The sequence below is a fragment of the Desmodus rotundus genome, chromosome 12, assembly GCF_022682495.2.
Source record: "Desmodus rotundus isolate HL8 chromosome 12, HLdesRot8A.1, whole genome shotgun sequence".
NCBI lineage: Eukaryota > Metazoa > Chordata > Mammalia > Chiroptera > Phyllostomidae > Desmodus > Desmodus rotundus.
Genome location: NC_071398.1, coordinates 36482305 through 36554393, shown reverse-complemented (window position 1 = coordinate 36554393; position 72089 = coordinate 36482305). Strand labels below are relative to the sequence as shown.

General features: G+C 37.2%; 1 protein-coding gene across 4 annotated transcripts; it reads right to left on the bottom strand.

Annotated features, from left to right (window-relative positions):
* Positions 1–28419: 28419 nt before the first annotated feature.
* On the bottom strand, positions 28420–64817 carry ZNF570 (zinc finger protein 570). Of its 4 annotated transcripts, none has more exons than XM_071220115.1 (5): positions 64782–64817; positions 63781–63855; positions 60912–61038; positions 60501–60596; positions 28420–32584 (listed from the first exon to the last, which is right to left on the bottom strand). In XM_071220115.1, the coding sequence occupies exons 2-5, from the start codon at positions 63811–63813 to the stop codon at positions 31227–31229; spliced, it is 1614 nt and encodes a 537-aa protein (XP_071076216.1). In that variant the 5' UTR covers positions 63814–63855; positions 64782–64817; the 3' UTR covers positions 28420–31226. The 4 variants fall into 4 exon arrangements, with proteins under 4 accessions (XP_071076216.1, XP_071076215.1, XP_024433505.1 ...); XM_071220114.1 differs by lacking the exon at positions 64782–64817 and adding an exon at positions 64623–64721; XM_024577737.4 differs by lacking the exon at positions 64782–64817 and adding an exon at positions 64623–64718 and having other exon boundaries at positions 63781–63969.
* Positions 64818–72089: the final 7272 nt, after the last annotated feature.

Genomic DNA, 72089 nt, shown 5'->3' with positions numbered 1-72089 from the left:
CACATATGAATGGTAACTGATAGAGCAAGCAGTATTTGTGTAGGGGGTAGATGTCAGGTGTGAGAGAAAAATGTCCAGAGTGAATTTGACCCAGAAGTTTAGGTATCTAGTAACTGGAAAGATGTTCTCATCAGTTGAGATGGGGAAAGCTGCAGTTCCATCAGGTTTGTAGGGAAGATTGGAAGTTCAATTCTGAACATACTGGGTTTGACGTGTCTTTTAGACACACAATCACAATATTAAGTAAGCACTTGGATGATCTAGCTTGGACAGTCAAACCTTGGTTCTTGAATGTCTCCCATCTTGAACAGTTTGGTTCTCAGCCAAGTTGTTTGTGGAAAAAAATATGTCAGCTGTTGAACACAGCTTTGGTTCTTGACCCCACAACCTCTTTATGCTGCTATGTGTGGAAAAATGATTGTTTTTAAAAAAATTGCTTCTCAAACTGCATTCTGAAACAAATTAAATTTGAGAACCAATGTTCCACTGTACTGTTTATTATAGAGATTATATTAATTTGGTAGTTATTACCTATACTTATTTAAAATCATGGGGCAGAATATGATCATTAAGGACCTGAATGTAGAGAGAGAAAGGACTGACCCCGCCCCTCTTAAGAGTTCAAGGATGATATCCAGCAAAGGAGAATTAGTGAAATGGAAAGAAACCCAACAGTGTAGTATCACAGAAGCCAAATGAAAGTGAGTCAAAGGAAGGATGATCGATGGCATCAGATACCATTTGCAGATTACCTAATAGGAGGCTTTTGAAATGGCTATTGGACTCAGCAATATGGATGCTATTGTTGACCTTGAAAAAGCAAGGAGATTTGTCTTTGTTTTGGAGTAAAAGCCAGGTAAGAGAATGAAAACTAGTAACTGTGAGTGTAGAGACAACTTCTTAGAGGTATTTTGCTGCTAAAGGGACAGATGTTAATAGGAGCAATAGGAATAGGAGTTTGGTGTAAGGATTGGAGAATAGCAATTCTGTATGCTGATGGGAAAAATCCAGTAGACGGGGGAAATTATTCCAGACAAAGAAGAAAGAATCACTAGAGCAATGACTTCACACAGGTAAGATTTAACAGATGAAGTATTAGCTTTAGATAATATGGAAAGTTAATTTCTGATAATAGGGTAACATGTGGTGCAGATGCTGAGAAATGGGTACATGAGGTAGAAGAAATCTTGGGAAGTGGTCTTTTGATCCCATCAGTGCTTTCATGAAGTATTGAGCAAAGATATTCATGAAGGTGGATTTTAAAAATATACTTTATTGATTATGCTATTAACATTTGTCCCATTTTCCCCCTTCACTCCATCCTGAACACCCCCTCCCTCCCACATTCCCCCCTATAGTTCATGTCCATGGGTCATACATATAAATTCTTTGGCTTCTACATTTCCTATACTATTCTTACCCTCCCCCTGTCGATTTTCTACCTACCATTTATGCTACTTATTCTCTGTACCTCTTCCCCCCTCTCTCCCCCTCCCACTCCCCTGTTGATAACCCTCCATGTGATCTCCATTTCTGTGGTTCTGTTCCTGTTCTAGTTTGCTTAGTTTGCTTTTGTTTTTGTTTTAGGTGTGGCTGTTAATAACTGTGAGTTTGCTGTCATTTTTACTGTTCATATTTTTTATCTTTTTCTTAGATAAATCCCTTTAACATTTCATATAATAAGGGCTTGGTGATGATGAACTCCTTTAACTTGACCTTATCTGGGAAGCACTTTATCTGCCCTTCCATTCTAAATGAAAGCTTTTCTGGATAGAGCAATCTTGGATGTAGGTCCTTGCCTTTCATGACTTGGAGTACTTCTTTCCAGCCCCTTCATCCCTGTAAGGTCCTTTGAGAAATCAGCTGACAGTCTTATGGGAACTCCTTTGTAGGTAACTGTGTCCTTTTCTCTTGCTGCTTCTAAGATTCCCTCCTGATCTTTAATCTTGGGTAATATAATTATGATGTGCTTTGGTGTGTTCCTCCTTGGGTCCAGCTTCTTTGGGACTCTGAGCTTCCTGGACTTCCTGGAAGTCTATCTCCTTTGCCAAGTTAGGGAAGTTCTTCATTATTTGTTCAAATAAGTTTTCAATTTTTTGTTCTTCCTCTTCTCCTTCTGGTACTCCTACAATTTGGATGTTGGAACGTTTCAAGATGTCCTGGAGGTTCCTAAGCCTCTCCTCATTTTTCCGAATTCTTGTTTCTTCATTCTTTTCTGGTTGGATGTTTCTTCCTTCTGGTCCACACCGTTGATTTGAGTCCCAGTTTCCTTCGCATCACTATTGCTTCCCTGTACATTTTCCTTTGTTTCTCTTAGCACAGCCATCATTTTTTCATCTAACTTGTGACCAAATTCAGCCAATTCTGTGAGCATCCTCATTACCAGTGTTTTGAACTGTGCATCTGATAGGTTGGCTATCTCTTTGTTGCATAGTTGTATTTTTTGTGGAGCTTTCATCTGTTCTTTCATTTGGGCCTTTTTTTTTTTTTTTTTTTTGGTCTTGGCGTGCCTGTTATGTAAAGAGGCGGAGCCTTAGGTGTTCACCAGGGCGGGACAACTCACAAAGCTGCACTGTGACACTGTACGTCGGGAGGGGTCCGAGAGGGAGCAATGGCGCTTGTTCCGCTCTCTGCTGGTTTTCAGTCACTCCCTCTGCTACCCACATTCAAATTCGGCCCTTCTGGTGCTGCTTCCCGAGTGGGTGGGTATGTATACATTCTAGGCCCCTGTGGGTCTCTCCAACGAATTCTGTGAGGCTGGGAGCTTCTCCCGCTGCTGCCTCAACCCCCACAGGTGTTTTCAATCAGTGGTTTGAGGCTTCATTTCCCCACGCTGGAACTCTGTGTTGGGCAGTCTGTCATCCAGTCCACCAGCTGCTGCCTCACCAGCCAGCTGCAGCTTTGCCCATCCCGCTCCATAATCCACCACCTCGCTGGGTCCACCAGCTGCCGCCTTGCCATGAGTCCTCTCTGCCTGGCTGCCTGTCTACACCCCTCCTAACAGTCTGGATGAATGTTTCTTCTTTATCTCCTTGGTTGTTGGACTTCCATACAATTCAATTTTCTGTCAGTTCTGGTGTTATTTGTTTTTAAATTGTTGTCCTTCTTCTGGTTGTGGGAGGAGGCACAGTGTGTCTACCTTTGCCTCCATCTTGGCCAGAAGCCTAATCTTTGGCAATTTAATTATGAGGTGTTTTGGTGTGTTCCTCTTTGGGTCTAACTTGTTTGGGACTCTCTGACTAGTATGTCTATTTCCTGTAACACATTGGGGAAGTTTTCTTTTATTATTTTTTTCAAATAAGTTTTCACCTTCTTCCTCTTTCCCTTCTCCTTCTGGTACCTCTAAGATTTGGGTGTTGGAACATTTAAAGTCATCCCAGAGGTTCCTAAGCCTCTCCTCAGTTTTATGAAACCTTGTTTCTTCATTCTGTTCTAGTTGAATATTTACTTCTTCCTTTTGCTCCTAAACATTGATGTTAGTACTGGTCTCTTTCCCTTCACTGTTGATTTTTATATTTTTCTTTATTTCTATTTGTATAGCCTTTACATCTTTTGTTTTATGTCTGTACTCAATCATTTCTGTGAGCATTGATTACCAGTGTTTCATTTTTTTTAAGGAAAACATTACCCATTTACTTGGAAATTTGAGAAATCTGGTGAACATGGTAAACTAAGCATTTTACTGAAAAAATTCCCACTTTCACTGCAACCAATAAAATAGCTACAAATTCAACAAATGTGACAATTTTCTTTCCAAGAAATATAGAGAAAAGCAGTCTTGGAGATATTAAAAATAAGTGTGCTTAAAGTTTTCAAATATATAAATTAAATAATAGAAATCATCTAATAACAGGATGACATACAAAAATAGGTGGACTTATTTTTTATTGTTCAGTTACATTTTTCCTGATTGCTCACCCCATCATGTTGCCCCCCACAGTCAATCCACCCATTTACTGTGCCCACGAGTCCTGTATTTGTGTTATTTTACTTGTCCCTTCCCCTTCTTTCCTCTGTTACCCCCCTCTACTCACCCTCTGGGCACTGTTGGTTTGTTCTTTATTACTAAGTCTCTGATTCTATTTTGTTCATTTGTTTGTTTGTTGATTAGGTTCGACTTACAGGTGAGATCATATGGTATTTGTCTTTCACCACCTGGTTTATTTCCCTTAGCATAATGCTCTCCAGTTCCATCCATGCTGTTGCAAAAAAAGTAAGAACTCCTTTGTTTCTGCTGTGCACTATTCTATTGTATAAATGTACCACAGGTTTTTGATCCACTCATTTACTGATGGGCACTTAGGCTGTTTCCAGCTCTTGGCTATTGTAAATTGTGATGCTATGAACATTGGAGTGCATAGGTTCTTTTGAATTGGTGTTTCAGGATTCTTAAAGTATCAACCCAGCAGTGGAATAGCCAGGTCAAAAGGCAGTTCCATTTTTAGTTTTTTGAGGAAATTCCATATTGTTTTCCACAGTGGCTGCACCAGTCTGCGTTCCCACCAACAGTACACCAGAGTTCCCTCCTCTCCACATGCTTGCCAGCACTTGTTATTTGTTTATGATAGCCATTCTGAATATTGGGAAGTGGTATCTCATTGTGGTTTTAATTTGAATCTCTCTGATGGCTACTGATGCTAAGCATCCTTTCATATGTCTCTGGGCCCTCTGTATGTTGTCCATGGAGAAGTTTCTGTTCAGATCCTTTGCATATTTTTACATTGGATTGTTTGTCTTCCTGGTGTTCAGTTGGATGAGTTCTTTATATTTTGGAGCTCAAACCTTTGTCCAAGTTATCATTGGCAAATATATTTTCCCATATGGTTGGTTCCCTTTTAATTTTGCTGATGTTTTCTTTTGCCATGAAAGAGTTTTTTATTTTGATGAGATCCCATTTGTTTATTGTTTCCTTTATGCCCCTTGTTCTACCAGACATATCTGTGAAAATATTGCTGTGTGGAATATCTGAGATTTTCCTGACTATGTTCTCCTGGAATTTTATGGTGCTGAGACTTATTTTTAACTCTTTTATCTATCTTCAGTTTATTTTTGTGTATGGTGTAAGTTGGTGGTCGAGTTTCATTTTTTTGCATGTACTTGTCTGGATCTTCCAACACCATTGATTGAAGAGACTATTTTACTCTATTTTATGTTCCTACTCCCTTTGTGAAATGTTAATTTGACCATAGAGACTTGGGTTTATTTCTGGGCTGTCTATTCTGTTTCATCAATCTATGTGTCTTTTCTTATGCCAGTAGCAGACTGTTCTGATTACAGTGGACTTGTAATTTAGTTTGATATCCGGTATTGATTCCTCCTACTTTGTTCTTCATTCTCAAAATTGCTGCAGCTATTCTGGTTCATTTATGGTCTGATATAAATTTTTGAAATATTTGTTATAGATATGTGAAATATGTCATTGGTATTTTAATAGGGATTGTGTTGAATCAATAGATTGCTTTGGGTAGTATGGACATTTTAATAATGTTGATCTTCATTCCATTAAGATGGTATATGCTTCCAATTATTTGTGTCTTCTTTAATTTCTTTCTTCAGTGGTATGTAGTTTTCTGAGTACAGGTTGTTTACCTCCTTGGTCAAGTTTATTCCTAAGTACTTCATTTTTCTTGTTGCTATACTAAATGGATTTTTTCTGTAAATTCTGTTTCTGTTATTTCATTGTTGGTGTACAAAAATGCCATTGATTTCTGAATGTTGGCTTCATATCCTGCTGTTCTGCCAAATTCATGTATTAGGTTGAGTAGTTATATAGGGTCTTCTATACACACTAACATGCCGCCTGCAAACAGTGACAGCTTTACTTTCTCCTTTCCAATTTGCAGGCCTTTTATTTCTTTTTCTTATCTGATCACTGTGGCTAGAACTCCCAATACTATGTTGAATAGAAGTGGTGAGAATGGACACCATCGTCTTCTGCCTGATTTTTAGGGGGAAAGTTTTTAGTTGTTGCCCCTTGAGTATGATGTTGGCTGTAAGTTTCTGATATATGGACTTTATTATGTTGAGGAATGCTCCTTCTATTCTCACTTTGCTGAGTGTTTTTATCATAAGTGGGTGCTGCACCTTATCAAATGCTTTTTCAGCATCTATTGCTATGGTCATGTGGTTTTTGTGTTTTCTATTGTTTATGTGGTGTATTAATTTATTGTTTTGCCTATATTATACCATCCTTGCATCCCTGGGATGAATCCCACTTAATCATAGTGTATGATCTTTTTAATGTAGTGCTGGATGTGATTTACCAACATTTTTTCAAGGATTTTAGCATCTATGGCCTGTAGGCGATATTGCCCTGTAGTCTTCTTTCTCTGTTTTGTCTTATTCTCCTTTTGGAATTAGGGTAGTAGTGGCCTCAAAAAACATTTTTTTGGAGTCTTCCTTTTTCTTGGATTTTTTGGAATGGTTTGAGAATAATCAGGGATATCTGTTTTCTAAATGTTTGTTAAGATTCTCCTGTGAATCCAACCTGTCCAAGGCTTTTGTGTGCCGGGAGATTTTTTGGTTACTGCTTCAATACTACTAGCTGATATCAATCTATTAAGGCTTTCTGCTTCTTCTTGATTCAGTTTTGCAGGATTATATGTTTCTAGAAATTTTTCCATTTCTCCCAGGTTTTCTAATTTATAACATACAATTTTTCATAGTAATTTCTTTTGATCCTTTGTATTTCTGTGGTATCAGTTGTAATTTCACCTCTTTTGTTTCTGATTTTATTTATTTGGGTCTTCTCTTTTTTTTCCTTTTGAGTCTGGATAAAAGTTTGTTGATTTTGTTTATCTTTTCAAAGAAGCAGCTTCTGGATTAGTTGATCCTTTGGATTGTTCTTTTAGTTTCTATGTCATTTAATTCTGCTCTGATCTTGATTATTTCCTTCCTTCTACTTGCTCTGGGCTTTGTTTGTTGTTGTTCCTCAGTTTTTTTGTAGATGTAGGGTTAGGCTGTTTATTTGAAATGTTTCTATTTCTTTAGGTAGGCCTGTATTGCTATGAATTTTTTTCTCAGGACTTCCTTTACTGTGTCCCATAAGTTTTGGATTACTGTTAGTTCATTTTCATTTGTTTCCAGAAACTTTTTGATTTCCTCCTTCATCTCATTCTTGACCCATTCATTGTTTAATAGCATGCTATTCAATCTCCATGAGTTCGTTTTTGAGTTTTTCCTTGAGGTTGGTTTCTAGTTTCAGTCCCTTGTAGTCAGAGAAAAGGCTTGATATGATTTCAGTTTTCTTGGATTTCTCGAGGCTTGTTTTGTGACCTATCGTGGTCTATCTTTGAAAATTTTCCATGTGCATTTGAAGAGAATGCGTATTTTGCTTCTTTGGGATGAAAGGTTCTATATATGTCAGTTAAGTTCATTTGATCTAGGACATTGTTCAATGCTGCAATATCTTTGTTGATATTTTGTTTAGAAGATCTAACCATTTTTGACAGTGAAGTGTTAAAATCCACTAGTATAGTATGTTGCTGTCTATATCTTTCTTGAAGTCCTCCAAGATTTTTTTTTATATATTTGGGTACTCCTACATTGGGTGCATATATATTTACAATGTTTGTGTCTTCTTGATAGATTCTTCCCTAGAGTATTATGAAGTGACCTTCTTGGTCTCTTTTTATGGCCCTTGATTTGAAGTCTATTTTGTCTGATATGAGTACTGTTACCCTGGATTTTTTTCCTTCCCATTTGCTTGGAATATTTGTTTCTAGCCCTCCACTTTCAGTCTGTGTAGGTCTTTTGTTCTGAGGTGGGTCTCTTGTAGGCAGCATTATGTGCAGGTCATGTTTTCTTATCCATCAGCTACCCTATGTCTTTTGATTGGAGCATTTAATCCATTTACATTTAAGTATATTATTGATAGGTAGTTATTCGTTGCTATTTTCTTCCCCTTGTACCTTTGTTCATTTTTCTCTCAGTTTTTCTTCCTCTTCTTAAAGCAGTCGCTTTAGCATATCTTGCAATGCTGATTTGGTGGAATTGTATATTTTAGCCTTCTTTTGTCTGGGAAGCTCCTTATTTTGCCTTCCATTTTAACTGAGGGCCTACTGGATAGTGTAGTCTCAGTTGGAGGCCATTGCTTTTCATTACCTGGAATATTTCTTGCCATTTCCTTCAGGCTAGTAATGTTTCTGTTGAGAAGTCTGTTGCTAGTCATTTTGGGGCTCCCTTGTATGTTACTTCCTATTTTTCCCTATTGCCTTTAAGATTCTTTGTCTTTAAATTTGCCATTATAATTTTGATGTGTCTTGTAGTGGGTTTCTTTGGGTTCTTCTTGATTGAGACCTTCTGTGCTTCCTGGACTGGTGTGGCTTATTCTCTCATCAAATTAGGGAAGTTTTCCATCATTACTTTTTCAAAGAGGTTTTCTATTCCTTGCTCTTCTTCTTCTCCTTCTAACACCCCTATTATACAGACATTATTATGTTTCATGTTGTCCTGCAGTTCCCTTAACCCCTCTTCATTCTTTCTCAATCTTTTTTCCTTTTCTTGCTCTTTCTGGGTGTTTTTTTCTACCTTGTCCTCCAGCTCGCTGATTTGGTCCTTTCTTTCATCGCTCCTGCTTTTGAATCTTTGTACTGTGTTCTTTACTTCAGAAATTGTATTCTTCATTTCCTTTTGGCCCTTGTTGATTGGTTCCATGTCCTTTTTATGCTGATATAGTTTGTGGTAAGTTCATCATAGTTTCCCTGTAGTGTTTGGTATTTTGCACTGAGCTCATCGAGCTTCCTCATAACCATTGTATTGAACTCAGTATCTGATAGTTGCCTTGCCTCTATTTCATTTAGCATTCTTTCTGAGGCGTCCTCCTTTCCTTTCATTTGGGGATTGTTTCTTTGTCTTCCCATTATTTGTGGGATTCTTCTTGTTTACCTCTGCTTCTTAAATTGATCTGTTCTGACTCCCTGAGTTTGTGGTGTGAACTTCTAAGATAGGAGGACTGTGAAATTCACTGGTGCGGTCTCCTTGATCACCTGAACTTGATGTGATGCTATTTATGCCTTTTATGCTGGTTCTCTGGATATAATTGGGTTTTGATTATTGTTGGGTCTTTCTTTGGTGGGTTCTTACCTCCAGCTTTTTGACTGAGGGTCACTCCGCCCACCACGTCTTATGTGCTGTTGTGCAGGTGCTGCCAGAATAAAACCACAAAGCTCAGGAAACATCCCCCCCCCAAATATAACTCCGCCCAACAATCCTACTATCAGTAGGAAATGAACCAGTATTAATAAAGGTATAATGAGATTAAGACTATCACAATAAAGGAGAAGGGATATGAGATGACCTACTGAAAGAAAAATGATTTTGAGAGGGTAGTGAGAAGAGCACTAATCAAGGTCGGAAGTTGGATCAATGGAAAGAGAGAAGGGAAAATTTACCTCATGATTAAAAAAGGGAATGAACAATGTGGAATGGAATGTGAGAAGGGAAGCATATACTATTAGGTTTAAACAGAAATTAAAATAATGTAAAATAAAATAAAGTGAGAGAGAGGAAGAAAAAGGAAAAATAGTAAATAATTAATAAAAAATATAGGAGCCAAATTGGAGAGAAAGATCCACCACAGTACTGTCAACAACAAATGAGCTAAATATAGGTTGTATGGGAATAAGTGGGAAATAAAAAGCAAAGAAAAGTCTAAGAGATGTTTAGAGGAATGTGAAGTGATTTTGAAATGATAGAGGGAAAAGGAGTACTAAGAGTGAGAAACAAAAACGAGGCTAAGAGAGGGAAAAATTAAAATTTGGGATGTAAGGAAAAAAAGGAGAATAAAGAAAAATAAAAGGACAGGATGAAAGAGAAATAGAAGAAAGACCAAAAAGAAAAAAAAAAAACTGGCTAAGACAGTAAAATTATATTTGAGACAAAAAAAGGAGAGGGGACCAGTAAAATTTGATATTTGAAATATAGAATTAATGAAGCTATAGAGATAAAAGTGAAAAAACAGTGCAACAACTACCCTTCCCACAACCAACTAGCAAAGACTGTTAAAGGTGAAGAGGGAACACGGGTTTTTAAGAGCAGGGGGAAAGGATGTGAGATGACCCTTGACAAGAAAATTGGTTTTGTGTTTCTGGATGGGAAAGAAATAGTAAGAGTGTGGAATGGAAACAAGTTGTAGCAAGAGAGAAAACAAAACTTGAAATGAAAATAATGGGAGGAAAGAGGAAGGTAAAATGGGCTAAGAGGAGGGAGGGGCAACATAACTGAATTAAAATACTCTATAGTACAAAATCTAGTGATGACTTAATATGTACAACCTTGCTGGACAAAAATGAATGTTAAAAAGCTATGTAGAAAAGAAAATATCACAAATCATGAAGACCACAGTGGCTTTTGTCTTAGTAGCCTCTTGTATTTACCAGGTTTTTTTTCTTTCTGGATCTGCCTCTGATGTTGTCAGATGTTGATCCTATCTGACCTTAGGCAGCCTATTCGATACTTCCAGGGATCTGCTCACCCTGGCTGTCTCCTTCAATTGTTAATATAGTCACTCTGCACTCAGAAGTCAGGTTTAAGCACCATAGGGCAGGGCCGAATCTCTCCTGGGGTGGGGGCTATTGTTTTCACTCAGGCTTCTGCTGCTTAGAGGGGAGTGGTCTCCCTGAGCAGGAAGATTGCTTCCTAAGGGGGTTGCTTCAGCACTGGGTTCCTAGTGGCTGCCTCTCAGTTGTCTCCCCAAGGCCTCAGTCCCCAGTCTCTCCTCAAGTCTCTCTAGTCCAATTCCCCCCACCCCCTTTACCTAGGGATCTGCTGTCCCTGTTTCTCTCCTTCGGTTGTTAATTTGGTCACTCTGCACTCAGCAGTCAGACTTAAGCAACACAGAGCCAGGGCAGAGACACTCCTGGAGTTGGGGCTATTGTTTCCTCTGAGGCTACTGCTGCTTGGAGGGGAGTGGTCTACCTGAGCACGAAGGCTGCTGCCATCTGGGGGAGGTCTCAGCTATGGGATCCCAGCGTCTACTCTCTCTGCTCTCTCCCCAACACTTCCATCCCCAGTCTCTCTTCAGGCATGACCAGCCCACTCTACCTCCACCTTTGCCAGAGTCCTGCAAATGAAAATTTGTGTTGTCCCTTTAAATGGACCTTGCATCTCTAGCCATCTGTCTCTGAAACCCTACCACTTTTTGCTGCTGGTTGTTATCTGTGTACTTTTTGGGCTCTGGTGCTCTAGACTGGGAATCCTAGCATAGGGTTTAGACCCCATTCTTCATAGAGGGATCCAACTGGTCGCTTAATTATCCTTCCAGTGCTGCCGCCTGTGGGTGCCCAGCCAGCCCTCTCAAGTCTCTACCATACTCCTTACCAGACAGGTTGTGCCAAAGCTGGTTCTTCTGTCTGTTTGAAGTTATACAGCTTCTCTCTGGCTATTGCTCAGTTGTTTGTTCTGGGTGGTTTCTCCACAATTGTGTTGTAATTCCAGATTGGCCCTGGGAGGAGGTCAGTGTGACTTCATTCACTCCTCTGCCATCTTCCTTCTCCACCTGCAACAATGTTCTTATCATAACAATACCAAATAGACTTCCGGCCAAGATGGAGGTATAGATACAAATACTTCACTTTCCCACCCAATCAAAGGAAGGATAACAACCAATTTAAAAACAAAAACAACCAGAACAGCCAGGAAACCAAACTGCATGGAAGTCCAAAAACCAAGGAGTTAAAGAAGAAACATTCATCCAGACTAGGTAGGAGGGGTGGAGATGGGAAGCCATGGCGGAGAGGACATGCGTGGCAGGGTGGCAGACTGCCCAAGTGAGGAGGCAGCTGGCTGACTGGGTGGTCCCACATTCGCACACAGATAAGTTGCGAGGAACAACTGGGGAGTGAGACAGACTGTGCAACCCAGGGTTCTAGACCGGGGAACTAAAGCCTCAAAACCTCTGGCTGTAAAAACCTGTGTGAGATGCAGCAGTGGGAGAAAATCATAGTCTCAGAGGAGAATCCTTTGAAGAGGCCCATGGGGTTCTAGAAGGTACAGAAACCCACCCACCTGGGAATCAACCCCTGAAATGGCACAATCTGCTTGTGGGAAGAGAGGGAAGTGACAGAAACTGTGGCAAGAGCCTAGCAAGCGAGCAAGTGGCGTTGTTTCTCCCTCTGACCCTTCCCCCACATACAGCCTCACAGCACAGCAAAGTGGGTTGCCTCGCCCTGACAAATACCTAAGGCCCCTTTCCTTACAATGTAAAAGGGGTGCTAAGACAAAGAAATATGACCCAAATGAAAGAACAGATCAAAACTCCAGAAAAAGAACTAAGTGATAAGGAGATAGACAACCTATCAGGTGCAGAGTTCAAAACACTGGTAATCATGAAGCTCGCAGAAATGACTGAATTCAGTCACAAAATGAAGAAATGAAGGCTATACAAAGTGAAATAAATGAAAATATACAGGGAACCAACAGTGCAAGGAAGGAAACCTAGACACAAATCAACAATTTGGAAAAAAGGAAGAAATAAACATTCATCTGGAACAGAATGAAGAAACAAGAATTCAAAAAAATGAGGAGAGGCTGAGGAATCAATGGGACAACTTTAAATGTTCCAACATCCAAATCATAGGGGTGCCAGAAGAAGAAGAGGAAGACCAAGAAATTAAAAACTTATCTGAACAAATTTAAAGAAAACTCCCCCAATATGGTGAAGGAATTAGACATGCAGGTCCAGGATGCTGAGAGAATCCTAAAGAAGTTGGATCCAAGAAGAAACACACCAAGACACATCATCATTAAGTTACCCAAGATTAAAGATAAAGAGAGAATCTTAAAAGCAGCAAGAGGAAAGGAGACAGTTACCTACAAAGGAGTTCTCATAAGACTATCAGCCGATTTCTCAAAAGAAACCTTGCAGGCAAGAAGGGGCTCAAAAGAAGTATTTGAAGTCATATAAGGCAAGGACCTACATCCAAGATGACTCTATCCAGCAAAGTTCTCATTTACAATGGAAAGGCAGATAAAGTGCTTCCCAGATAAGGTCAAGTTAAAGGAGTTAATCATCACCAAGTCCTTATTATATGAAATGTTGAAGGGACTTATCTAAGAAAAAGAAGTAGAGAAAAAATACAAACTGTAAAATGACAACAAACACAACTATCAACAAGTGAACCTAAAACAAACAAACAAAAAAAAATGGAAATGAACTAAGCAAACAACTAGAACAGGAACAGATTCACTGAAAAGGAAATAACATGGAGGGTTATCAGTGGGGAGGTGTAGGGGGGAGAATTGGGGGAAAGGTCTAGGGAATAAGAACCATACATGGTAGGTACAAAACAGACAGGAGGAGGCTAAGAATAGTATAGAAATGGAGAAGCCAAAGAACATACTTATATGTATGACCATGGATATGAAGTAAGGTAGGGGAATGCTGGTGGGAGAGAGGGTTCAGGGTGGATGGGAATAAAGGGGAGAATAAAATGGGACAATTGTAATAGCATAATCAATCAAATATATTTTTTAAAAAACCATAAAAAATAACTGGACAGAAATAAAGAATACAAGACCTGATAAAAAGAATACACTAGAAGGAATAAGTATCAGGTTAGATAAAGTAGAGGACTGAATAAGCAAATTAGAGGACAAGATAACAGTAAGCACCCAAGTAAAACATCAAAAGGAAAATAGAATTAAAAGAAATTAGGGAAGTCTAAAAAATCCTTCAGTCTGTATCAGGCATAACAACATCCATATCATAGGGGTACCAGTAAAAGAAGAGTAAGTAAAAGATAGAAAACCTGTTTGAAGAAATAATAGCATGATGAAGGAAAAAGTCACATAGGCACAAGAAGCACAAAGAGACCCAATCAAGTTGCACCTTAAAAGATCCACACCAAGACACACATAATTAAAGTGGCAAAAGGAAAAGACAAGGAGAGAATCTTAAAGGTAGCAAGGAAGAGACAGTTACCTTCAAGGGAGTTCCCATAGGACTGTCAGCTGATTTCCCAAAATAAACACTTCAGGTCGGAAGGAATTAGCATGAACTCTTCAAAGTGATAAAAACGAAGGACACATATACTCCACCCAGCAAGGCTACTATTTAAAACTGAAACCCTAAGAATCCTGAATCACCAATTCAAAAGAAGCTATACAACCCAATGTTCATAGCAATATTATTTACAATAGCCAAGTGCTAGAAATAGCCTAAGTGCCCATTAGTAAATGAGTGGATAAAAAAAATTGTGGTACAGTTACACAATTGAATAGTACACAGTAGAAAGAAAGAAAGAGCTCCTACCCTTGATTATAGCATGGATGGAACGGGAGAGCATTATGTCAAGTGAAATAAGCTAGGTAGTAAAAGACAAATACCATATGACCTAACTTACAACTGGAACCTAATCAACAAAACAAACAAATGAGCAAAATAGACCCAGAAACTTGGAAATAAAGAACAAACTGACAGTGACCAGAGGGGAGCAGGGAGGGAGATAATGAGGAAAAGAGGGAGAAGGGGCAAGCAAAGGAACACAAATAGAGGACTCAAGGGGACAGAAAATGGGAGTGACTGACTATGTGAGTAGGGGCGACAGGGTACAACTCAGCAATGGGGAAAAAGGTGGGATAACTGTTAATGAAAAACAATAAATAAAAAAAAAACAACAAACAGAAAGAAATCAAATTCTCAAGTTCAAAAGAACAGGTGATTGAATTGTAAGTGGTTTTCAATTTCTCCCTTCCCTGTTTTTTCTTTAAAAAAATAAATAATGAAAACAGTGAAAAAAATAAAATTGAAGTCAAGGTAAAGAGCTTCCCAGACCAAAAAACAAAACAAAACAACCCCCCCCCAAAACCAAGAGGCTAAACCAGATCATTCCACCAAACTACTATTGCAAGAAATGCTTAAGAAAATGCTTTAAAAAGAAAAATAGAGAGAAGAACACAGATATAAAGAAAAAATGGCAATAAATAAGTTCCTATTAATAATAACATTAAACGCTCCAATAAAAAGACATAGGGTAGCTGAATAAGAAAACATGACTCATATATATGCTGTCTACAAGAGACCCACCTCAGAACAAAAGATACACACAGGATGAAAATAAAGTAATAAAAAATATTTCATGTAAAATAAAACAAAAAAGCTGAGGTAACAATACATATATCTGACAAAATAAATTTCAAAACAAAGGCCATAACAAGAGATAAAGAAGGTCACTACATAGTACTAAAGATGTAGATCCAACAAGAAAAAATAAACCTTTTAAACATATGTGCACCCAATATGTAAGCACCTAAATAGATAAGAAAAATCTTGGTGGACTTAAGAGATCAACAGCATTATAGTCATAGTAGGGGATTTGAACAAGGTAACAGTGATCTTAAACAACACAAAAGATCAGATTGTTTTTTTTTATCCTCACCCAATAATGTTTTTTGATTTTAACGAGTAAAGAAGGGAAGGAAAGAGAGGCAAAGAGAAAGTGCGAGAAAAACAGAGAGAGAAACATGGATTGGTTGCCTCCCATACATGCCATGACCAGGGATCAAACCCGCAACCTAGGAATGTGTCCTGACTTGGTATTGAACCCACAACCATTATGGGATGATGCTTCATCCCACACCAGTATGGGATGATGCTCCAACCAAGCCACCAGTAAAAGCTAGATCAGAAGGACTTTTGAAAAGATTTTATTTATTTATAAAGAGGGAGGAAGCAGGAATAAAAAGCTCCCAGCAAATGAGTCCTGTACTGGGTGGTTTTACAGGTGAATTTTACTGAACAAGCAAAGAAAAACTAACTCCTATTGTTTACAAACTATTCCACAAAATTCAAGAGGAGGGAAAACTTTCAAGCTCATTTTACGAGACCAACACTATCCTAATTCCAAAATGAGATAAAGACACTACAAAGAAAAAACATTTATAGGCCAATACACTTGATGAATATAGATGCTAAAATCTTCACAAAATATTAGCAAACCTGACTTATCAATACATTAAAAAGATCACATATTGTATTATGATCAAGTAGGGTTTATTCTGGTGATACAAGATTGGTGCAATATTCACATACAATAAATGTGATGCAGCACATAAACCAAATTAAAGATAAAAATCAGGACCTGTGTCCCATAGGTTTTGGGTTGTATGTTCATTGTCATTTGTTTCCAGATACTTTTTTGATTTCTTCCTTGATCTCATTGTTAGCCCATTCATTATTTAATAACATGTTATTCAGCCTCCATATAATTGTTGTTGAGGATTTTTTTTAGGTTGGTTTCTAGTTTCACATCATTGTGATTTAAGATGATTGATACAATTTCATTTTTCTTGAATTTGATAAGGCTTGTTTTGTGACCTATCATATAATTTATCTTTGAGACTGATCCGTGTGCATGTGAGAAGAATGTATATTTTGCTTCTTTGGGGTGAAATGTTCTATAAATATCAAATCCATTTTTTTCTAGAGTGTTGTTTAATGCGGCAATATCTTTGTTGATTTTTTTGCTTGGAATACCTATCCCTTGTTGACAGTGGGTGTTAAAATCCACTACAATGACTGTATTGCTGTCTATCTCTTTCTTAAAGTCCTCCAAGATTTTCTTTATATATTTAAGTGCTCCTGTGTTGGGCATATATATGTTTATGAGAGTTATAGCCTCTTGTTGGACTACTCCGTTAAGTATTATGTAGTGACCTTCTCTGTCTCTTGTTATGGCCTTCATTTTGAAGTTTATTTTGTCTTATATAAATATTGCTACCCCAGCTTTTTTATGACCATTTGCATGAAATATTTTTCCATTCCTTCACTTTCTCAACTTATGCACCCCTATGCTTATAGGAGCACTATTTACAATAGCCAAGATTAGAAATAGTCTAAGTGCCCATTAGTAGATGAGTGGATTAAAAAACTGTGGTACATTTACACAATGGAATACTACATAGATTTAAAAAAAGAAGAAGAAAGAAGGAGGAGGAAGGAGGAGGAGGAGAAGGAAGGAGGAAGAGGGAGGAGGAAGAAGGAGGAGAAAGAAGGAGAAGGAGGAGGAGGAGGAGGAGGAGAAGAAGGAAGAAGAAAGGAGAAGGAGGAGAAGGAGAAGAAAGGAAAAAGGAGAAGGAGGAGAAGGAGAAGAAGGAGAAGGAGAAGAAATTCCTGCCTTTTGCAACACTGTGACTGGAACTGGAGACTATTATGCTAAGTGAAACAAGCCAGGTGGTGAAAGACAAATACCATATAGTCTCACTTATAAAGGGAATGTAATGAAAAAATAAATTAATGAGAAAAATAGAACCAGAGGCATAGATTCACAGAATAGACTGACAGTGGTAAGAGGGGAGGTAGGAGGTGGGGATTGGTTGAAAGAGGGTGAAGGGATTAGTCAAAGATTATATAAGAACCCATGTATATGGATAACGGTGAAGGGATTGACTATGGAAGTGAAAGTAGGGATGGGGAGAGTGGGGTGAAGGGAGAAAAATTGGGACAACTGTAACAGCATAAACAATAATAAATCACATGATCACATCAATAGGTGCACAAAAAGCATTTGATAAAATACCATACCCATTTATAGTAAAAGTTCTCAGCTAAGAGGAGATAGAGAGATCATACCTCAACACAATAAAGGCCATATATGAAAAACCTACAGACAAAATCATACTCAATGGGCAGAAACTAAGAGTGTTTCCCTTAAGATCAGAAACAGGACAAGATCTTCCTTCACCACTCTAACTCAACATAGTCCTGAGAGTCCTAGCCACAGCAACCAGACAAAAAGAAGAAATTAAACATACCAAATTGGAAAGGAGGAATTAAAATTTTCTGTACTCACAGATGACATAATATTGTACATAGAATAACCTAAAGACTCCACCAACCCCCCCCCACTAAATCTAATCAATGAATTTGGTGAAGTAGGAGGATACAATACTAATATTCAGAAATTGATGGCATTATTATATGCCAATAATTTGAAAGATGAACTAAGAAAATAATCCCATTTACTATTGCAATAAAAACATTAAGTTAACTAGAAATAAATTTTACAAAGGATGTAAAAAACCTGTACCCAGAAAACTACAGGTCATTGAAGAAAGAAATTGAGGAAGCTGCATACAAGTGGATGCATACACTGTGTTCACGGTTTGGAAGAATTAACATAATTAAAATGTCCATACTCCCCAAAGCAATCTACAGATTCAGTGCAATTCCTACTAAAATGCCAATGGCATATTTCCCAGATCTAGAAGAAATGTTCCAAAAATTTATGTGAAACCAACAAACACCCAAATAGCCTCAGCAATCTTGAGAAAGAACAAAGTTGGAAGTGTCTAAATACTTTATATCAACCTGTACTACAAAGCCATTGTAATCAAAACAGCCTGGTACTAGCATAAGCAGAGGCATATACCAGACCAATGGAACAGAACAGAGAACCCATGCCTTTATCGTCAATTAATATTTGACAAATAAGACAAGAGCATACAATGAAGTAAAGACAGTCTCTTCAAAAAGTGATGGAAAAATTCGACAGGCACATGCAAAAAAAGAAAAAAGGAAGGAAAGTAGACCACCAACTTACACCATGTTGAGAATAAGCTCAAATGAATAAAAGACTTAAACATAAGTCATGAAACCATAAAAATCCTACCAGAAAACATAGGCAGTAATATCTCAGGCATCTCTCATAGCAATATTTTTGCTGATATATCTCCTGAGGCAAAAGAAACAAAGGAAAAATAATCAACTAGAACTACATCGAACTAAAAAGCTTCTGCACAGCAAAAGAAACCATCAACAAAATGAAAAGGGAATGCACTGTATGAAAGAACATATTTGCAAACAATACATCTAAATAGGATTAATTTCCAAAATAATTGAAGAACTTATACAGCTCAACACCAGAAAGACAAAAAATCCAATTAAAAATAGGCAGAGGACCTAAATAGGAACTTCTCCAAGAGGACATACAGATGGCCAATCAATATATGAAAAAATGCTCAAGGTCACTAATCATTAGAGAGATGCAAATTAAAACCGCAGTGATATATCACTGCACACCTGCTAAAATGACTGCCATCAATAAATCAACAAACAACAAGTGCTGGCAAGCATGTAGAGAAAAAGGAACCCTAGTGCACTGGTGGTGGGAATGTTCACTGTTGCCCACTGTGGTAAACAGTATGCAGTTCTCTCAAAGAAATTAAAAGTGAAATTGCCTTTTGACCCAGCAATCCCATTTTGGGAAATATATCCTAACAATCCTGAAATGTTGCTTGAAAAAAAAATGCACTCCATATGTTCATAGCAGCATTATTTACAGTATCCAAGGTCTGGAAACAGCATAAGTGCTCGCCAGTAGATGAGTGGGTAAAAAAGTTGTGGTACATTTACAAAGTGGAATACTATGCCACCACAAAAAAGAAGGAAATCTTACCTTCTGTGACAGCATGGATGGACCTGGAGATTATTATGTTAAGTATATTAAGCCAGTCAGAAAGACAAATACCATATGATCTCACTTATATGTGAAATCTAATGAACAAAATAAACTGACCAGCAAAATAGAAACAGACACATGGATAGATACATGGAACAGAATGACAGCTGTCAGAGGGTATTTGGCGGGGGGGGGCTGGATAAGAGATGGTGAAGGAATTAGCCAAAGAACATGTATGCATAACCTTTAGACACAGACAACAGTGTGGTGATGGCCAGAGGAAATGGGTGGTAGGGGCTGGATGAAGGTGGTCAAAGTGGGGGAAATAAGAGACATCAGTAAAGGTGCCAACAATAAAAGTAAAGTTAAAAAACTATTAGTAATTTTAATGTGCAAAGGACCTGAATCAACACTTCTCCAAGATGACAAGACAGATGACCAACAGACATATGAAAAGATGCTCAATGTCATTAATCATTACAGAAATGCAAATTAAAGCCACACACCTGTCAGAATGGCTATCATCAATAAATCCACAAAGGATAAGTATAGGTGAAGATGTGGAGAAAGGTGCACTGTTTGTGGGAATGCAGATTGGTGTAATCACTGTGGAAAGCATTATGGTGTTACTTCAAAAAATTGAAAAGGAACAGTCTTATGACCCAGTGATTTCACCGCTTGGAATTTATATAAAGAAACCCTAAACACTAATTTGAAAGAATTTATGTACTTCTGTTAATTGCAGTGTTATTTACAATAACCAAAATTTGGAATCGATCCAGTAGATGAGTGGATAAAACTGCCATGGTACATTTACACAAAGGAATACTACTCTGCCTTTAAACAGAAGAACATTTTATTCTTTGTGACAGAATGGATGGACCTGGAGGACATTATGCTAAGTGAAACAAGCCAGAGAAAGATAAGTACTATATTATTTTACTCCTTAAAACAAAAAGAACTAACAAGCAAAACAGAGGCAGACTCATAGTTAGAGAGCAGGCTGACAGCTCTTGATGGGGCGGGGGCTGAAGGGGGAAGAGGTTGACCAAATTAAAAAAGAACCTATGCACCCCAATGTTCATAGCAGTGGCATTATTTTAAATAGCCAAGTGCTGGAAACAGCCTAAATGACCATCAGTAAATGAGTGGGTCAAAAAACTGTGGTACATTTACACAATGGAATACTACACAGCAGAAAGAAAGAAGAAACTCCTACACTTCCTGACAGCATGGATGAATCTGGAGAGCATCATGCTAAGTGAAATAAGCCAGGTGGTGACAGACAAATACCACGAGATCTCACCTGTAAGTGGAACCTAATCAACAAAACAAACAAATGAGCAAAATAGAACCAGAGTCTTGGAAATAAAGAACAAACTGACAGTGACCAGAGAAGAGAGGAGGGAGATAATGGGGAAAAGAGGAAGGTTCAAGTCAAGGAACATGTAAAAAGGACCCATGGACAAGGACAACAGGAGGGGGGTGAGGATTTAGTGTGGGAGGGGGTGAGTATTGCAGGGGAGAGAAATGGTGGGAAAATGGGAACAACTGTAATGGAACAATAAAATTTTTTTAAAAAATTAAAAAAAGAAAGAACTCATAGACATGGACAACAGTGTGGTGATTGTGCGGGGAGAGGCAGAGGTGGAGGTGGAATTCGGTATAAAGGGGATAAATGGTGGTGGAAAAAAAAGAACTGCACTAAGTATTCAACAAATAAATTCAATAAATTCACAATATAACATTTTAAAATATAAAATAAAGGTCAACAGTTTTGCACACACATATTAAAAAATGTTAATGATTTTAGAATGTGTTGAATTTAAATGACTATCAAGTTAAGAAAGACTACTATAAACATATCTTGGTATACATGAAGCACATAATCACAACAAACCAAAAATTTGTGAGAGATATACAGGAAACAAAAGAAGGAATCCAAACACAACAGTACAGAAAGCCATCCACATACAAAAAAAGACAGCAAGAGAATAAGGGGGGAAAAGACAGAAAAGAACCACAAGAACATTCAGAAAATGATAAAGTGGCAATAATTGTATATTTATCATTAATTACTTTAAATGTAAATGAATTGAGTGCTCCAAATAAAAGGTGAATAGATAAAGAAGCAATGGTACACATATATAAGGAATATTACTCATCCATTAAAAACAACAAAATTTTACCATTTGCAACAATGTGGATGTACCTAGAGAGTTATTATGCTAAGTAAATTAAGTTAGAGAAAGACAAATACCATATGATTCCAAGCAAAACAGAAACAATCTCATAAATTCAGATAACAAAGTTATGGGTGGCAGTTGGGACAGGGATTGGGGGATGAGTGAAAAAGGTAAAGGGATTAAGAAATACAAACTAAGTGAAAGAGTCATAGGAATGTGAAGTACAGTTTAGGGAATATAGTCAACAACATTGTAGTAAGTACACATGGTGTGAGGTGGGTGAAAGACTTATTGCGGGGATCACTTCATGGGTTACGAAATGTCTAAACATTATGCTGTACACCTTAAGCTAACATGATATTGAATGTCAGCTGTAACTGAAAAAATTTAAAAATATAATAAAAATGAAAAGTATGATTTTAATCATATTGTACTTGGTTTTCTAGTCAGCTTTCTTCACATGCCTTGTATAGCCATTTATATTTCATTTTTCACTATTGAATGTAAATTTTTTATACCTACTTATAATATATAAGCTCTGTATATACACGGACATAGATTGGGATAGCTTTAATTTATATTTTTGAAGATGCTCCCAAATTACTTTTTAAAGAGCTTCTATTTACACTCTCGCCTTTGAGAGACAATGTCTCTTTAAATTAAATTTACTGAGGTGAAATTGATTAGTAAAATTGTTTAACATATATAATTCTATAATACATAATCTGTATGTCGCATTGTGTGTCCTTCACCCAATGTCAAACCATCTTTCGACACTATACTTTAGAACCCCTTTACCCTTTACAGCCTCCCCCACCCCCTTCCCTCTGCTTTTCTTGTCTCCATAAGTTTTTGTTTGAATCGTTTGTTCATTTTTGCTTTGAATTTTATATCTCACACATAAGTGAAATCATATGGTTGTTGGCTTTTTCTGACTTATTTTGCTTAGCCTGTTGTTGCACACGGCAGTAATTTTTTCTTACGACTGAGTAATATTCCAGTGTATGTATGTACCACTCTTCTTTATCCAGTCATCTGCTGAGAACACTTCGGTTGTTTCCATGTCTTGTCTACCATAAAAAATACTGCAGCGAACATAGAGATGCATATATCTTTGCAAATAAATGTTTTCAAGACTCTCAGGTAGCTACTCAGAAGAAAGGTTGCTGGGCCATAAGGTAACTCTATTCTTAAATTTTTGAGGAACCTCCATACTGATTTCTACCAGCAGCAAATGAGGGTTCCTTTTTCTTCATATCCTCTCCAACACTTGTTATTACTTGCATTGTTGATAACAACCATTCTAACAGGTGTGAAGTGGTGTCTCACTGTAGTTTTGATTTGCATCTCCCTAATGGTTAGTGGAGCTGAGTGCCTTTGCAATGTGTCTGTTGGCAATTTCTTCCTGGGAGAAATGTCTGTTCAGGTTCTTTGTTCATTTACACTTTATTTTCATTGTTTACATTATTACAGATATCCCCATTTTCCCCCCTTTGCTTTCCTCCACCCAGCCCTCACCCCCGCCACTTCCCTCTGGTCATCATCACACTGTTGTCTGTGTTCATGGGATACGCATATAAGTTTTCTGGCTAATCCCTTCACTGTCTTTCATCCAGTACTCTCTTTCCCTCTGACAGCTGTCAGTCTGTTCCATGTATCTATGCCTCTGTTTCTATTTTACTGGTCATTTTATTTTGTTCATTATATGCCACATATAAGTGATATCATATGGTTTTTGTCTTTCACTAATGGGCTTATTTCACTTAGCATAATAATCTCCATGTCCATCCATGGCTGTCCCCAAAGTGTAGCATTCCACTGTGTATACAAGATCTGTCCAGAAAGTATACTGCCATGTACTATAAAAAAGAGACATTTATTGAGATATAAGATACAAGAAACATTGTTCACAAGACAGTGATGCTTCAGTCCCCTATGAAGTAGGCACCTTGGGACCTCATATGGTTCTCCCAATCACTATCAGTTGTCCCATTGTATTTTCCTGAATCTCACTGACGATCTCTGTTTTCAAAGGTGATTTTAGTTTTAGGAAAAACCAGAAATTGCAGGGTGCCAAATCGGGGCTGTAGGGGAGTTGAGTCCCCTGGGCAATTTGATGTTTTGCCAAAAAATTATGCATGAGACATGATGCATGAGTGGGCATGTTGTCGTGATGAAGCTGCCAGTCACCAGATGCACATCCCTGTGACCTTCTGAACCATCCAAGTAGTTTTTGTGGAGGAATGTTCAAGCTTAATGCAAAATTTGATGCAGATTTGTTGCTCCACTTGCTCATTTTGAATGCGAAAGCCACACAGTACACATGCTCACTTACCCCCCCTCCCCACACTGCGTCTACCACCCCCACTGACTAGTACAGTGAAGTCCTCACTGTTCACGCATGCACATTCCAGTCCAGTCTCCTTGGTTACCAGGTTACATGAATGTTGTGCAAACGGTTCTTGTTATATTAACAATGGTTGGACTTTTTCTGGAAAGACCTCATATGTACCACAGCTTTTTTATCCACTCATCTACTGATGGGCACTTGGGCCAGGTCTTGGCTATTACATATAATGCTGCTATAAACACACGGAGTGCATATATTCTTTCAAATTGGTGTTACGATATATTTGGGATTCTTAGGATATATTCCCAGAAGTGGGATCACTGGGTCAAAAGGCACTCCCATTTTTAATTTTGAGGAAACTCCATATTTTTTCTACAGTGGCTGCACCGGTCTGCATTCCTGCTGGCAGTGTACTAGGGTGCCCTGTTTTCCACATCCTTGGTAGCACTTGTTTGTTGATTTACTGATGGTAGCCATTCTGACAGGGGTGAGGTGATATCTCCTTCTGGTTTTAATTTGCATCTCTCTGATGATTAGTGACCTTGAGCATTTTTTTCATATGTCTATTGGCCATCTGTATGTCCTCTTAGAGAAGTGTCTGTTCAGGTCCTTTGCCCAGTTTTAATTAGATTGTTTGTCATTTTTGTGTTGAGTTGTATGAGTTTGTTATATACTTTGGATATTAACCTTCATCAGAAGTGTTGTACGCAAATATCTTCTCTCATTCGGTTGGTTGCCTTTTAATTTTGTCGGCAGTTTGGCTGTGCAGAAGCTTTTTAGTTTGATAGAGTGTCATTCATTTATTTTTGGTTTTTACTTCCCTCTGTTAGGGATCAATTAATAAAATCCTCTCAAAGATCAAGGTCTGTAAGTTTAGTACCTATGTTTTTTTCTATGTAATTTATTGCTTTAGTTCTTATATTTAGGTCTTAAATCTATTGAGTTAATTTTTGTAAATGGCAACAAAGAGTAGTTTAGTTTCACTCTTTTGCTTGTGACTTTCCAATTCTTCGAAAGAATTGTTCTTTTTTTCAAGATTTCATTTATTTATTTTTAGAGGGGAAAGGAAGTAGAAAAAGAAGGAGAGAAACATCAACATGTGAGAGAACTATCAATCAGTTGCCTCTTGCACGTCCTCAACTGGGGACCTAGCACACAACCCAGGCATGTGCCCTGACTGGGAATTGAACTGGCAACCTTTTGGTCTGCAGGCTGGCTCTCAATATAATGAGCCACACCTGCCAGGGCTGTTCTTACTATTAATTCATTTAGGGGTGGTCCTATATGAGAGCAAAGCATCCAAAAAGACACAATGAAAGAGAAAGATAATTATAAGAATCCTGAACTGCTACTGGTGAGGTTGAGCCCTCTTTATTTCCCCCTCCTCACAGTATTTGATATTTTACTTCTTCAAATGAGGTTATCTGTACACCTACCAATGATCTTTAATTTTTCATATATTCAAAATATCTACAAAATCCATTCTGCTAGTCATTTTCCCTTCTTTGATTTTTCTCCCTGAGCTCTCCCCCGCCCCCCACCCCTGCACTGAGAATACAAGTAGTTTTTGGAAAATTCCATTTTATTGGATACCATTTGTTCTGCTGGTTTGCTTTTGTTACACTCCTTGAGTGTTTTTATACATTTGTCATTTTTCTCTATCTGCCTGTTACTTGATAAAGGTATAGTTTTATGTGTCCACTATGGTAACTATTGGCCATGTATGAAAAATGGCTAGTCTGAATTAAAGAATGTGAAAGGTCTTAGTGTTTTTATACTGATTTCAGGATGGAACATTTTATATACAGTTTGTTCAATAGTTAAAAATTAAGTTCCCTTATTTACTTTTACTTTTCAATGTGGCAACTAGAAAATCTGTAGTTACCTATGCGGCTCATTATATTTCTATTAGAAATATAATGCTGATCTAGTTAGTTCATGACAGCTGAGAAGAAACCCATCAGAGATTGGAAAGTCTTCAGACAAAAGAAGGCAAGAGCTTAATTTAACCTTTCTCTGATAATTTGTAATCTAGTATATTTTTATTTAGTAAGAGGAATTGAGGTAGTTGAAGGGAGAGTTGCATTAGGTACTGGGAAGTTTACACTTGGAAAGTCTCTCCTTCGTATCCACTTGTCAGTCTAACATCTGTGCAGTACATTCCTGATTAACACCTGGCAGCTTGGAGAATACAGCTTACTTCAAAGCTACTTATGAGCATGAGATTTAAGCAGTACAGTGATATTCCAAAGCCTAGGGAACTATGGCAAAAAGTATTTAAATTCAGCATTTATTTCCTTAACTACTAAAGGCACTAAAACTACTACTAAAAGCACTCAAAAATAAAAATTCTGCTGGACATTAACTATAACCATAGTGCCTAAGTTAATATAGGCAAACATTTTTAAACCCAGAGGTATAGTGTATCTTTGCTCCTATATGCTACATACCTTAAGTAAATTTTAGTCTCCACCCCATTTATACTGTAATGGTCTTACATCATTTTCCTTTTTGTTTCCTTTTCCCTACTCCATACATTTTATAAAATACTAATGGCTACCATTAAGGCTGCTAAGCATTTAATATGGGTTATGATAAATCATGTAATGGTTCTATGACAAAGGCAGAATTATCTCCCTTTAACATCTTAAGAAAACTGACTTCTGAAAGGCTAGTAGTTGGTCCATGACAACTCTAGACATTTAGGTTAAAGAAAACAGTGAATTAATAATTCATGCTGCATAAAAAATGATGCTCTGGAAATGTTAAGAATCAATGATGTTGGATAAATTTCCACATATGGCATATAGTCAACTAATTTTTGACAAAGGCACCAAGAATACACAATGGTGAAAGGAGAGTGTTTTCAATAAATGGTGTTGGGAAAACTGGATATCCACACACAAGACAATAAAATTAGACACTTACTATACATGGAAAACAATGCAAAATGTATTAAAGACTTAAAGATCTGAAACCATAAAACTCCTATGAGAACAGTTCAGGAAAATATTCCCTGACATGGTCTTCACAATGATTTTTTTGGTTTTGACACCAAAAACACACATCAAAAGCAAAAATAAACAATTAGAACTACATCAAACTACAAAGCTGCTGCACAGCAAAGGAATCAGTCAACAAAATGAAAAGGCAACCTATGAAGTAGAAGAAAATACTGGAAAGTTATATGTCTGATGAGGGTTTAATGTCCAAAATATATAAGAAATACAACTCAATACCCCACAAAATCCTAATTTAAAATGGGCAAAGGACCTGAATAGACATTTTACTAAAGAAGAATACAAATGGCCAACAGGTACGTAAATAGATGTTCAACATCATTAATTATCAGGAAAATTCAAATCAAAACCACAAAGAAGTGAAAGAGTTATTACTTCACACTTGTTAGAATGGTTACTAAAAAAATGTCAAAGGATAACAAGGATTGAAGAGGATGTGAAAAAAGTAAACCTTTGTACACTCCTGGTAAAAAAAAGTAAATTGGTACATCCATTATGAAAAACAGTATAAAGACTCCTCAGAAAGTTAAAAACAGAACTGTCATATGACCTAGCAATCCTTTTTCTGAGTATAAATCCAGAGGAAATGAAACAACTTTAGTGTCTATAGAGATGGATTAAGAAAATTGTGTGTGTGTGTACACACAATGTGGAATATTATTCAGCCTTTAAAAGGAGGAAATCCTGCCATTTTCAACGACAAGAATGAACCTGGAGGACATTCAGCTAAGTGAAATAAACCAGACACAGACAGATACCACATAATCTCACTTACATGTGGACTCTTCAAAACCAGAAGTTGAACTCAGTAACAGAGAATAGAGAATAGTAGTTACCAACATGGTGGAGGCGGATAAAGGGGAGAGATTGATCAAACGGTACAAGCTTTCAGATGTAAGATGAGTAAGTTTTGATCACATAATGTACAGCATGGTAACTATTGTTAATAATAATATGTTATATACTTGTAATTTGCTAAAAGAGTAGATCTCCAGTATTCTCACCACACAAACACACACAAAATGGTAATTATGTGACATAATAGACATGTTAGTTTGCTTGATTGTGGTAATCATTTCACAATGTATAAATAAATCAAAACATCATGATATACACCTTAATTATATATCCAATTTTGTCAATCATACCTCAAGAAAGTCGGGGGCAAATGATGGGGAAAAGGCCTGTTGTCACATGTGCATTACTCTGCTGTGCAGTAGGCTATAAAATGTTCAGTGTAAAAGCATAATCACTCTTAAAATTCTGGAAACTGGAAGGACAGTCACCAAATTGTTAACAGTGATTGCACCTGGAAGTTCGTTACCTGTGAGCTGTGTCCTAAAGAGAATGGTGAATATGAATGGAAATGTAAGTAGCACACCTGAGTAGTAATAACTGACAAAAACAAACATCATTTAAATATTTTTATTATAAGATAGTTTAAATATACAAAAGATACAGAGATTAAGAACCTATTTATAAACCCGTGACCAGCTTTATCAAATTATAAGAATTGACCATACTTGTTTCTATTTTGAAGAAATAAATGATTATTTGCATCCTTTGCTTAATCTCATTATTTATCCTCCCCAGGTTACCACTGTTCTGAATTTGATGATTATTTCATGAATGTTATTATACTATTTCTATATGATATTTAACAACAGAGAAAAGTGTTGATTTGCATGTTTTCAAACCTTATATTAATAAGTGGTCCCATGTCATGCAAAACTCTCTAATTCAATTTCATCACTTTCAAGAGTTGTTCATGTTGACAGAAGTATAAATAGCTCATTCATTTTAATTACATTCACCTCAATGGTTATTTTGATTGCTTTCAACTTTCAATCTCACAAACAATTCTGAAGTGGATCTTCAAGTACATGTCCCCGAACATGAGAAGACTGTAGCAGGGGTGTCCAACCTTTTGGCATCTCTGCACCACACTGGAAGAAGAGTTGTCTTGGGCCACACATTAAATACATTGTGACACATAATCACAAAAAAATCTCATAATGTTTTAAGTAAATTTACAATTTTGTGTTGGGATGCATTCACAGCCACGCTGGGCTGCCTGCAGCCCATGGGCTATAGTTTGGACACCCCTGCTAGAAGTTTAAGTGTGGACAACTACTTCCAAATAGTGCTGTATGAACATTCCTATCACTGTACATCTTTTTAATCATTGGCAAAGTAATGCTTTTGCCAATGTGATGATCTTGAAATAGTTCGTTGTGGTTTTATTTACATTTCCCTTACTACTAGTGACACACATAGTGAATTATTCTAAAATCCCCAAATCCATTCTTTCTTTACTAATATTAGGCTTTATCATATGCAAAATTTCTACAGATAGTTCATACTCAAGAATTTTCTTGCCATTCTTAAGAATTCATACTTCATAGATGAACTTCAGAACAAAGTTGTGAAAATAAAGGGCAAAAAGGCCTATTCAGAAATTATGGTTCAAAATGCAGTAAATTGTGAATTAGGAGTAACTACTAACTTTGTTATCTTGAGTCTCTTCAGTCTAGACTATATGATACTCCTGAGTTTACTTCATCATTCGTCAGTTAAGCATGAAATTTAAGCATGAATGTGAAAATTTATGCTTAAATTTAAATATAACACTCTCAGGCTCTGGAATTTAACTCCATGAGAACACTGTCTTTGTAGTAATCATCATTGTCTCCTCATGCCCGAAACAGTGACAGTGCCTGGCAAATGGTAGCTACTCGATATTCACTGAATGAAAAAATATATATATTGTGTGTATATATATATATTTACAGAATATATGTAATTACAATGTATATATTCAGAATATATATATTCTGTAGTTATACATATATACACACACTATATATATATTTACACAATCTCTAGCTTTCTTCCCTAAATTCCCTTTTGATTTCAATTTTACAATCACTAGATAAAAACATTTATAAACATTATACATTCTACAGCATGAAAGACTTTAGATGATTTGAAATTACCTAGATTCAATCATACAACTACCTGGGCCAGGGCCTAGTGCCTTTCTGTGGTACAGTATGAATTTCTAGGTTTATGGGTTTTGTTTTTTTGTTGTTTTTTGGAGTTAATTGTGATATTCTATTCTTTTCTTTATCTAAATGTAAGCTTTGTATTTGCAGTAAATCCTCATATTTTAATTGGTTTACTCAATTCATTCTCTCTAGAAACCTTCTAAAACTGGTTATAAGTGTTATATTTTTATTATCTGTGTCTATATTGATTTCTCACCTAAACTCTACTTATGTTCTAAAATTTTTAGTTTTCCCAATTCTGACCTGTTGCTTCCCAGGGATGTTTGATTACTTTGTCCACGAAGGAATCTTATTTTAGCTATGAAGGGTAAGTGAGTTAACATATATTGAGTGTGTAGAAGAATGTGCTATATTTAATGCACTACACTAAGTACTTTACAATCAAAATTTTTACTTAATATGCATCAATTTACAATATACATTATTTCATTTAATATTTTCTAAAATACAGTATCCTTGCCCTGGCTAGGTATCTCAGTTGCTTGAGGCATCATCCTGTACACCAAATGGTTGTGGGTTCAATTCCCAGTCAGGGCACATATCTAGGTTGTGGGTTTGATTCCCAGTTTAGGTATGTACAGGAGGCAACCAATGTTTCTCTCTTATATCAATGTTTCTCTCTCTCCTCCCCCTTCCTCTCTCTCTCTCTAAAATCAATAAACATAAAACATATCCTCAGGTGTGGATTAAAAGTATAAGATACTGTATCTTATATTTAAAATAGGGATATATTATCCTTATTTTAAGAATTAAAGAAAACCCTGAGGTTTAGATAAATTAAGAAAATTACTCAAAGTCACACAGTCCCAAAGCAGTGGTAGAGTATAATTTTCTAGAATCTAAGGTTTTCATTCCAGGAAGTGCTTAGTGCCCAGAGAGGGAAAATAAATAAAATAAGGCTAAAGAGGTACAAAAGAACCAGCTAATAAAGCAACTCATAAACAATTTTAAAGACTGTGGATGTTAGCTTAAGAACAACAGCAAGCCAAAAAGTTTTAACTGTGAAGCAGTGATGTATGTATTCTTACACTTCAAAAAGATCATTTTGGGTGCAAGGTGAGAAATAAGTTTAAGGAAACCAAAAGTTGATAAAGGAAATCCTGTTAGAAAATCTATAGCAGTGATCCAGGTGAGATGGATCATAGACTAGAGTGATATTAAAGATGGAGAAAGAGTATATATCCAAGAAATATTTATAATAGTGTCTATAGGATTTGGTGATTGACTGAATTAGGTGGTGAGAGTGACACCCCAAGATGGATTCTCTGATGATGAGCAAGGTGTGCATGCTGCCTGAAGGTTTTCTTGCATTCTTTACATTCATAGGGTCTCTCTCCAGTATGAATTCTCTGATGTTGGGCAAGGGATCCACAGTAACTAAAAGCCTTTCCACAAACATTACATTCATAAGGCTTCTCTCCAGTATGAACTCTCTGATGTTGGGTGAGAGAGGAGTCATTGCTAAAAGCCTTCCCACATTTAATACACTCATAGGGTTTCTCTCCAGTATGAACTCTTTGATGTTGAGCGAGGTAGGCAATCTGGCTGAAGGCTTTCCTACATTCCTGACACTTATATGGTTTTTCCCCAGTATGAATTCTCTGATGTTGAGCAAGGTGTGAATTCTGGCTGAAGGCCTTCCCACATTCCTTACATTCATAGGGTCTCTCTCCAGTATGTATCCTCTGATGTACAGTTAGATATGCACGAAGGCTAAATGCTTTCCCACACACATTACATTCATAAGGTTTCTCACCAGTATGAACTCTCTGATGTTGAGCAATTGATGATCTATTACTAAATGCTTTCCCACATTCAACACATTCATAGGGTTTCTCTCCAGTATGAACTCTCTGATGTTGAGCAAGATAGGCAAACTGGCTGAAGGCTTTCCTACATACCTTACATTCATAAGGTTTTTCTCCAGTATGAACTCTAAGATGTTGAACTAGGTGTGCATTCTGACTAAATGCTTTCCTACATTCCTTACATTCATAGGGTTTCTCTCCAGTGTGAATCCTCTGATGTTGAACAAGATTTGATCTCTGGCTGAAGGCTTTCCCACATTCTACACATTTATAGGGTTTCTCTCCAGTATGAATTCTTTGATGAAGAATAAGGGATGAGCTCTGGCTGAAAACTTTTTCACAGTCATTACATTTCAAAAGTTTCTTCTCTGTATAGATATTCTTGGGCTTAAAAGCCATTAATTTTTTTTTTAATTTTTTATTATGTATATCATGTTTATGTATTTTTTCCTCTTTTGGAACAATCTGTTCTATATGAAGTAGTGTGTTCACATGGAAACTTTGCCAAGATTTCTTATATTCTTGTCCTCTCTCATTAATAAGGACTTCTTCATGAGTGATTGTCTCTTCTTTAAAATATGCATTCTGATTCACTGTTTCCCTCTCAAAGTGGCCCTCACATTTCCATTCCCCTCTCAAATTGGAGTACTCAAGGCCACAGCTTGTAAGTTTTTCTATTATCTTCTGAGATGACTGTGCTTCATAAATGTCCTGTCTGGGGGTTAATTCTTCACTTTCATACACAGATTCCCAGCCTGAAAAATAATAAGAAAAATTGTCTCCTCTATTATGTACCAGGTGGTACATTTATGAAAGTACATAAAGTGAAGTGAGTTTAATAGCAAATGAAACCAACAAGAAACATTGGCTTTCATAGTTCTGAAGTGTGTAAGAAAAAAACAAAAAAACAGGTTATACAGAAACTTGGTGGGGAATGGTTAGAATTACAGAAAAATCAGTAAGGTAAATCTCAGGTCAAGAAAAAATTATGGAATAAAAACTCTCAATAAAGAGGGAACAGAGAGAACATACCTCAACATAAAGACCACATGTGAAAAACCCACAACTAACATCATACTCATCATAGCATAATGAAAAGCAAGTTTTTTCCTTTAAGATCAAGAAATCGACAAGATCTCCACTCTCACCACATTTACTAAACAAAGGATTGGAAGTTCTAGCCACAGCAATCAGACAAGAAAAAAAAGTAAATGGCATACAAATTGGAAAGAAGTAAAACTGTCATCATTTACAGATATCATATTATTATATATAGAAAACCCTAAAGCTTCCACAAAAAATCTTTTAGAACTAATATATTCAGTAAAGTAGCAGATACAAAATTAATATTCAGAAATTGATTGCATTTTTACATATCATTTATGAACTATCAGAAATAGAAATTAAGAAAATAATCCAATTTAAATTGTATAAAAAAAGAATAAAATACCTACAAATAAAATGTAAACAAGGAAATAAAAGAACTGTACTTGAAAAACTGTAAGAAATTGAAGGTACAAGCAAACAAAAGGATATACATGCCCATGGATAAAAAAATAACATTGTTAGTACCCAAAGTAATCCACAGACTCAATGCAATACCTATCAAAATACCAATGGCATTTTTCACAGAACTAGAACAAATATTCCTAAAATTTATAATAAACAACAAAAGAGCCTAAATTAGCATGGCAATCTTGAAAAAGAACAAAGTTGAAGATATCATGCTACTTGACTTCAAACTATACTACAAGGTGATAGTAATCAGAACAGCATGGTATGTGGCATAAAAACAGACACAGAGATCAATGGAACAGAATAGAACCCAGAAATAAACCCATGCCTATCTGGTCAATTATTCTATAACAAAAGAGGCAAGGATATACAGTGGGATGAAGACAGTCCCTTCGATTGATGGTGTTGGGAAAACTGGACAGATACATGCAAAAAGATACTAGAACACCTTCTTATGTGGTATCTAAAAAAACCTCAAATGGAGTAAAGAATTAACTATAAGACTTGAAACCATAAAACTAGAAAAAACACAAAGGCAGTAAACTTTTTGATATTGTTCTTAGTAATACTGATTTTGTATATGTCTCAAGTAAGGGAAATAGAAGAAAAAATTAAAAAATAGAAGTAGTTATACAGATATCAAGTACAGCATAAGAAATATAGTCAATAATTTTGTGATAACTACATATGGTGTCAGATGGGTACTAGACTTATTGGGGCAATCATTTCTTGAGGTCTATAAATGTCGAATCATTTTGTTGCATACCTAAAAGTAATATAATTTTGTATGTTGACTATTATTGAAAACTAATTTTTAAAAAGGAGAAATTAAGAAGATGGCTGGACTCAGTCACAACTTTATGCTTGTATGAATAATACAGGCACTGAAATAACCTCCATTCATGTAGTTGCTTCTTTTAAGAACATTCACTTAACATTGTGAAAGGTGCTATTCTAGAAGCTTTCAATATCACAGTAAACAAAGCGAAGATCTTTACCTTCATAGACCTTATTTTCTTTGGGAGACAGAAAATAGGTGCGAATTAAGTAAATATGTCATTGTATGTTAGAAGGTACTAAGTGCTGCAGGAAAAAAAAGCAGGTAACACTCTCGCATGGATATCTCCCGCTCTCTCTCCTCCCTCTCCCTCCCTCAAGTCCCTCACTCCCTTCTTCTCTCTCTAAAATTAGGTAAGGTAAATTAGGTAAAATTAAAGCACGTAAAAGATGAGAAGTGTTGATGAAGTCAAAGACAGGAATCATTCATTAGTACGTTAACATTTATTAATGGCCATAATAAAAAAAAAATCAACAAACAACAAGTGCTGGCGAAGTTGTGGAGAAAAGGGAACCCTAGTGCACTGTTGGTGGGAATGCAGACTGGTGCAGCCACTGTGGAAAATAGTATGGAATTTCCTCAATGAACTAAAAATGGAACTGCCTTTTGATCTGGCAATCACACTGCTCGGAGTATACTCTAAGAATCCTGAAACACCAATTCAAAAGAACCTATGAACCCCAGTGTAGCATAGATTCTACCTATGCTCCCAGTGGAGCATTTAAATCATGCTCCATAGCAGCATGATTTAAAATAGCCAAGTGCTGGAAGCAACCTAAGTGTCCACCAGTAAATGAGTGAGTCAAAAACCTGTGGTACATTTACACAATGGAATACTATGCAGCAGAAAGAAAGAAGGTGCTCCTACCCTTTGTGAGAGCAAGGATGGAACTGGAGAGCATTTTGCTAAGTGAAATGAGCCAGGCAGTGAGGGATAAATACTATATGATCTCACCTATAAGTGGAGCCTAATCAACAAAACAAACAAAAAGAACCAGAGACATACAACTAAAGAACACACTGACAGTAACCAGATGGGAGGGGAGAGGGGGATAACAGGGGAAGGAAGGGTAAAGGTCATCAACGAACATGTATAAAGGACCCATGGACAAAGACAATGGTGGGGGGGAGGGTTGAATGTGGAAGGTGGGGGTGGGCAGCACAGGGGGAGAGAAATGGGGGGAAAATGGGGACAACTATAATTGAACAATAAAAATAGTAAGTTAACATTTAAGCAAAGATTTGAAGGAAGTGACTAGTTGCTTAGATATTTAGAGAAAGTTACTTAGATATCTAAAGTAAAAACATATTTGGTACATTTGAGGAATAACAAGAAAGCCAGTGTGGCTGGAGAGGAGGGAGTGGTAGAAGATATGAGGTAAAGGAAAACAAGATTACTTAAGCGGGAGATATCCATGCCAAAGGCATCCAAAGCAATTTGACTTTAATCAGTGGATGGAGAGCCACAGTGTGAGTAGAGGAGTGATATCTAATTACTAATTAATGAACATAGTGAAAGTTGGGAGGCAAAAGGAGAATGAAGGGGACCTATTTCTGTAATAATCAAGAGACTCTGTCCTCTAGGGAGAGACAGCAGTCCACTAGAAACCCAGGCACCTTCTTAAAGAACCAGCACACAAAACCTTGTTCGAGCCACTTACACTGGGCTGGCAGAGGGAGAGTGGACTGGAACAGACTTGGAGTAGTGTAAGTACAGACTGGGTTGTATGGTTCCAAGGAGAGAGCTGAAGGGACAGCTGCCATGATCCCTGTGCTGAATGTATTTCCCACACTGTACAGAAATGCCATCTTTCCTAAGTTGAGCACTCCCCTCTATACTGCACTGACCTGGAGAATGCACTAGGCCTACCCTATTAATTTCCTGTCACCTGACCCTGCTGAGTTCATGCCCTGCAGAGAAGACAGCTGCCTGGGCACATGGTGTAGAGGTCCAGGAAGATTCAGGCTGTGTCAGAGTATGAGTATGTGGTTCTGGGGCTCCTGTGCCATGCATCAGAGAGATCCTCCTGCCCCACCGACAAGAGATCCACTAGCACTACCCTCCCAACTTTCAATGGCCCTGACCTGCCTAGTTCATGCTCTTTGGCCAGACTAGACCTGCTATATATACTCTCTTGGAAGACTCTTGAGGAGTTCCAGGCAGATTCGAGGAGAGACTGAGTTGTGTAGCTTTAGAGTACGGGCCATTTTTCTCTTGCATGTCCGACAGGTGCCACTGTCCCAGTACAGAGCCCTCCCTTCACAAAGAAAAATCTTCTGTTTGGGCCTGATGAATGAATGCTAGTGGTCTCACCCTGATGAATTCCTGAGACCCTGCCTTGCCACAAAGGTCCACGAACACCCAGCAGGTGGCACCTGGCTATGGTGTACCTGGAGACTTTTGTCTCAGACCCAGCACTGGTCCTGAGTTTAAATCTGTATAAATCTGGTGATTACCACTTGCTCCTACCAGGAGATTCACAGAAACCTCCCTCATGCAACTTGCAGACTTCCAGAGGCTCTTTCTGTAACTGAGACTAATAGTCAGCCAGCAGGCAAAGGCAAATCTCGGGGTGCCTTGGGCCTTTTGCTGACCTGTGCCAAGACTTGGTCCTGGTGAAAACCAGCTATGGTGCACAGCTTGGCCTCTCCCACACACACCCGGGCCCAGCAGAGGCAGCCACAGACTGTGAATCACTTTGTATTTCCAAACAGGTAGCCGAGGGCCAGTCACAGGCAATGCCTGGTATTTACCTGGACCAGAGTCCCTTGCTAGATAGACCCATAAAACATCAGGGCACAATCCAATTAGTTCCAAAAGTAGCGGACACAAAATCTCGGCAGGCACCAGACCCTGATGTGGCAAATTTTGCTTCATGGTGTCAGCCACTGCATAACATCTCATATACTATGGTCATAGTCAATACTCATTGTCAGCCAGCTGGAAGGTCAACCCTACCCACTAAAGATTGTCAGCAGTAAAAACTCATATACAACAGGAGGGTTCACATAACCCACACAAGGGGCATTCCTGGATCATCTAGTTCAGGTGATGAAGGAGACTGTGCAACACAAGAGCCTCACAAGACACCTACTATATAATGACACCAAACCAAGATTGGGAGGCATAGCAGATGTACTAATACACAGAAACAAATACAGAGAGGTAGCCAAAATGAGGAGACAAAGAAACATGCCCAAAATGAAAGAACAGGGGAAATCCCCAGAAAAAGAACTAAATAAAATGGAGGTAAGCAATCTACTAGATACAGAGTTCAAAACAATGGTTATAAAATACCTCATGGTATGTAGAGTAAGAATGGATTAAAACAGGACATAGAAACCATAAAAAAGAACCAGGCAAAAATGAATACAATATCTGAAATGAAGAATACACTAGAAAGATTCAGCAGCAGACTAGATGAAACAGAGAATCCAAATCAGCAATTTAGAAGACAAAGTAGCAGAAAACATACAATTAGAGCAGCAAAAAGAAAAAAGAGCATTTTAAAAATAAGGATCATTTAAGGGAACTCCAGAACAACATGAAGTGTAACAAGAAGATCCGCATCATAGGGGTGCTGAAGGAGAAGAGAGCAAAAGGATTGAGAATCTATTGAAGAAATAATGACTGAAAACTTCCCTAACTTGGTGAAGTAAAAAGACACACCTGTCCAGAAAGAACAGAGAGTCCCAAAAAGATGAAACTAACGAGGCCCACACCAAGAAACATCATAATTAAAAAGGCAAAGGTTAAAGATAGAGAGCAAATCTTTAAAACAACAAGGGAAGGACAATTAGTTATCTACAAGGAAACTCTCATTAAACGGACAGATGATTTCTCATCAGAAACATTTCAGGACAGAAGGCATTGGCAGGAAACAGTCAAAGTGATGAAAAGCAAGGACCAAAAAAAAAAAAAGATGACTATACTCAGCAAGACAATCATTTAAAATTAAAGAACTATAGAGCTTCTCAGATAAGAAAGCACTAAATGAATTTATTACCAACAAATGAGTATTACAAGAATTGTTAAAGTACTTCTTTAAGAAGTAAGAAAAAAGAACAGGTTACAAAGAATAAAGTGGCAATAAATAAGTAACTATCAATAATCACTTTAAATGTAAATAGCTTAAATTCTCTAATCAAAAGACATAAGATAACTGAATGGATTAGAAAACAAGACCCTTGTAAATGCTACCTACAAGGGAACAAATTCAAAGAGAAAGATGCATACAAACTGAAAGTAAAAGGGTGGAAGAAAATATTTCATACAATGGGAAATTAAAAAACAAGCTGGGATAGCAGTACTTATATCAGACAAAATAGACTTTAAAACAAAGGTTATAGTAAGACACAAAGAAGAACATGATGATAAAGGGATCTATCCTACAAGAAAATATAACCCTTATAAGCATTTATGCCGCCTACCTAGGAACACTTAAATATAAACAGTAAATCTTCATGAATGTACAGTGAGATTGACTATATAATACAGTCATTGTAGGGGATTTTAACACCTGATTGACATCAATGGATAGATCTTTCAGATAAAAATCAACAAGGAATCAGCAGCCTTAAACAACACACTAGACTAGATGGATTTCACTGATATTTTCAGAGGATTTTACCCCAAAACAGCAGAATATACACTCCTTTCAAGTGCACATAGAACATTTTCAAGGATAGATTACATGTTGGGCCACAAAACAAGGCTCAATAATTTTCAGTATATTGAAATCATGTCAAGCATCTTCTCCAACCACAACGGTATGAAACTAGAAATCAATTACAAGAAAATTTCTGAAAAACTCAAACATATGGAGGCTGAATGACATGTTACTAAAGAATGAATGGGTTAACAATGAGGTAAGGAAGAAATCAAAAGCTACCTTGAAACAAATGAAAATGAAATCATATCAATCCCAAAGCTATGTACACAAAAGCAGTCCTAAGAGGAAAATTCATAGTATTGCAGGGCAACCTCAACAAGAAAAATCTCAAATAAATCATCTAACCTTACCTTAAAAAAAACCCTAAAAAAAGGATAACAAGCAAAGCCCACAGTGAGTAGAAGCAATAAATTAATAAAGATCACAACAGAAATTTAAATAGTAAAGTCTAAAAAAACAAAACAAATTTCAATGAAGCCAAGGTATGTTTATTTGAAAAATAAACAAGATTGATAAACCTTTATCCAGACCAATCAAGAAAAAAGTCAGAGGACCCAAATAAGTAAAATTAGAAATTAAAGGGAAGTAACAACTGAGACCAAAGAAATTCAAAAGATTATAAGAAAATATTACAGACAACTATATGGCAACCAACTGGACAATCTGGGAAAAATGGATACATTCCTAAAAACATACTATATTCCAAAACTGCATCCAGAAGAAATAAAAAAATAAACAGATCATTTATAATGAACAGAATTGAAACAGTAATCAAAAAACTACACCCCTCCCCCCAAAAAAAGTCCTGGACTGGATGGCTTCTTGGATAAATTTTACCAAACTTTCAAACAAGAACTAACACCTATCCTTCTCAAATTATTCTAAGAAATTCAAGTTCATTTTATGAGGACAGTATTCCTCATAAAATTCCCAAACAGATCAAGACACTACAATGAAAGAAAATTTTATTATTCCAAATCCCACACAGCAACCTTCCCTGGTCTTAATCCAATTCATTATCTTACTGAGTTTTATTACTGTTGTGGTTAACTTTATTCTCTCACACACTATGCCAAGTTTCTTCCCCTTACTCTCACTATAACTCACCATCTACCCTCGCATAAGTGTGATGCTTTCTAGAATCAGCACACATTCTTTTTCCCTTCTAATAAGAGTCTTATCCCTTTTTCACCTTTTTAAAAAAGTGGCTAGTTGGGTGAAATACCATGGATTTGGTGTACTTCTCCAAAGGACCTCCTATCTGTCTCTACATGTTAGTCTTTTAAATCTCATAGAATACTCCCCTGCTGTCTTACTCCATTGCACTTTCACCCTACCCCAATCACACACAAGATGAGGTAGGAGTTGTGAATACCAGTAAACCCACTGAAGGGGAGAAGCCACCAACATAGGAGCCACCAACAGGTAAAGCCCAAGTACAACAAAAGAGCCCACACAAATGGAAGAAACGGCAACCCTACAGCATCCACACAAGAAAATCAAAGAGACCACGCCACTGAGTCCCACAGAACTCCTACCACAGAAGCTGACCCCATGAAGACAGCTGGCAAAGCAGAGCATCAGGAATCACAGAAAAAAAAAGAACAGGAGTCACCTAAAATGAGGAGACAAAGAAAAGAACCTGCAATAAAAAGGAATGTAGGACTTGATAGTAAAAACACCAAATGAAATGCAGGTAAGCAAACCATCAGATATAGAATTCAAAATAATGGTGATAAGGATGCTCAAGGAACTCACGGACAACTACACGGAACTGAGCGAGAACTAAAAGAGTGTGAAAAAGGAAATAGAAAATATAAACAAGAACCAGGAAGAAATGAAGAATACAATTTCTGACATAAAAAATATACTACAACGAATTACAAACAGGCTGGATGAGGCAGAGGACTGAATAAGTGAGCTGGAAGACAAGAAAGAAAGAAACACCCAGGTAGAGCAGTAGCAAAAAAAACACATACACACACACACACACACACACACAAACCCAAGAAATATAAAGATAGCTTAAGGGAACTGCAAGACAACAACATTCAATATTTGAATCACAAAAATATTCAAATCATAGGAATACCAGAAGGAGAAGAAAAGGAACAAGGGAAAGAAAACCTGTTTGAAAAAATATGACAGAAAAAAATCCCAAACCTGTAGGGGAGAAAAGAACCCAACTTCAGGAAGCACAGAGGGTCCTAATCAAGATGAACCCAAAGACACATCATAATTAATATGCCAAGTTTTAAAGACAAAAAGAGAATCTTAAAAGCAGCACGGGAGAAACAGGAAGTAACATGCAAAGGAACTCCAATAAGGCTAGAAGCTGATTTCTCAACAGAAACACAACAAGCCAGAAGGGAATGGCAAGAATAATCCAAGTAATGAAAAACAAAGGCTTCCAAGACTACTCTACCCAGCAAGGCTCTCAATTAAATTGAAGGCGAAATAAGGAGCTTCCCAGATTAAAAAAAAGGCTGAAAAAATACACCTTCACTAAACCAGAATGCAAGATATGCTAAAGGGACTGCTCTAAGAAGAGGAAGAAAAAGAGCAAGAGAGAGGGGAACACAGGTACAAAAGGGGAAAATGAGTAACAGCCTATCAATAGTAAACTTAAATGTAAATGGATTAAATGCTCCAATTAAAAGACACAGAGTAGATTAATGGATAACAAAACATGACCCACACATATGCTGCCTACAAGAGACCCACCTCAGAAAAAAAGACCTACCCAGACTGAAAGTGAAGGGTTGGAAAAAATATTCCAAGCAAATGGGCAGGAAGAAAAAGATGTGTAGCAATACTCATATCACACCAAATAAACTTTAAAGCAAAGGCCAGAAAAGAGACACTGATGAACACTTCATAATACTCAAGTGAAGAATCCATCAAGAAGACATAAACATTATAAACATATAAATACCCAAAATAGGAGCACCCAAATATGTAAGGAAAATCTTGGAGGACTTCAAGAAAGATACAAACAGCAACACACTTACACTAGATTGTAACACCCCACTTTCAAAAATGGATAGATCTTCTGTACAAAATATCAACAAGGATATTGCAGCATTGAACAATGCCCTAGATCAAATGGACTTAACTGATATATATAGGGAGAGAAACGTTCATCCAAAAGAAGTAAAATACACTTTCTTTTCAAATGCACATGGAACATTTTCAAAGACAGAACACACACAACAAGCTTCAACAAATTCAAGAAAATTGAAATCATAGCAAGCACTTTCTCGGAACACAAGTGCCTGAAACTAGACACTAACCTCAAGGAAAAAACTCAAAAACACTCAAATTCATGGAGATTGAATAGCATGCTATTAAACAATGAATGGGTTAAGAATGAGATCAAGGAAGAAATCAAAAAGTTTCTGGAAACAAATGAAAATGAACTCACAACAATCCAAAATTAATGGGACACAGCAAAGGTAGCACAGAGAGGGAAGATCATAGCGATATAGGCCTACCTAAAAAAGAATAGAAACATTTCAGATAAACAGCCTAATTCTAGATGTACAAGAACTGGAGGATCAACAACAAACAAAGCCCAGTGGGAGTAGAAGGAAGGAAATAACCAAGTTCAGAGCAGAATTAAGTGACATAGAGACTAAAAGAACAATTCAAAGGATTTATAAATCCAGGAGCTGGTTCTTTGAAAAGATAAACAAAATTGACAACCATTAAGCAGACTCATCAAGAAAAAGAGAAAGGACCCAAATAAACACAATCAGAAATGAAAGAGGAGAGATTACAACTGATACCACAAAAATACAAAAGATTATAAGAAATACTATGAACTGTATGCCAATAAATTTGAAAACCTGGGTGAAATGGATAAATTTCTAGAAAAATAATCTTCCAAACAGAATGAAGAAGAAGCAGAAAGCCTGAATAGACTAATAACTGCAGATGAAATTGAAGCAGTAATCAAAAAACTCCTGACACACAAAAGCCTGGATGGGACAGTTTCACAGGAGAATTTTACAAAGCATTTAAGGAAGAGCTAACCCCTGTCCTTCATAGACTATTCCAAAAGATCCAAGAAGAGGGAAGAGTCCCAAACTCTTTTTATAAAACCAGCATCATTCCAATCCTAAAACCAGATAAAGACATAACAAAGAAAGAAAACTTCAGGCCAATATCACTGATGAACATAGACACTAAAATCACCAACAAAATATTGTAAACTGCTCCCAGCAATACATTAAAAAGATTATACAACATGATAAAGTGGGATGCATTCCAGGGATACAAGGATGGTTCAATATTTGCAAATTAATAAACATAATACATCACATAAACAAAAGGAAAGACAAAAATTACATGATCATATCAATAGATGTGGAAAAAGCATTTGATAAGGCACAGCACCCACTTATGATAAAAACACTCAGCAAAGTGGGAGTAGAGGGAGCATACTTAAACATAATAAAGGCCTTATATGAGAAACCTACAGACAACATCATACTCAATAGGTAACAACTAAAACATTTCCCACTAAGGTCAGAAACCAGACAAGGATGTCCTCTTTCCCCACTTCTATTCAACGTACTATTGGAAGTCCTAGCCACAGCAATCGGACAAGAAAAAGAAATAAAAGGCATGCAAATTGGAAAGGAGGAAGTAAAACTGTCACTGTTTGCAGGTGACATGATAGTGTACATAAAAAACCTCATAGAGTTCACCAAAATACTACTCAACCTAGTAAGTGAATTTGGCAAAACAGAGGAATACAAAGTCAATATTCAGAAATTGAAGGCATTTTTGTAAAACAATAAAATATCAGAAACAGAAATCAGTGGGAAAAAATCCCATTTGCTATAGCAACAAGAAAAATAAAGTACCTAGGAATAAACCATACCAAAGAGGTAAAAGACCTGCACTCAGAAAACTACACAACACTGAAGAAAGAAATTAAGGAAGACACAAAAAATGGAAGCATATACCATGTTCATGGATTGGAAGAGTTAACAATATCAAAATGTCCATACAACCCAAAGCAATTTATAGATTCAATGCAATCCTTATTGAAATACCAATGATATATTTCACAGATATAGAACAAACATTTCAAAAATTTATGGAACCATAAGCAATCCCAAATAGCCATAGAAAATTTTAGAAAGAACAAAGTTGGAGTGATCACAATACCTGATATCAAACTATATTACAAGGCCACAATAATCAAAACAGTCTGGTACTGGCAGAAGAACACACACATAGATCAATGGAACAGAATAGAGACCCCAGAAATAAACCCAAGAGTCTACACTTAATTAATATTTGACAAAGGGAACAGAAGAATAAAACAGAGTAAAAATAGCCTCTTAAAGAAATGGTGTTGGGAGATCTAAACAGCTCCATGAAAACAAATGAAACTCACTGAACAACTTACACCATACACAAAATAAACTCAAGATGGACAAATGACTTAAACATAAGTCATGCCACCATAAAATTTCTAGAGGAGAACATAGGTAGGAAAATCTCAAATATTCCACACAGCAATATTTTCACCGATATGTCCCCTAGAGCAAGGAATATAAAGGAAGGAGTAAGCAAATGGGAATTCACCAAAATAAAAAGCTTCTGCACAACTAAAGAAACATCAGCAAAATGAATAGGGAACCAACCGTATGTGAAAATATATTTGCCAATGATACCTCAGGCAAGGGTTTGATCTCCAAAATATATAAAGAACTCACACAACTCCACACCAGGAAGACAAACAACCCAATTAAAAAATGGGCAAAGGACCTGAACAAACACTTCTCCAAGGAAGACTTACAGAGGGTCAAGAGACATGAGAGGATACTCAGCATCACTAGCCATAAAAGAGATGCAAATTAAAACCACAATGAGATACCACTTCACACCATTCAGAATGGCCAACATAAACAAATCCACAAACAAGTGCTAGGGAGGATGTGGAGGAAAGGGAACACTAGAACACTGTTGGTGGGAATGCAGACTGGTACAGCCACTGTAGAAAACAGTATGGAATATTCTTAGGAAACTAAAAAGGGAACTGACTTTTGACCCAGCAATTCCACTGCTGGGATTATACCCTAAAATCCTGAAACACCAACTCAAAAGAACCTATGCACCTCAATGTTCATAGCAGCACAGTTTACAATAGCCAAGTGCTGTTGGAAGCAACCTAAGTGCCCAACAGTAAATGAGTGGATCAAAAAACTATGGTGTATTTACACAATGGAATACTATGCAGCAGAACGAAAGGAGGAGCTCCTACTCTTCACAACAGTGGGGATGGATCTGAAGAGCATTATGCTAAGTGAAGTGAACCAGGTGGTGAAAGAAAAATACTATATGATCTCACCTATAAGTGGAACCTAATCAACAAAATAAAGAAGCAAGCAAAGCATAGCCAGAGACATTTAAATAAAGAACAAACTGACAGTAACCAGAGGGGAGAGGTTTAGGAATAATGGTGGTAAATAGGGAAAGGGTTGTCAAAGAACATAAATAAAGTACACATGGACAAAGTCAAAAGGGGTAGGATTGAGGGTGGAAGGTGGGAATGGGTGAGGCAGGGGAAGGTGGGGGGGAAAAGGAGACAATTGTACTTGAATAATAATAATAAAAAAAAGACTTGTACTCAGAAAATTATAAGATACTAAAGAAAGACCTTGAGGAAGATAAAAATAAATGGAAGCATATACTGTGTTCATGGATAGGAAAAATTAACATTATTAATACATCCATACTACTTAAATGAATCTCTAGATTTAACACAATGCCTATCAAAATATCAATATCTATTTCACAAAACTAGAGCAAACAATCCAAAAATTTATATGGAACCAAAAAATACCCTGAACAGCCACAGCAATCTGGAGAAAAAAGAATAACGTTGGTGGTATCACACTCCCTGATATCAAACTGTACTATAAGCCCACGGAAATCAAAACAGCATGGTACTGGCATAAAAACAGACATATAGATCAACAGAACCAAATAGAAAGCCCAGAAATATACCAATGCCTATATGATCAATTAACATTTGACAAAAGAGATAAGAACATAAAATCATGTAAAATCAGTCTAATAAATAAATGGTGTTGGGAATATTGAACAGATAAGGGCAAAAATTTAAAACTAGCCCACCTTCTAATGCCATATATAAGAATAAACTCAAAATGCATTAAAGACCTGGATGTTAGATGCAAAACCACAAAAATCCTAGCAGAAAACATAGCCAGTGAAATCTATGACATTTCTCTTAGCAATATTTTTTCTAAAATATCTCCTAATGTCAAGAAAAAATAAAAATAAACAAATGGGACTATATCAAACTAAATGTTTCTGCACAGCAAAGGAAACTAACAAAATAAAAAGACAACCTACTGAATGAAAAGCAACCAATAAAACAAAAAGACGCCTTGGCCAGATAACTCAGGTGGTTGGAGCATCATCCCGTACACCAAAAAGTTGTGGGTTCAGCCAGAGACATGGAAATAAAGAACAAATTGACAGTAACCATAGGAAAGGAGGAAGGGGGATAACAAGGGAAAGATGGGGAAGGGTCAAATCGAGGAACATGTATAAAGAACCTATGGACAAAGACAACAGAGGGGAGAGGACTGAATGTGGAAGGTGGGGGGTGGGTACGGCAGGGGAGAGTAATGGGGGGCGGAAATGGGAACTATAATTGAACAACAATAAAAATATTTTTTAAAAAGTTGCAGGCTCAATTCCTGGTCAAGGCCCACATAAACTGATTGATGATTGTCATATTGATGTCTCTCTCTCTCTTTCTTCCTCCCTGTCTGTGTAAAATCAATAAAAACATATCATTGGGTGATTAAAAAAAGGTGGAAAAATTTTTCAATATTCACCAAAGATTCGTCTGATGAGGGGTTACTATCCAAAATTCATGAAGAGTTCTTGAATCAACACTAAAGAGACAACAATCCAATTAAAAAATGGGCAGAGGACCTGAACAGACACTTTTCTAAAGAGGATATACATAGACATATGAAAAGTTGTTCAATATCAGTAATCATCAGCGAAATGCAAATTAAAACCACAACCTCACACCTGTCAAAATGGCTATCAACAAATAACAAGATCTCACAAGGATTGGAGAAAAGGGAACCCTAGTGCACTATTGGTGGAAATGCATACTGATGCAGCCACTGTGGAAAACACTATGGAGAGCCCTCAAAAATTAAAAATGGAACTGCCTTATGACCCAGTGATTCCACTTCTGGGAATATATCTGAAGAAATCCAAAACACTCATTTGAAAGAATATATGCACCCCTATATTCATTGTAGCATTATTTACAATAGTCAAGATATGGTGGCAACCCAAGTGCACATCAATAGATGAACAGATAAAAAAGTTGTGGTACATATGTACCATGCAATAGTACTCAACAAATAAAAAAGAATGAAATCTGACCATTTGCAACAGCATGAATGACACTACAGTGTACTATGTTACGTGAAAAAAGTGAGTCAGAGAAATAAAAATACTATATGATTTCATTTATATGTGAAATCTGACAAAATAAGTAAATAAACAAAATTGAAACAGACTCACAGAGAGAAGAGACTGAGGGCTGTCAGAGGGAAGGGAGGTTGAGGGACTGGCTGAAAAAGGTGAACAAATTTAAAAGTACAAATTGGTAGTTACAAAATAGCCTGCTGCTGCAAAGTACAGCATAGAGAATATAGTCAATAATATTATAATAACTACATATGGTTAGGAGGGTATTGTAAATATTGGGGAGAGCACTTTGTAATATGTATGTCTAACCACTATGATGTACACCTGATACTGATACAAAATATTTATAAATGTAAACTGTAACTGAAAAATAAAATTTAAGGTCCTTTTAAAAAATCACAAATTAGTAATAGCAACATTTAATAATAATAACCATTAAAAATTATGTATATGTTGACTTGTAAAATACCTTAAATAAATCACTAGGTAATTATAAGGTACATAATAGAATATAGAAACTATAGAAAGATTACTGTATTACATATACTTCTTTATTTCTTTTTCAAAAATATATATTTTGCAATTTTAGAGTTATTTTTAAAAAGCAATAGATGTATAAAGAAAATAATTAACTTCAGAAGATACCTTTAACACCGACAACAATGAAGACAGAAAATACCCTAGAAGTAAACTTCAAAAGAAATAAGCAAAAGCTTTGCAATTCTAATGAGTGTTCCACCACTCCCCCCAAAAAAATCTGAATAAAGGGAGGAGATGCACACTTTTCTCTTATATAAAAAGAATCAACAATGTAGAGCCAAAATCCTCACTATATCTATTACTTTCATTCAGTTATAGTCAGAGCCTCTTTGTGAGGCTTTTTATCTTCACTTGGATATTTTTTCATTGCTTTTAGAGAGAGAAATGATAGCGAGACACAGAGAGAAACGTCAATGTGAGAGAGGATCAATTGGATCAATTGGTTGCCTTTCATAGGCTCCCTGACAGGGGATTGAACCCACAACCCAGGTATGTGCCCTAATGGGAATTGAACCCATAATCTTTTGGTGTACGGGACAATGTTCTAATCAAGCCACACTGGCCAGGGCTCTTGTGATTACACAGGGATTTTTTCAAAGACCTGTGTAATAAATAATTTGACATGCCTCTGTCTATTTCCCAGGAGGCAATCTCAAAACCCTCTAAACTCCTGGAAAGAGAGTATTTATTATTAGTGGTGAGTCTCTTGGACCACACCTGATATTTTATACTAATAAGGTGACTCATGATTGGCCCATAGATAATTTTTGCTAATGTGATGACTCAGGATAAAGGCTAGCAATGCCAGAAAGACCAACCATGTGATGAGAGGTTTGGAGCTTTGAGCTACCATGATACCAACCTGGCTTTTGGGAAGGGAAGGAATGCTGGAGATTGAACCGTGTTGGACAATGATTCACTCAATCAGCCTACATAATGAAACCGAAAAACAAAAACAAAAATCTCTGGGCACTAAAGCTTGAGACACCTTCCCTAGTTGGTAATATTCCTTTGAATACCGAGATGGAGAAGTTTCTTGTTTGCAAATCTCCCATATCTAAACCTTGGTGTACTGGCTGGTTCTTCTTTTTTTAATCCTTTGTTATAATTAAATAAATCATCATATAACTTTTTCCTGAGTTCTATGAGTCATGCTAGTGAATTATCAAAATTTAAGCACCTCTAAATTTGTATCCAGGTGGTTGGCAATGAGGGTGGCCCTGAAAATGCCCCAACTTTCAGCTGGTGTCTGAAATTAGGGTAGTCTTCTGTTCTCTCAGACATTGCAGTTTGGCATAATCACTGAAAGGTTGTTGTTTTTTCTTTTAATTCTAAATTTCATTAAAGAAATAAACATAAACCAGGTAGACTATATGTTAGTCCATAAAACAAGTCTTAATACATTTTAAAAGACTGAAATCATACAAAATATCTTTTCCAATCATAACTTAATTAAACTGAAATCAATAGCAAAATAAATACTGGAAAATCCACAAACATATAAAATTCAACAACATAAACTTAAACAACTGGTGAACTAAGGAAATCACAAGAGAAGTTTAAAATATCTTGAGACAAATGAGTATAAAAACACAACATACCAAAATTTATGTGATGCATCAAAAGCAGTGATAAGAGTGTAACTTATGTCTGCAAATGCTTACATTAAAAAAGATCTCAAATCAGGCTTCTGGCCAAGGTGGAGGCATAGGTAGATATGCTTTGTTTTCTCGTACAACCAAAAGAAAGACAGCAACCAGCTTATAAACAAACAAACAAAAAAAACCCAGAACTGCCAGAAAATTGAACTGTGTGGAAGTTTGACAACCAAGGAATTAAAAAAGAAACATTCTTCCAGACTGGTAGGAGGGGTGGAGATGGGTAGCTGCTGAGGCAGAGATGATGTGCGGCAAGGTGGACCAGACAGGAGAGGCAGTGGCTGGTGGACCCACAGTCCCACATTCATGTGCAGATAAACTGGGAGAAACAACGGGGGAATTAGACCATGGAACACAGGGTTCTAGTGCAGGGAAATAAAGCCTTGAAACCGCTGGCTACAAAAACCTGTGGGGGCTGCAGTGACAGGAGAAACTCCCAGTCTCACATGGCAGTCCATTGATAGGACACACGGGTCCTTGAACATACACAAACCCACCTGGGAAACAGCACGAGAAAGTCCCAATTCGCTTGTGGGTAGAGGGGGAAGTGACTGAAAGTGGGGTGAGAACCAAGCAGGTGGCATTGCCCTCTGACAACTCCCATACATATAGTGCCACAATGCAGTGAAGTGCATTGCCCTGCCCTGGCAAATACATAAGGCTCTGCCCCTTACAACATAACAAGCGCACCCAGACAAAAAATTATGGCCCAAATGAAAGAACAGATCAAAGCTCCAAAAAGAGAACTAAGTGATGAAGAAATAACCAACCTATCAGATGCACAGTTCAAAACTCTGGTAATCAGGGTGTTCAGAGAAATGGTTGAGTATAGTTGCAAAATAGAGGAAAGAGTGAAGGCTATATAAAGTGAAATAAAGAAAAATATACAGGGAACCAACAGTGAAGGGAAGGAAATTGGGACTCAAATCAACAATTTGGAACAGAAAGAAGAAACAAACATTCAACCAGAACAGAATAAAGAAGCAAGAATTCAAAAAAAAATGAGGAGAGGCTTAGGAACTTGGGGACAACTTTAAACATTTCAACATTTGAATCATAAGGGTGCCAGAAGGAGGAGAGGAAGAGCAAGAAATTGAAAACTTATTTGAACAAATAATGAAGGAGAACTTCCCCAACCTGGCAAAAGAAATGGATATCTAATAAGTCTAGGAAGCTCAGAGAGTCCCAAAGAAGTGGGACCCAAGGAAACATACACCAAGGCACATCATAAACACATTATCCAAGGTTAAAATAAGGAGAGAATTTTAATACCAAGAAAAGGAGACAGTTATCTACCAAGGAGTTCCCATAAGACTATCACTAGATTTCTCAAAAGAAACCTTGAAGGCAAGAAAGGTCTGGAAAGAAGTATTTGAAGTCAAGAAAGACAAGGACCTACATCCAAGATTACTCTATGCAGCAAAGCTATCACTTAGAATGGAAGGGTAGATAAAGTGCTTCCCAGGTAAGTTCAAGTTAAAGGAGTTCATTATTACCAAGCCCTTATTATATGAAATGTTAAAGGAACTTATCTAAGAAAAAGATCAAAACTATGAACAGTAAAATGACAACAACCGAACTTACAAAAACAAAAACAAACTAAGCAAACTACTAGAACAGAAACAGAAACAGAGAAAGGGAGATCACATGGACAGTTATCAGTGGGGAGGGTGAGGAGGAAGAGGGAGAATTAGGGAAAAGGTACATGGAATAAGAAGCATAAATTGTAGGTACAAAATAGACAGGGGGAGGTTAAGCATAGTATAGGAAATGGAGAAGCCAAAGAACTTATATGTATGATCCATGGACATGAACTAAGCGGGGGAGGAATTCTGGAGGGAGAAGGGGTACAGGTGCAGGATAAAGGGGAGAAAAAATGGGACAAGTATAATAGCATAATCAATAAAATACACCTTAAAAATATCTCAAATCAATGATTGAACTTTACATCTTAACAAACTAGAAAAAGAGCAAACTAAGCCCAAATCTAGAAGAAAATAAAGATTCAAGCAGATAAACAAAATAGAGAATAGAAAAATAATAAGGGGAATCAACAAAACCAAGAGGTGCTTCTTTAAAAGGATCACAAAAGTGACAGACCAGTAGTCAGACTGACTAAGCAAAAAAAATACTCAAATAACTAAAATCAGAAATAAGAGAAGGAACTTTAGTACCAATTTCACAGAAATAAAAAGAATTATAAGAAAATACAGCTGACCCTTGAACATGGGTTTAAACTGTGTGGGTCCACTTATACATAATTTTTTTCAATAAATATTGTAAATGTATTTTCTCTCCCTTATTATTTTCTTAACATTGCCTTTTCTTTAGCTTACTTTATTGTAAACATATAGTATATAATACATATCACATATAAAATATGTGTTAATCAACTGTTTATGTTATTGGTAAGGCTTCTGGTCAACAGAAGGCTACTAGTAGTTAAGTTTTGAGGGAGTCAAAAGTTATACATAGATTTCTGACTGTGTGAAGAAGGGTGGATACCCTTAATGCCCTTGTTCAAGAGTCAATTGTACTCTAAACATTGATACCAACAAATTGAATAAACTAGTAAAACAGACAAATTCTAAGAAATATATAATCTACCAAGAGTGAATCATACAGAAACAGAAAATGTTAACAGACCCATAACTAGTAAGGTGATTGAATCAGTAATCAAAAACCTCCCAATAAAGAGAAGCTTAGGACCAGATAGTGTCAGTGATGACTTATATCACATATTTAAAGAATTAATACACATCCTCCTTAAACTCTCCTAAAAACTGAAGAGGAAAGACTTCCAAACTCATTCTGAGGTCAGCATTACCCTGATAACAAAACTAAACTAAGACAGTACAAGAAAATTACAGACTAATACCTTTCATGAATACTGATGAAAATACTCACAACAAAACTGACTTCAACAGTATATTATAAAGATTATACACCATGACAGAGTGGGATTTATTTCTGGAATTCAAGGATGATTCAACAAAAAAAAAATGCAGTATACCACATTAACAGAATGAAGGGAAAAAATTACATGGTCATTTAACCGATGCAGAAACAGGATTTGACAAAATTTAACACCCTTTCATGATAGAAAAAAAAAACCACGTTACAAACTAGGAATAGAAGGAAACTACAACATAATAAAGGCTATATATAAAAAGCCCACAGCTAACATCATATTCATTCAATGGCAAAAGACTGAAAGCTTTCCTCTAAAATCAGGAACAAGACAAAACCCCCTGCTTTCATTACTTCTAGTCAATGTAGTATTGGAAGTTCTAGCCATAGCAATTAGGCAAGAAAAATATATTTATAACATACAAATTAGAAATAAATAAATAAAATTATCTCTTTGTAGATGATGTGGTCTTATACATGGAAACCCTAAAGACTCCACCAAAAAACAACTTGTTAGAATCAATAAACAAATTTAGCAAAGCAGCAGGATATAAAGTAAATGCACACAAATCAGTTGTACTTTTATAGACTAACAATGAACAACCTAAAAAAAAATAAAATTCAGAAAACATTTCCATTTTCCAATAGCATCAAACTGAATAAAACACTTAAGAGATTAACCAAAGAAGTGAAAGACATAAAATGAAAACCACAAAACATTGCTGAGAGAAATTAAAGAAGACATAAATAAATGGAGACATCTGTGATCATGAATTAGAAGAGTTAACACTATTCCACTGTCCCTACTACCTAAAGCTATTTATAGATTCATTGTAATCCCTATCAAAATCCCAATGACATTTTTTCTAGAAATAGAAAAATCAATCCTAAAATTCATATGGAATCTTAAAGGACCTGAATAGCCAAAAAAGTAATCTTGAAAAAGAACACTTCCTGATTTCAAAACTTAATACAAAGCTGCAGTAATCAAAACAGTATGGTACTGGAATAAAGATAGCACTGGATTTAACAGTGATTTCTTGATTATAATACCAAAAGGAGGAAATGAAAAAAGGAGACAAAATGGACTACCTGAAATGTTTTAACATTTTGTGCATTCAAGGACACAATCAACAGAGTGAAAAAAGCAACTCATGGAATGGAAGAAAATATTTGCAAACCTCGTATCTGAAAAGGGGTTAATAACCAGGATAAATAAAGACCTCCTACAACTTAACAAGAACACAATAAAAAAAAATAGGCAAAGCATTTGAGTATACATTTATCCAAAGAAGATATACATATAGCCAACAACCACATGAAAAAATGCTCAACATCACTTATCATTAGGGAAATGCAGATCAATACCATGAGATACCACTCCATACCCATTAGGATGGCTACTGTTTTTTTCAAAAAGAAAACAGGTGCTGGGGAAAATGTGAAGAAATCGGAACTCTTGGGCACTGTTGGAGGGAATGTAAAATGGTATAGCTGCTGGAAAACAGTATGGCAGTTCCACAAAAAATTTAATATAGATTACAATAAGACCCATTAATTCCACTTCTGAGTATATACTCAAAAGAATTGAAAGCTAGGTCTCAGGGGTGGGGTGGAGGGATGGGGAGAAAAGGCATACAACTGTACTTGAATAACAATAAAAATTTAAAAAAAAAGAAAGCTAGGTCTCAAATACATATTTGTATATTCATCTTCATAGCCACATTGTTCACAATAACCAAAAATACAGAAGCAACTAAAGTTTTCATTGTTGGATGGATAAACCAAATGTGGTACATACATGTAAAGGAATATTTTTCAGCTTTTAAAAAGGAGGAAATTATGACACATGCTACCACATGGATGAACCTTGAGAACTTTATCTTAAGTGAAGAAGCCAGTCACAAAAAGACGAACACTGTATGATTCCAATTATATGAGGTACCTAGACTACTGAAATTCACAGAGAGAAAGTACAGTGGTGGTTATCAGAGACTAAGGATGGGGAGAATGAGGAATTATTATTTCATGGGTATAGAGTTTCAGTTTTACAAAATAAAGAGAGTTCTGTGGAAGGATGCTGGTGATGGCAGCACAGTAACATGAATGCTACTGAACTATACACTTAAAAATGGTTAAAAGAGTACATTTTGCCATATGTATTTTACCATAAATTTTTAACAAATTAAATCTGTTTTTCACCTAATACAAAATAAAATCCTTACTAAGACATAGACCTTTGCAGATAAATAAAAACTACAAATAGTCCATTAAACATAAGTAAGTAGCCCTGCCTGGGCTCAGTGGATTGAGCACCAGACTGCAAAGCAAACGATCACTGGTTCAATTCCTAGTCAGGGCACATGCCTGGGTGGTGGGCCAGGTCAGGTGCCCAGTAGGGGGTGTGCAAGAGGCAACCACACACTGATGTTTCTCTCCCTCTTCTTCTCCCTCCCTTCCCCACTCTGTCTAAAGTAAATAAATAAAATCTTTTAAAAAATAAAAGGAAAGACAGAAATACAACTATAAAGTGTTAAGAGTGATTTTAAAAAAATAGGTAAGTAATATGAAGGGACCACTTAAAAAGTAACTGGCAATAAATGCATGTAACAATGTCAACATCATATACTCAGAGATATGTATATTGGAAAATACATTGTGATATTATATTTCATCTACCATATTATCAAAAAGTGTAGCCCTGGCTGGCATGTCTCAGTGGATTGAGCACCGGATTGTGAAGCAACTGGTTGCTAGTTTGATTTCCATTCAGGGCACAAGCCTGGTTTGCAGGCCAAGTCCCCAGTAGGGGGCGCACAAGAGGTAACCACACATTGATGTTTCTGTCCCTCTCTCCCTCCCTGCCCCTCTCTCTAAAAATAAATAAAGAAAATAAAATAAAGAAAAATAGAATTATACTATATAACTTTCAAATAAGCAGATAGAGAAAAAAATGGAAAAAACAGGATTTATGGAGAAAAATAAGATTGTGGAAATAAATTTAACTGTTAGTATTACAAAAAATGTAAATGACTACTGTCATTGAGTTAAAAGATAAAGATTATCAAACTATAGCTATATAGTATTTATAAGAGAAACAGTATACAGAATAGAAAGTAGAGAGTAAAAGGGTGGAAAAAACTATGCCAAGTAAATATGAACAAAAGAAGGTTAAAATAGCTATATAAATATCAAGCAAAATAGTTAAGGGAAAATTCATCAATAGATTTCAAGAGGGTAACAATAGTACAAGGAAGAATTCATCAGGAAGCTCAAACAATTCCAGAATCATAAAACCTAATAAAATACTTTCAAAATACATAGAACCAGTTGTAAGAATTACAAAGAAAATTTACCATTTTCACCAACAGAGTAGAAGTTTGTAACATATATCTCCCCATAATTGTTTACTCAATGAGATTTTTTTTAAAAAAATCAGTAAGGATATGGAAGATTTGGCCAGTAAAATGAGTAAGTTAATCCAATGAATGTATATCAAGTGCTGTAATCAACAAATAGGAAATAGACATTATTTTTCAAGGAAACACAGAATATTTACAAAATCCCTAGGACATAAATCAAGTTTCAAAAAATTTCAGTGAAGGCATATTAAACAACACACTTTCTAACTACAATACAATTAAACCAAACAAAAATCTTAAATTTTGAATTTAAAACTCCCAAATAATTCACTGGTTAAGAAGAAGAAATCAGTGAAAATTAGAAAATACTTAGACATATAGATAACAAAAGCTACATGTGAAAACGTGCAGGATATATTGCTAATATAGCCTTAAATACTTCAAATAGAAAAGAAAAAGCCTCAAAAACAATGAATCATCAACTTAAAAGTTAAAAAAAAAAGAATAGGATAATAAATGTAGAAGGAATAAAATAATAAAGAAGGTAAATTCATGAAATTTTAAAAAAGCTGTGTTAGAGAGAACTAGTAAAATGAAAAAATGCCTGAAAACACTAAAAAACTGATAACACCCCTTTAAAGAGTTGTCTTTCCCTTTTGGGAAGGAAAAAAGAAGCCATAATTACATATGCTACCAACTTTAGAAAATAATGGATAACTTTAATAAATTTAAAAACTTACATAAGTACATATTCGTAGATAAAAATACTATAACTCCATGACTACAGGAGAAATAAAAAACATAAAATCTAAGAACATATCAATTTAAATTCTTTTCACACACACACATACACACACACACACACACATTCCAGGCCAAGGTAAACAGAGTTCTACAAAATATTCGAAAAACAAATAATTTTGATTTACACAAATTCTCCTAAGGAAGGAAAAGGGGAATACTCATTGACAGATTATATGAGACTAAGACGATATTGATTCCAAAATGTGAAGAGTATGTGAAGGAAAAATTGAAAGACAGCCTCACCAATAAACACAGATGTAAAAAACCTAAAAAAAAAATTGCTGTATAGCAACTAACAGTGAACAGAAAACATATAAAGATGGGTTTGTATCAGGAATATAAGATTAGTTGAACATTTAAAATGTAGTATGTAATTCACCACATTAACACATGAAAAACTGAAAACCATTTAATCATTTATAGATACAGAAAAACACATCTTAAAAATCAAATGCTTTCCACAATCAAAACTCTAGTAAATAGAATTGAGAGGGTGTCTACTAAAAACCATCAAACATCAGAATTATTAATAAGAAAATATTAAAGCATGTTCATTGAGACCGGAAGTTGACAAGAATGCCTACTACTTCAGTTTATACCATACTGAAGACTGAAGACAGGGCAACAGAAAAAAGAAATTAATGGCATAAGAATTTAAAGTGAAGAAACTGCCATTATTCACAGATTTACCTGCTCACAGAAGAAAATCCAAAGAAATCTAAAATTTATTTTTTTTTAAGATTTTATTTATTTTTAGACAGAGGTGATGGGAGGGAGAATGAGGGAGAGAAACATCAATGTGTGGTTGCCTCTCATGCGCCCCCTACTGGGGACCTGGCACACAACCCAGGCATGTGGTCTATCAGGAAATCGAACCCACGACCCTTTGGTTCACAGGCCAGCACTCAATCCACCCAGCCACACCAGCCAGGGCAGAAATCTAAAATTTATTATCATTAGTAGGACACCATAGCAACATTGCTGGCTGTAAGGTCAATGTATAAAACCTGACTTCATTTTTGCATATGGATAACAAATAGAAAATATGGACATTTAATGTAGCAACCAAACCAATATGCATAGAAATTTATCTAATAGAAGCTGTGCATGGCCTGTTTGCAGAAATTTATAAAACATATTGAAGGAAATTTAAAAACCTAAATAAATGGAAAGATAAACCATATTTACAAATAGAAAAAAATTTAATTGATATATAAAATAAATCAAATAATGACTCAAAACCCAATAGCTTTATTGTTTTCTAAAAGAAATTGACAAGCTGACCCAAAACTTTACTCAGATGGCCAAAGAGCAAACAGAAGATTCTAAAGACCATAAACAAGGTACAGGGACTTGCCCTAACAGATATTCAGCCTTATAATAAAGTATTGTATTTAAGAGAGGCTGGGCATAAGGAAACAGAGACAAAGGAGTAGAGCACAAAATCAGATGCATAAATACACTATAACCCGATATAGTAAGATGTAACATTCAGAACAATGAGCAAAGGGGCTCATTTGTTCAATAACTATCTAGGACATTTGGTTTCCCATAAGGCACTAAAATTAAATTTACTTCAATCTCAAAAATTAAAATCAATTGTATTTTGGCCCTAAATATAAAAGAAAAATCTTTAGAAGAAAATTTGAGAGTATATATGACTTTGGAATACAGAACAGTATCTTAAAAAATATTAAAAATACAAATAAAAGTATTAAACTACAAATATAGGTATAAAAGACAGCCTTCTTAAAAACAGGCAAAAGACTTGAACAGGTACCTCACAATGGAGGAAATGCAAATGGCCATTATAAATATAAAAGTATGCCTGCCCTGACCAGTGTGGCTCAGTTGGTTGGTCATCGTCCCACAAAGCAAAAGGTCACTGGTTTGATTCCCAGTCAGGGCACATGCCTGAGTTGTGGGTTCGGTCCCCAGTGCAACCAATTGACTGATGTTTCCCTCTCTTACTGATGCTTCTCTCCCTCTCTTTCTCCTTCCCTTCCCCACTCTCTAAAAATAAATAAATAAATATTTAAAAACAATTTTAAAAAAGAAAATATGCTCAATGTCTTTAGTAATCAAGGGAATTCAGGTTACAAGTATAAGATAACATTTCACATCCAGCAGGTTAGCAAAATATTTTTTTAATTTGTCTATTCCAAGTGTGATGCAATGACCAATCTGACACACAGCTGCTAAGATACGTAAATTAGTACAAGTACTTTGGAAAATAAAATCGCATTGTCTAGTAAATTCCTGGCTGTATTCTCCAAATGAACTCCAGCATATGTGCACCAGCAGTCACGTGTAATAAGGTTCATAGCAGTAACATTTACAATAGTACAAAACTAAGACAATTCAAGTGCCCTTCAATGGATAAAGCATGGTTTACGCAGTGGCATACATTACATTGCAGCAGAAAAAAATATTCAATGAACCACAGCTATTAAAATCAACATGAACGAATCTCAGGAATACAATTTTGAGTTTAAAAAAGTCAGAATTACATACACAATATATTTCCATGCATAAAAAGTTTAAAATATGGATATATGATACAACTATAGAGAAAAGCCAAGCAATGATAAGCAAAAGTGTAGGATAATGGTTACCCCACTGAGGGGCGGGGATGACCATGGGTAGGAAATGGTGCATCTTTAGGCAGGGGCCCTCGGGAGCCTAAAACGGCATTGACAATTTTCTATTTCTCGCACTAAGAAGTAGGTATATGGCCTTTGTTCTGTTACTATTTAAACTACACCTTTATGCTAACATATTTGTGTGTAAATTATTTAATAATAATTAATAAAAATTTAATCATACATATGTGACATATATTTGTGTCAAATAATATTTGGCATAATATTTGACATATTGTGATTATACATCAAAATTTTTTTCTCACAAAACTGATCAAGGACATAAAAGATTGGGAAGAGGTAGCAGTAGTTGAGTTGGGGAGTGCTACTGACGGAGACGTTTACAAAGATCGTGATTTTCTTCTCAACTTCAGGCCTCCCTTTTACCTCAATGATTCCTATGTCTACATGAAAATCCTTCCTAGGCCACAAAGAACAACTCTTACTGTCTTCCCCCTCAAATGTTTTCTAGTTTCTGACCTGTGTTTTTGCTAAAGGCAATCATCTTCCCAGTTACCCAAACTCCTCTGCCTCTCTCCTTTTTCTATGAGTTTCCCACTTATGGCAACTTTCTCTTCATACATTCCATTTATAGCTATATCATAACTCTATAGCTAGCCTACTAATTATTTATTTATATAAGTGTATAATACCCTAGCATCTTGCAAGTACCTTGTTTAAAGTAAAATTTCCATAAATGTTGATTAAAGGAAAAATAAACTGACCATTAAGAGAAAAATGAGGCATTTGGAGGTGTGCTAGTACTACTAACAGCAGCTAACAGCTATCGCATTCACGAGATAGGGACTGTTCGAAGCACTTTAAAAGTAATTACCCCATTTTACACATGACAAAACAAAAGCACAGAGAGGTTAGTAACTTGCCCCAAATGTCACTGCATGTGTCAGAATTCGAACCTGGTACATTATTAGGTAGAGCTGTCTGTCAAGCTCGAAAGTTTATCAGATTAGGAAAAGGGACTTATGAAACCAGTAAGAAATAGGACTCAGAGAATAAATAAGTGAATTATTAGAAAGTAGGAGGCAAAGTGTTAAAGGAGAGACAGTTATGAACAAATTTGAGAGAACACCCAAAAAGGCCCCGAGTTTCTACTAAGCCCGAGGGCATTTGAGAACACGCCAAAGAAAAACGAAGAGGCAACACCATTGAGCCATGCTGACCTGCCCCCTGCAAAGTTTTTTACCTGCCTATTTCTTCTTCACCTACCTGAGCACAAGCCTTTTGCCAACTCTCTCTTTACCATCCATGGCTCCTTCCCTTGTTCCAACAATAATATTACACTTGGCTTAGAAAAGCAAAGTCCTGCACACATAAAAAGAAACAGAATTTGATCAGACTGTGGATATCCCAGAACACACGCCTAATCCTTTGATTATCAGGGGAGAGGGGACTTAATAGTAAACCAGTGAATGATGTGTTAATGACATGTATTCAAAAGATAGGGAAGCTGAACCTTCTGGCACAGACCAGTCCTCTGTCAACTCCACAAATATTAAACCATTATTTGGTACAGGAAACACATTTGGCCAAGCACTGCAGACACTCTCCAAAAAGTCATAATGGCAGTAGCAAAGAGCCCCTTATGAACAGAAATTCAAATGTGCAAGATGTTCTTACCCAATGATACCAAGATCCTGTAGTTCTCCAACATCACGTTACTGTACAGATGCCTTTGAGAAGAATTTAGACAATCCCACTCCTCTTGGGAGAAGTCTATGGCCACATCCCTGAAGGTCACCAACTCCTGAAATGAAATAAAGTAAAATAACCTCATCTCTTACCATACTTACCTCATTCATCTTGCCCCAGTCACAGTGGGCTCTCACTAATACATCCTCAAACCCGTGGAGCATGTTCCCCCTCAGGGCTTTCGTACTTCTTGGATCGTTCTGCATAAAAACAGCAATGCTCCTGCCCCAGTTTTCTATTCCCCTACTGTGGTTATTTTTCTCTATGGCACTTAATTTTTTTGTTGTTTACTGTCTTCCCCCCCCTCCGCCACCGCCCCACCAACACTAAAATATAAGCTCCATGAGGGCAAAGTATGTTTTGTTTTGGTTACTGTGCTATGCCAGTTACAGAACAGTATCTGGTACACACACGGTATTCAAACATTCACTGAATAAACTGAGTTAATAAATGAATTGTTCAAAAAGTTCAAGAGGCTGTAAGAGGATTAAAAGTGAGACCAGAAATTGTTTGCTATATCTCTAAAAAATGTGCTAGACAAAGCTGGTCATCAATTCCATTAAAATTCAAATACTTCAATCCAGAGTACCTGGACTAAATGGGGATTCTACTCATAATAGCACTTCTGCCTAAGTGGGCTTGGAAAAGTTCTTGAAAACGTGAGAGCCACGCTGTGAATCGATTGAGTTCCGGATTTCTATAATGTGACCACTTGCTGATAAAACTAACACATGTTATATGTCTATGTGTATGTGGATACAATGTTGTTTTTTTTTACAAAACTGAAAAAGGTACATCTGTCATGGCAAGAAAAGACTTCATTATGTCATTTGATACAATTTTGACATGGTTTAAAAAGACGCTGCCCACACCAAATAAAAATTTTTAAAGTGCTTTGCAACACTCAGTACCCTTTTTTATTTAATGATATGAAGTAGTTTGTGAATTTCTTCCTCTCTGTTCTTGCAATAACATACCTCACATGTTACAGAAATGTTCCTGTTAAGAGTTTGGTTCATATGGTATATATGCTTTCAAAAAAATGTTATAGCTTATATAAACACATATAATAAATGTATAAATATTTTTATATATGACATACACATTTTTTCATTATCCTTTGACCTTATACAGTTAGTGAAAATAATTACAATGTCAATATAAGGAGCTTAAATTCTAACTGAAATATTTAAATGAAATATTTATAGTTGACCTCTAACAAATGAACATAATACTTGGTTTCAAAATCCATTCATAATTATAATCAAACCAGTCTGAAGCATAACCACAGTTCTCTTCCCCACTGATGCCCTTGCAGAAACATGGCTCCGAGCTGAGAAGACAACTTCCCCTTAACTCCTGTCCTGTGGTGACTCTCACGTCCCACAGCCCTGGTGCAGTACCTGAAAGTGGATGGCTGACCTCTTTGAACCTTATACTTGTTTCCAGACTATTCCCTTCCTCCCTTCTCCCCAAAAGACACCTAGTTTTATATCTCATGAAATCATACTGCATGAGTCACATTATCCCTCATTGTTTTAGTTATCTACCAATTCCTGGTAGATACCAATTCTCTGTCATTCTTTGAACACATGGCTCACTGTCATTCTCTCCAGTGCTATTCCTGTTATAATCTTTGGTCATTTCAATGTTCGTATAAGTAATCCTCCCAACAACCTGGACCCTCAGTTCTCCAACTCCCCTCACCTCCAATAATGTCTTTCACACTTGTACTGTCATTCCCCTCCACTGGATGCCCAAGACCTTATCATTACCAATAAGGACCAAACCCTCCATAATCTCTACTCTCCTACTCTGACTTCCACCTTCTATATTCTGACTTTTGCCCTGTGGTGTCCCATTAGGATAATTATTTCACCCCAAAAGAACCTACAGACCCTTGGTCTTGCCATGGTTTCACTGCCCCTCACCTCTCCGTTCCCTCACTTCCTAGCACAACAATTGCTATAATCACCCCCTGCATACACCCAATTTCCCTGCCCTTCTCTCACTTAACTGTATTCACCTGGTTAAATCACAGCCATGTTTCAGCATATGCCCAGTTTCTGTACTCCACACAGCTGAACTTTACCAGCATGATCCTATAAAATGAGAATCAGATCACGTGATTCCCATGCCATAAAACTTCCATAGGCTCATTTCACTCATCTTGAGATGTCTGAGGTTTGAGGTTTCTGTTACACAATCAGACATAGGCAGTTGGATATACAAGTCTGGATTATACGAGAGAGGTTTGGGCTGTATACAATTCGGTAATTGTTGGCATAATGATGGTATTTAAAGCCGTGGGACAGGATAAGATCACCAAAAAAGTGATTATGACAGAGCACAGAAGAGGACCAAGGACTAAACCCTCTGAGTTAATAGGTGCTTAATAAAAATGTGTTGAATGAGTGAATAAGTGTTTGGGCAGAGACTAGAATGAAGCTGGTCTGTGTGTGGCGGAACAGTATTCCAGGCAGAGGAAACAGCAAGGGTAAGGCCATGATTAAGAATATATCCCACTCATTACAAGGAAGCTAGTGTGGCTAAAAGCGAGTAAGTTACAGACAGGGTGAGAAAAATTAGATGAGGTCAGAGGGATGATAGTCAGGGACCAGATTATGTAGGACCTTGCAGGCAAAGGCGTTTATCCTGAACAGGTGGGAATTCATTGGAGAGTTTTAAAAAGTAACATAATTGGTTACTCAGAAAAAGGTTCAGAAGAAGGAAAATTCATGTCTGCTTGTTTTAAAAAGCAGGAAAATACTTCAGGAAAGATAAAACAGCAACTCACCCGGTACATGGCTTTAAGAAGTCCCACAGCCATCCGTTCCTCCTCTTGGCTCTTCTCTCGGGAAATGGCTGTGTCCTTAGGTGAGTGAGATGGGAAAGAGAACATGAGAAACTAGGTTTTCCCCGCAGCATCCAGAATCACCAGCCTAGAAGTTTCCAGCTTCTCTCCTCCTGGTAAGAGAGCAGCATCCTCTCCAATGAAAAGAAAGCATAATGGAAACCTGGGAATTTGCAAACAGTTTAATCCATGCCTAAATCACCCCCTAATTTATTATTTTAACAATAGATTTTCTGTATTTTACAAATAAAAACTCGGAGTAATGTATATAACCTTTTATATAAAGACAACACAACTAGTAAGTAACAGCACCAAGATCAAATAAAGGGTCTTCTTGACGCCTCAGTCCTCTTCAAGAAATCAGTGGGGGCACGCAGTCTCACTCAATCTCCGTAGATACATTCTTAAAAACTACAGCGTCAGCCACCATTTTACACACACCAGTCAGTGGCCGTGGGTATGAAAAGTCTCCATAGTCGCCCTCTCCCATACCCCAAAGCCTCAAATACTAGGGTATTACAATCGATGGTCTCACTCGCACCGCCCTGTCACAAAGAAGCCAAGGGTACAAGAACAAGGGGACAGAACATACTCTCCCAACCCTACTCACAGGATCCCACTCCGTGGCACCAACTACTGACTTGCACCCACAGTCACACAGATACGTTGTGTACAAGCATATCGAGTGCCAGTGCTGCACGGCCCCGTACCAAGGACCGTGTCACAGGGGGCCCCAGGACTGGCGGCCTGATGACTCACAGGCCACTCCTCAGCCCACCCCCTACCTGCAGAACTGAACTGCGGGGAAATCCCGTCCTCGCCTCCCAGGCTCGGCCACTTCTACAGAGACCCACCTCCACACCTGAATAACCTGATGGGACCCAGCCCCCCCAAGCCCAGAAAGAAGGGACAAGTCTCCTCCCGAGGACACAAAAGAGCTCAACTGATGCCCGCGGTGTCCACTGGGAAATGCAGTCCAAACCAGGGGGTGTAAAACGCGGCGCCGCAGAGTCCAAGTGCGCTGGAGCTACGGGCTCCAAACGCCACTTCCTCTGCTCCCGGGCCTCCCACGCCCGCCTCTCCCAGATCCTCCGGAAGGAGCCCAGATGTCCCCATTCCTACTGGCTCCGGGCCTGGGTCCGCCACGGGGACTGAGCCCAGTTTCGTGCAAGACGGTCTAGGTCTAAAGTTCGTGGGCACAAGTGCTCGGTCCACAACCCATAGCGACCTGGGCTGAAAAATTTAGAGCCCGGGGTTAGCTGCAGGGGCCGGGGTCTGTGGGTGGCGCTAGTGAGTGCGTCCTGCACAAAGTGGGAGGAGGGATAATTCCTTGAATTTTGTAAAGGTCCACGAATAAAGTAGGTGGATGGGGGGGCGGGGCGGGGGACAAGGGCAACAGTGTACAGGCGCCTTATACTTCTTTACGTCTTCTATGGCGGTCTTGTTTAGGGAACGGATTACCTAGCAGACCGGAGGGTGGGGTCAAGGTAGAAAGTGTAACCATTCTGGTATTTGTAATTTGGTAATGGAGAGTGTGAACGTGTCCCCTCTTCCTAAAATGGCCCTTTTGCCAGGTATCTTCAAATTTCGCTTACTCCCTACATCCAGATACAAATGTGTTTCCAAAGAGGTTTTTCCTAATCTCACCTCTCCCCTGGCACTTCATGGCTCCTTAATGTAGAGTAATTCTATACTCACTTAGGACAATAGTGTTAATATTTTAAGTTTTTCATTTGTTTATTGTCCACCCACAAGTTTCTGTCATCAGACTGATTCCCTGAGTTGGGGCATGACGCTTTGATTCTGTCATTGCGTGTTTGCGTTTCTGTGAGGTTAACGGTGTAAAAACTGTTGTGGAGGGCATGCTGCATTTCTGTGACGGTGTGTGATTGTCCGTGTGAGATTTGTGAGGTTACTTCTGAGAATGTGCTATAATGGCAAGGGTCAGACTGGTAGAGAGTGGAGTAAGAGAACGACATGATAGCGTGTGGGACAGACCACGAGGATCGGATTAATGGATGTGGGTTTGTGTGTGGAACTCTTCCCTGTGCTATCTGATTAGAAGACATCGACCATATGCCAGATGCTTTTTGAGACACAGAGAAAATATACTTAAAAAATTTGCAAGTAGAGTATTAGCGAGTGGAAGTGCAACCTCAAGAGGCTTAATGTATGTGTAATTGGATAACAAACAAATCTGGATCCACAAAAGGGAATGAAGAGCACCGGAGACAATGATGACAGTGTACACATGTAAGACTTTTTTTATTGTTTAAACTTCACCAAAAGATACATTACTATTAAAACAAAAATAAAAAACAATGTGGTTTAGGATATATATGATATAGAAGCAAATTGTATGAAAACAATAGTACAAAGGCCAGGAGAGGAGAAATATATGAAAATAAACTAAGTTTCTTCTATATGAAGTAATATCATTTGAACAGACACTGTGATAAATAAAATATACAAACTCTAAGCCCTAAAACTACTAAACTAACAATAGGTTATAGTTAACAATCTAACAAGGGAGATAAAATGGAATAATAAAAAATAGTTGGAAAGAGAAGGGAACAAATGAGAAACCAACACAGGATAAAAGGTTTATGTCAATCATATTAAATATAAATGATCTAAACAACCCAAGTAAGAGGCATTGAGGTCAGATTGGATTTTTTTAAAAAGCACAACTTAATCATATACTGCCTCAGAAAAATTCACCTCAAATATAACTCAAAAGGTTAAAAGGACAGGGCTGGAAAAAGATAAACCACATTAATGATGTAAAGAAAGCTGGAATGGGAGTTCCAAGAACTGCAGAGTAGCTGGAAGCTCGGTCCACTTGCTCCCAGCCTTGGACCAGACTTGCAGCTAAACTTGAAACCAGTTGAAGTATAGTTGATCTAAAAGCACAGAAGTTAGCCAGCAGGAGATTGGTGAGAGGGGCAAAGACACAGAGAGGATGAGCCCCTTTACCCAGTTGCAGCCAAAAGCAGGGGTAATATTGCAGCTGCAAAACTCCCTCCCTCTAGGAGTGTGGGGTCTCAACCCCATGAAGGGATCCCCAATCCAGAGCAGCAGAGATGGAAGTGGGAGCCCACGTAGCATTGGGCTGTGGGAATCAGTGGGGATTCTGTCAAACTGGGCGACTTGGACTGCACCATCCCAGCAAAAGAAGGCACCTATTGTCACAACACCAGCCTAGAAAGTTCACCCTGGTGTATTACTGCTGGAGAGGTAATGCTGTGTGAACAGGTCCTGCAGAGGGGTCTGCTCGGTACACCCAGAAGTGTCTGCTCTGGTAAGCTGTGTGGCTTGGGAAAGAGATTTGGTCTCACACACCTCAAGTGCATGGACAGTGCCCCTCCTCCTACCTGCTGAACTGCCCCATCTGTATTGTCCTGCTTGGTTCCTAGGCACAGGGAAGTGGCACCATACTGGGATTTTCAGCCTGCCCTGCTCAGTTTGACAGCATGGGGGAGCCAAACTTTTGGCTCATTTAGAGCTTGGGTGGAGCTAAGAAGTTTGACCCACTCTGCTGTGACCAGCCATGCAAAGAGATAGGAATGACAAAAGAGACTGATTTTTGGCCCCCTTCTGCTTTGTTTGGCAGTGTGGGGATGCTGGGGAGCCACACAGTTGGATTTGGGGGACTGTTTCTCCTGGGGAGGCCCCTCTCTGGGAGTTAGATGTGCAAGTGCTGGGCTCTGTGGCTAAATTAGGGGAAGGCAGATCCAAGTTCTTCTGCCAACTCAGTCCATGCTGCCCCAGGAAGAAGAGGAAGCGCCTGCTACCTCTGCTACAGGTCACAGACACCACCCCCAATGGGAGACCCTTTGAATTAGCCCTGCCAAGTCCCCCGTATCCCTGCTGAGTGCACATCTGTGGGGGAAATAGCGGCTCAGAGGGCTACGTTCAAAGTGAGAGACCTGAGAAAGACCCAACTTCTGGGCTCCTGAGGCCCCACCTGCCATACTACTAGGGGCTCCCTCCTGCTAAGGTCAGGGAAAAAATCTGGGACAGATTCAAATGTGTGGCTTGGAGATGGAGGAATACACCCACCATATTCCCTGATATTTGAAAGGCAACTTCCCCTCTTGGGAGATCAAATGGAACCGCCATCCTTATTCCACTTGAGGCTCTTCCAGAGACTGAGCCTTTTCAATAATTAAGTGTGGTAGCTAGCTGGCAGGTGGAGACAAGCAAAGGTGGATCATGTTGTCTTGGGACATTTGCTGACCCTGCCTTGGGCCCCACGCTGGTAAAAGTAGGCCTTGGAATACAGCTTGGTCCTTCCCATGAACAGAAGAGCCCAGCAGAGGCAGCCACAAATGGTGGATCATTTGTAGATTCAAACAGGGGGTCAAAGGTCAGATATACACAGCATCTGACATTAGCTTGCACTGGAGAAACTCCCAGGAGGCCAGGAACAAGCTCACCAAGTGGCCAGCTTCAGAAAACATCAAAGCAGGACAATACAAGCTTCATGCATAGTATATACAATGGGAAATTGCAGCAGGCACTGAAATTAGCTAGGGCAAACTACAACTTTTTCCTTTTTATTCTTATCTTTAGTTTTACTTTTGTATTTCATTTTTTCTTCTTTCTTTCATATTTATCTCTCTTGTTCCTTTTCTTATTTTATCTTGTTCTTAATTTCAATGTTTATAGTTATATGTTGCTTGCTTATTTGTTTTGTTGATTAGGTTCCACTTATAGGTGAGGGTCATATGGTATTTGTTTTTCACTGCCTGGTTTACTCACTTAGCTTAATGCTCTCCAGTTCCATCCAAGTTGCTGCAAAGGGGAGGAGCTCCTTTAATCCTTCTGCTGTGTCATATTCCATTATTCCATCATGTAGATGTACCATAGTTTTTTGATCCATTCATTTACTGAAGGGCATTTAGGTTGCTTCCAGCACTTGGCTATTGTAAATTGTGCTGCTATGAACATTGGAGTGCATAGGTTCTTTTGGATTGGTGTTTCAGGATAATTAGGATATACTACCAGCAGTGGAATTTCTGGGTCAAAGGGCAGTACCATTTTTAGTTTTCCGAGGAAATTCCATACGGTTTTCCACAATGGCTGCAGCAGTCTATATTCCCACCAACAGTGCACTAGGGTCCCCTTTTCTCTACATCCTACCCAACACTTGTTGTTTGTTGATTTGTTTATGATGGCCATTCTCACCAGTGTGAAGTGGTATGTCATTGAGGTTTTAATTTGCATCTCTCTGATGGCTAGCGATACTGAGTATCTTTTCATATGTCTCTGGTCCCTTTGTCTTCCTTGGAGAAGTGTCTATTCAAGTCCTTTGCCCATTTTTTAATTGGGTTGTTTGTCTTCCTGGAGTGGAGTTGTGTGAGTTCTTTTATATTTTGGAGATCAGACCCTTGTCTGAGGTATCATTGGCAAATATATTTTCCCTTACAGTTGGCTCTATTTCATTTAGTGCTGTTTTCTTTAGCAGTGCAGAAGCATTTTATTTTAATTAGGTCCCAATTGTTTATTCTTTCCTTTATGGCTCTTGCTCTAGGGGACGTATCAGTGAAAATATGATTTACATTTTCAGAATGTAAAATATTCTGAAAGTGAATATCTGAGATTTTACTGCCTATGTCTCCCCTAGATCTTTCATTGCGTCAAGACTTATGTTTAAGTCTTTTATCCACCTTGAATTTATTTTTGTGTGTGGTGTAAGTTGGTGATCGAGTTTCATTTTTTTCCATGTAGCTGACAAGATCTCCCAACACCATTTGTTAAAGAGTAAATGGAGTAAAAATTTGCTATTTTTATTCCATTTTACACTTCTGCCCCTTTGGTCAAATATTAATTGACTATAGTGACTTGGGTTTATTTCTGGGCTCTCTATTCTGTTCCATTGGTCTACATGTCTGTTCTTATGCCAATACCAGGCTGTTTTGATTACAGTGGCCTTGTAATCAAAAAGTCAGTTTGATATCAGGTATTGTGATCCCTCTTACTTTGTTCTTCTTTCTCAGAATTGATGTGATTATTTGGGGTGTTTTATGGTTCCATATAAATTTTTGAAATGTTTGTTCTATATCTGTGAAATATGTCATTGGCACTTTAATAGGAACTGTATTAAATCTATAAATTGCTTTTGGTAGTATAGACATTTTGATGATATTAATTTTACCAATCCATAAACATGGTACATGCTTCCATTTATTTGTGTCATCCTTATTTTCTTTCTTCAGTGTTATATAGTTTTCTGAATACAGGTCTCTTACCTCCCTGGTTAGGTATATTTTTGGTACTTTATTTTTCTTGTTGCTATAGCAAATGGGATTTTCCCCCCTGATTTCTGTTTCTGATGTTTCATTGTTGGTGTACAAAAATGCTTTTGATTTCTGATAATTGACTTTATATCCCTGCTGTAGGCCAAATTCACATACTAGGTAGAGTAGTTTTTTTTTGTGGATTCTATAGGATTTTCTATATACACTATCATGTCATCTGCAAATAATGATAGTTTTGCTTCCTCCGTTCCAATTTGATTGCCTTTTATTTCTTTTTCTTGTCTGATTGCTGTGGCTAAGACTTCCAGTACTATGTTGAATAGAAGTGGTAAAAGCAGATGTTCTTGTCTTTTTCCTGACCTTAGTGGGACAGGTTTTAGTTTTAGCCCATTGAGTATGATGTTGGCTGTAGGTCTCTCACATATGGCCTTTATTATGTTGAGGAATGCTCCCTCTATTCACACTTTGCTGAGTGTTTTTATCAGAAATCCGTGCTGTATCTTATCAAATGCTTTTTCTGCATCTATTGATATGATCATGTGATTTTTGTCTTTGCTTTTGTTTATGTGATGTATTACATTTATTGATTTGAGAATACTGTACCATCCTTGCATCCCTGGGATGAATCCCACTTGGTCATGGTGTATGATCTTTTTAATGTATTGCTGGATGCTGTTGGCCAATATTTTGTTGAGGATTTTAGCGACTATGTTCATTAGTGATATTGGCCTGAAGTTTTCTTTCTTTGTTGTGTCTTTATCTGGTTTTGGGATTAGGATGATGCTGGCTTCATAAAAAGAGTTTGGGAGTCTTCCCTCTTCTTGGATTATTTGGAATAGTCTGTGAAGGATAGGGGTTAGCTCCTCCTCAAATGTTTTGAAAAATTCTCCAGTGAAACCATCCAGTCGAGGGCCTTTTTGTGCCAGGAGTTTTTTGATTGCTGCTTTGATTTCATCAGCTGTTATCAGTCTCTTCAGGCTTTCTGCTACTTCTTCATTCAGTTTTGGAAGATTATTTTTTTCTATAAATTTGTCCATTTCACCTAGATTTTCAAATTTCTTGGATATAATTCTCTCTAGTAATTTCTTGCAATCCTTTGTATTTTTGTGGTATCAGTTGTAATCTCTCCTCTTTTATTTCTGATTGTGTTTATTTGGTACTCTCTTGTTCTTGATGAGCCTGCTTAAAGTCTTGTCAATTTTGTTTACCTTTTCAAAGAAACATCTCCTGGATTTATTGATCCTTAGAATTATGCTTTTAGTCTCTATGTCATTTAGTTCTGCTCTCATCTTGGCTATTTCCTTCCTTCTACTTGCACTGGGCTGTCTTTTATGTTTTTCCTCCAGTTCTTGTAGGTGTAGAGTTAGGTTGGTTGTTTGAAATGTTTCTATTCTTTATAGGTAGGCCTGTATTGCTATGAATTTCCCTCACAGGACTGCTTTTGCTGTTTCCCATAAATTTTGGACTGTGGTGTGTTCATTTTCATTTGTTTCCAGAAACATTTTTGTTTCTTCCTTGATCTCATCCTCAATCCATTCATTGTTTAATGGTAATGATGAGTTGATAAATGCATCTCCATGCATTTAGAATGAGTTGATAAATGCATCTCCATGAGTTTGAGTGTTTTTGAGGTTTTTCCTTAAGTATGGTTTCTAATTTCAGTCCTTTGTGGTCACAGAAAATGCTTCCTACAGTTTCAATTTTCTTGAATTTTTTGGGGCTTGTTTTGTGTCCTATTGTATGGTCTATCTTTGAAAATGTTCCATGTGCATTTGAAAAGAATATACATTTTGCTTCTTTGGGATGAAAGGTTCTATATATATTAGTTAAGTCCATTTGATCTAGGACATTGTACATTGCTGTGATATCCTTGCAGTGTGGGTTTGGTGGAGGTGTATTCTTTGAGCCTTCTTTTGTCTGGGAAACTCCTTATTTCACCTTCTATTTTAATTGAGAGCCTTGCTGGTTAGAGTAGGGTTGGTTGCAGGC

Bases quoted from the DNA above. Each gene is read 5' to 3' on its own strand.
- ZNF570 (XM_024577737.4), bottom strand. From the start codon at position 63,885: ATGTTCTCTTTCCCATCTCACTCACCTAAGGACACAGCCATTTCCCGA. The intron at 60,597-60,911 runs GTAAGAACATCT...TTATGTGTGCAG, and splicing joins CAGGATCTTGGTATCATTGG to GACTTTGCTTTTCTAAGCCA. The intron at 32,585-60,500 runs GTAGGTGAAGAA...ATTATTTTTCAG, and splicing joins GGCAAAAGGCTTGTGCTCAG to GCTGGGAATCTGTGTATGAA.